This window comes from Uloborus diversus, chromosome 10 (assembly GCF_026930045.1).
Source record: "Uloborus diversus isolate 005 chromosome 10, Udiv.v.3.1, whole genome shotgun sequence".
In the NCBI taxonomy this organism is placed as follows: domain Eukaryota; kingdom Metazoa; phylum Arthropoda; class Arachnida; order Araneae; family Uloboridae; genus Uloborus; species Uloborus diversus.
In genome coordinates, this window is record NC_072740.1 from 12,882,764 (window position 1) to 12,953,595 (window position 70,832).

The 70,832-nt window shown below is 33.8% G+C and overlaps 1 protein-coding gene across 1 annotated transcript; it reads left to right on the forward strand.

Moving 5' to 3' along the window:
• Positions 1 to 17,423: 17,423 nt before the first annotated feature.
• Positions 17,424 to 55,469, forward strand: LOC129231533 (tetraspanin-13-like). Its single transcript, XM_054865875.1, has 7 exons — positions 17,424 to 17,510; positions 18,109 to 18,233; positions 19,191 to 19,358; positions 33,775 to 33,996; positions 37,140 to 37,262; positions 37,402 to 37,492; positions 55,365 to 55,469. Exons 2-6 carry the CDS (start codon positions 18,174 to 18,176, stop codon positions 37,474 to 37,476), a joined length of 648 nt encoding a protein of 215 aa, XP_054721850.1. The 5' UTR covers positions 17,424 to 17,510; positions 18,109 to 18,173; the 3' UTR covers positions 37,477 to 37,492; positions 55,365 to 55,469.
• The last annotated feature ends 15,363 nt before the right edge of the window (positions 55,470 to 70,832 follow it).

The following is a 70,832-nucleotide window of genomic DNA, read 5'->3' on the forward strand; positions in this document are numbered from 1 at the left end:
AAATTGATAACGTTATATGTGCACAGCCCCTTACCACAGCGGTTACCATTCTAAGCAGTTGATTGGTTGATTGGAGCACGTGATCATTAGCTGTCACGTGATTAACTAACCGGTCGCTCTCGGTCGTGCTCGTCGAACGCACCCATAGATGAACAAGTACCCTAGTTTTCTGCACGTTAAGGGCATTTTTATCATGTTTTTAATAACTTGTTTTGGTGTGATTGTTGCTGTGGAATTTTGTAATTGATTTTTAACCTGCCCTCCGATGAGCTAGAGACTTAAAATTTAGATTTTTTTTTTCCCGAATTTGTATCACTAGGCATTTTCCAGAGTGTTCGAAAGTTAGTTACCAGCCATAAAATTGCATGAACGAGCTCTCTTCCATTAATGTTTTGTGTTTCACATCTTTGGAAAGTCCATAAAAATTTACACGTCAGATAAAGTTTTCGTAATTTATGTGATGATAATACGAACGCTTCAAATTTTTATTTTAAAATGGGTTACTAAGCGACTTTTAAAGGTTTAATGTAAACGCATAAAAAAATTTCTGCGTGCCTTGATCTTATTTTGCTTGTACATAGAAATGTAGATAAAACTAAATTATTTTGAGGGTTACATTGTTGTTTATAGAGCAATTTATTGTTTAAGCTAATTTTGTCGATTGCACAATTTCACTGGACTCTTAGTCAATTTAATGTCTCTGTCATTGTCTGATAAAAAGTATTTAACATGGATTGAAACATTTCGGACACTCTACAAAATAAAATAAAGTTCTAATACACCATGTTTAAAATTAACTTAAAAGTAAAAAATATTTCTCAAAGCTTCTTGCAGATACAAAGTCCCAAACAAGTTTAATGAATCTGTTTCATTTGAGTAAAGTTTCCAAATTAAAGACTGGCAAAATATGGTATATTTTCTAGAATAAAATGATTTATGCATTAGACATTGTCAAAATACTGGTACTTGTTGGCTGAATTATGATTGTAAAACTGAAATCCATTATTTTATTCAGATTCTTAACTTCCTGTGTGATAAAACAGTTTCAAGCAATCATTTTTCATACCAGCTTCTGCTTTTTGGAGGAATTATGTAATTCTAAAATTTCAAAATAACTAAATTGAATCACCAATTTTTAAAAGATCTATCAATCATGCTTGTAATGCTTGAATTACTTTCTGATTTTCAGACAAATAATTTGCATGTTTGATTTTCATGGTTTAAGGATGATTACTGAATTTTTAAATAAAAGTGCACAGTTAATTTTTAAATAAAAGTGCAAAGTAAAAAATGTGTGCACAAGTAGCAACAACAACAGCTGTTGCTGTGAGCAACAACAAATGCTGCATTTTAAAGTGTGCTTATATGTCAAGGACCGCCGGAAATGCAATGAAGTACCGACCTCCTTCTGCGCATGCGCAGAGTAGAAATTACTGCCTCGGGGTCGGGATTGTTTTAGGAACCCGACCAAGGGGGCGTTACGATGGGCGGGATCTAATTTCAACAGCCGACCAATGATATTCTATGTGGTCGGACGAATTATGTATGGCCGACCACACAAATTAAGATACTTTCCCAATGACCATGCTAAGCGGTCGGACGAAATATGTATGGCCGACCATACAAATTAAAATTCTTTCCCAATGAGTCTAAGCGGTCGGACGAATTATGTATGGCAGACCACACAAATTAAGATACTTTCCCAATGACCATGCTGAGCGGTCGGACGAAATATGTATGGCCGACCACACAAATTAAGATTCTTTCCCAATGACATTCTAAGCGGTCGGACGAGTAATATATGGCCGACTACGCAAATTAAGATATATACGCCGAGCGAAATGATAGTTCTGGAATTAATATAGATATTAAAACGGCATACACGATCTATAATTATGCTTTAATCATAATTCAATTATTCGATGCGATACATCGACCGTCTCCGACCCATGCCCTCGAGTGCCGCTGCTTTGGGTCGGACATGATTCAAATATACCTTATGAAATTCTATGGAGGTCGGATGTATAATATGAGACTTAATATGAATTTCCAGTGAAATACTATATTTAGCGATAATTTAATAAGAATTAAGGTAGATTTACGGCGACTAACCGATGTGTGTCACCGCCGGTCGTATAATACGGCAGAAATTCTTTTCCGAACTCTGACTCATGCCCTCGAGCGCGAAATTCTAGGGAGGAAATCCGTAGAGCTATTCATTTTGAACTCTTTTAAACAGTTTTCGAATATTCAATGTACGATTTGAAACTCGCACCGCGTTCCATGATGCTAGCCATTTTTACAGGAACCAAGCACGCACCAGGGAGTAAAAGGAAGGAGACGAATCTCCATGTTAGCAGTTTGGCAAAAAAATTCCACTTCCGCCAGAGGCCGCTAGAGTATCATCTCTCGCACTACTTGTATCTTTTCGCTCGTAGCGAAGCATTGTAAACAAGTGTGTTTTAAAAACTATCACCTGTATATTTGGAAGTATTAAACTACTTTCGCCATGAAAGCTGTTCAAAGAAGCATAGAATACTTTACTCCACCCTAGGTTTTTGGTATATTTTGCATTCGATGTGTTTAATTTGTATTTCTGCTACGACTTTAGCGAGCATTCATTCTTGTTATGTGTTGTGCAATTTTGTGTTCTATTTTGTATATTGTTTTTGATATGGCTGTTCTGCTCATTTGCCATGAAACTAAAAATGATTTTAGCTGGCTTTTGAAAATATTTTCTCCCAATAAAACCCGTAAATTACGATCCGGTTTTCATAATTTTTCTGAGTACTATGCATTTAATTTTAAGAGTAAGCGAGAAGACTTGATTTTAAAGTTATTCATTTAAAAAAATAGAAAGAGAGTAGCAATGAACAACTAAAGTTTTGGAATTTAAATCACTAATTTTGTTTCCTTCTAGTTATATTTCCATGTCCTTTTTCTTCTTATTTATTAAATTTCACATATGCTTAACTTGAATAATAGAAACTCCACTGTAGTAGAAAAACTCAATAACGCACTCATGTAGAGAATTCAATTGAAATTAAGATTGAACTGTTTAACTTATAATTTTCATCAAAATATTTATGTTTTGCTTTTTTTTTCTTCAAATTTCACTTAAATCCAGAGCAGAGCAACAATTTCAAACTAAACGTAATACATAAAGTTTTATGTAAGCTTATATCACACGAAATTTATGTATGGGAGGAGGAGAAAGAAAGTAACTATGGTAAGTGAAAACGAAACACAATGTGATAAATATAAGCTATAAACTAGATCAACGCTTGTAATAAATAGCACTTTCTTGTAACATTATTTGTAATTGTTCACTAATAACTAACGATAAACATTTTTTTTCTCAATATACAGAGTGTTAATATTTTTTCTAATCGTTTTTAAAGATAAATCCAACGAAATAAAAAGAAAAAAAAGGTTATTTCAGCAAAAGTAATTAATTAAACAAAAACGAAACTAAATATTGGTGCACATAATACAGTGAACTATATTAAGTTATATGAGCTAATATCGCACGAAATTTGTGTGTGTGGGGGGTGGTGCAGGATAAAGAAACTCGGTGTAACAGAACCAAATATTGGAATAAAAGAACCAAGTAATTATGGTAAGTGAAAACGAAACTTAGCTTGATAAATATAAGCAATAAACTAGATTAACGCTTGAATTAAATAGCACTTTCTTGTAAGATTCTTTTTTAATTGTTCACAATTAACTAACGAAAAAGCAGTTTTTTTTCAATGTTCAAAGTATTAATTATTTTTTTTCTTATCGTTTTTAAAGATTAATCCACCAGAAAAAAAAGTGGGGAAAAACGGCTTTTTCAGCAGAAGTAAACAAAAAAAGAAACTAAATATTATTGCACATATTACTGTGAAATATTTAATTTTAAATGAGCTTATATCATGCAAAATTTATGGGGGAGGGGGGGAGAGGGTTGATCGAAGTTACTGCATAAATTAATTGGAGTAAAAGAACTAAGGAGAAAGAAGATCGAGGACACACAGAATTAATGTCTAAATTCTAGAACAAATATAAGAAAGAAAGTAATTTTAGGTCCATCGTGCTGACCGCGCGATATTATTGAGTTCCAACAAATTTTTCGTATCAATGGCCCCAAACTAGCTAACTGCCGGCATCCACCCAGTCGAATACTCGGGGGGTCGGTTAAATCAGGCGAGCGAACTGCGAGAGATGGACCACTAGCGCCACCATTGGCGATGGAATAATCCGGTCACTTTTTCGCCCCGCTGCCAAAGGAGATGAGGCTCCTTCTTTTAGCCTCCCTGGCACGCACGCACATGGTCGGAAGTAGTTGGAACTAGTGACGTCGCTATCTGGAACCGCCGCGCCACGCGAAGCGAAGGAGGCGTGTCAATCCGTTGAAAGTGTCAGATTTGCGCATGCGCAAGTTTCTAGGTCGGATGCCGAATCCAGCTCCGACGGTCGGTGCCGCAACCACTGCGTTTTGAGAATTTTCCTGTAATAAGCAGGCAATGCATTCAATTCTTGAATAATTTTCGTTTTAATGTGTCTTACTTCTAATCTTAATTTTATAAGTCTCTTCTTTATTATGAAGCAATCGTAGCTAAGTAATTTTTTTATTATAGATGGTTCCACTGTAAGTGACAACAAAAAAAGTTATCGACAATAAACTATTGCTAACAGCTAGTTAACATTTGAACCTATTTCAATTCCAAACATGTTGAGAAACAAAATATATTAATTATTATCTGAATAGGTTGGATACATATTCCGATCTATTATGTGCTAATCCAAACTATCCATTAGCATTGTAATAGGGTTGCATTTAGATTTTTCATTAAGTTTTTTCTCCACTATTAAGTTGTAATGCAACATGTTTATATTGAACAGTAAAGTAATAAATGATAAATGATTTCTCTAAGCTTCTTGCAGATATAAAGTCCCTCAGAATTTCTTACTAATTGTCTGGAAATTTGTAATTGTGAGTTTTTGATGACTATAAAAATAATTACCAGTATTAAAAAAAAAAACAAATCATGCACATGTTCTACATAACAATAATTAAAAATGAGAAAGCTTAAATCTCTGACTAATTACAAAGCAATAAAATTGATTTTTAAGTTATAACTGCATCAATTGTCTAATGCGTGTGCCCTTTATTTTTCCTTCCAAAGCTTCAAGTGTTTTGATTACTATTATAAACTCAAAATCACAAAGTTTTCACAGTCTTTTGCAAATTCTGAAATTTTATTGTGCTTTGAATATGCATTAAATTCAAAGGAATTATATTTTTTTAGTTTGTTTCAACATTATGGTTTAACTTTTTATTCCGTCAATTCTTAAAATTTTTAGGCTCTCCTCTGATATGCCCCCCTCTTGGCGAGATTTTAATTTTTCACTCGATACGAAAATCGCCAATAAGGCGATAACTTGGCAACCCTGGTTTTGCAACTTGAATGCTGGAAAGTAGTTTCTCGAAGTCTGTCTTTTTTCACGTGTCTCTGTGGTAGGAGGTAGGTGCTCGTATGTTCCGCTCTTAGGGAGATTTTAAGTTGAATACTCTAAAATAAAGTTTCAATTCAAACTTTATTTTAGAGTATTCTTTTTCTTGTTGTTTTTTAATGTTAATTTAGTTGAATTTTCTATTTTAATTATGAGTTCGGTTTGTGATGTTGTCCAAATGTATCAATTGAAATTTTTGAATGAAAAATTGTGAATGCAAAAATGAGGATATGTTTGTAAAGTTTTTGGAAATAATTCGCGAAATTAATTGGGTGGAGTACAAAATACAAGTAAAATAAGGTTGTTTTTTTTTGAAATTTTTTTTGTCAAAGCAAACATAATTTAAATATTTTTGTAAAGTAATGATAATAAAAAATGAGATAATTTCCCTAAGAGCGGAACATATGTGCACTGCCTCACGTGAGGAAGTAAAAGAAAAGTAAAAAAGGTAAGTGAACATATTTTGAATTATTGTGTTTTTAGTGTGTTTCTGGTAGTTTGTATTTTGGTCTGGTTGGCATTTTTGTAGCACAAAAATGGTGTTAATTTCACATAAAATCTGTGACTTTATTGTATACTGAACGGAGGAGATCTGTGACTTATATCCGACTGTGATGTATATTAAAAGTCGGAGGGATAACGGACCGAGCGGCAGCGAGGTCCTGGCGAGCCCGAGGTCTCATAGTACTTTCGTAATGAGACCGAGGCAGGGCCGAGGTCTCATTACCAAAGTACTATGAGACCGAGGGCTCGTATCCCGGAGAAACAACGGAAAAAAATTAATGCATTAATTTCATTAAATAATTAATGACATAATTTGAATTTTTCCTGTTGGCGCTAAAAAAGCATCGCTAAGAACGATGTATGACATATGACGTCATACATAGTTTTCTTGGCGACGCTTTTTTGGCGCCAACAGGAAAAAGTCGCCAAGAGGGGGGTATATCAGATTTGTTCCAATTTTTATTCTACATGCTGTTAACTTGCTTCAAAAAAAAAAAGAATATTGAAATTCAATGTTCTACGAGTGATAGTACATAGTTCATTACTATGTAAGCAGTGTGTAACTCACTGCTGGTTCAGGAGGAGGTTGGTTGCCAAGTCCCCCTAATGAATCCTTGCCCTGTACAAAGAGGTATGCAAATTGTTCATTTCTCTCAAATTTTTAAACATTACATTTTAAAACGGCTTTGCACGGTCCATCTCGAAAATTATTTATGTCAAGTGACACGCAGAAGGTAAACATTTAAAATTCTGCGATTACAGGAGAAGCCTTTAAAACAAAACCCAGAATTTTATTTGTTCATTATTGGAGAAAAAAAATGGCTACAGATGTTTCGTCTCAATGATTTTCTTCATGCTATAAATTTTAATAAAAGCATTGTGACAGTAAGTTGAGATGAAGCACTGAATAATAATTTGAATGGAGGAAGAATTTTGTTGAAGTATTTCTGGTGCTAATTTCAAACCAATTGTTTAACTACTGCGTTTTTTTTATCTAATCCATAACTAAGACAAACTAGTCTTTATCAATGATATTAATGCAAAAGTTAGTGCATTTCAAATTATTGCCACTGGTCAGGTCTCTATCTTTTTTTAAAAAAATCTAGGTCTCGAAAACGGGAAATTTCGGTGTTGTGAAGCTGTATTGAGGAACAATGGGACAGCATACTGCCATGCTAACCGCAAACTCCGTATCAGCAGCTGAGTATGTTACTGGACATTTTCAAGTTTTGAGTAAAAAGAGTTGAGAAATAACTGCCTAGGAGGCTTCCATTGATTTTTTTTTCTAAATCATACTATACAGCAGCATCTACCACAGCTGCAAGGACGATCTCTTACCCCAAGAGAGAGGTGATGTTCACCTGCTATTTGTACTGATTATTGCCAAATTTTAATTTTGCCACGTACATCCCTTTGCTTCTCACTGCCTCAAATAACCGTAAAATATTGTATTCAGATGAAATGTGTGACACAGAACCACCCGATGATAGTAAGTCAAAATTTGACAAAAAGTGCAGACACGACTTCAGCGTCTAGCACAGCTATTTATAATGTAGTTAATTTAATAAATAGCAGTATGAGAAAAGGTATGCGATCTGCTTTAATTAGACCATGTACTTTTCACGACAATTCTAATGTAAGACTAATGTAATAATGTAAGACTCTAGTAATTTACTTCTTCTTCTTTTCCAATGTTTAATCAAATACCATTGTATAATTGAACTTGGTATAAATAATATTGGTTTTATCTCACTTTGCAACAGAAATCAGGAGATCGGAACCCCTATCTGATGTGGAACTAATGGGATCAAGGAGATCTATATGCTGCAGACAAAGCCAAACAAATGGAAGCAAGACAAAAAAAAAAAACTTCCTATTCATGACAAAACCACTGTTGCTGCCCCCCTTGTGTACCAATGGAACGGAGAAACACCATGGGAGCCTTCACTGGACCATCAGATGGAGTGTTTCATCTCTGACATTTTCATCTGTACTTGTATCATGCAATGCCTCTGGTAAGGGGGATTGACTAGGCTGTACCCAACCAGCCAGCAACTCCTAAACTTGAAGCAAAATTGCCTTTCAATCAGAAGACATGGACCTTCCACCAGCCAACAATTGCCTATACTTAAATGCAAGTTTACTTGACAATGGTAAAATAAGCTGATGCCAAGGGAAAGAAATAGTTCCTAGCGCCTTGGCTGACATTTGGGTAAAACTCTGCTCTTCACTTTAGAAATCGGATTAGTTAGTTAAACACACACATAAATAACCTTTTTTTTAAAAATAATTTCTCTCAATCGTTGAATATTATCAATCAACCAGCTGAGCATTTTATCCATTTGAATCAGACGTGCCAACCAATAGCAGCTCACAGACTGATGATGATCTCTTCTTATTTGCGAAGTAGGTAGGGTAGGGAGCTAGTAAGTGTGACGTTTTTTCTGTTAACTCTGTTTTTCTTCGCCTCTTGTGACATCATTGTCAACTTCTTTTGCAAGCAACAATTTTTGCTTATTGTTCTCACTTGACTGTTTTGGCGTCCTATCATTTTATTTTCCCGCCAGCACCCTCGGCAGCATCACTGTCAACCGGCTCCTCACAATGCTGCTCCTATAGCGAAAACCGTCTCCAGGTTGCATCCATATGCTACACACATGCGCATACATACACAAATACATATACAAACGCATACACACAAACACATACATACACACATATGCATATACACAGACACCTACACATACACACACAACTACCCACACACTCATCACTCATGCCTGCACACAAACACATATGCCTACATACACATTTCCCACCATACACAAACACTCATACACACAACTACCCACACACTCATACCTGCACACAAACACTCATGCCTACATACACACACACACTCGTGATTGCGAAAAACATTTGAATTCAAGAGGTCAAAATTCAAATTAATTTTTTAATTTTTTTAAAATCTTATGTGTGTCTTACCAGATAAAACGTCTTGTCTGATAACAAATAAGATAAAAACAAATTTTGTTTTCAAAATCTTCTCTTCTTAGTTATGACTAATTTGATTTAGTTAATTTTGCGTAAAGTATTAAAAAATTTTTGCTGAATGCTCTGATGCTTGTTTTTCTAAATATGATTGATCTGTGAGTTTTGAAGGCACTGCCTGTTTTGAAATTGCTTATGTTTAAATTTGTTAATTATTTGTTATTTTAGGCTTTGTAGTTTTTTAATCTTGCTGAAAAAAGTGCAGAGAATTGAATGCTGTCTTTAATACTGAATAGTATGCAGCAGGGAGATTTAGAAATTGATGATTAAATACACTGCACTAATATTTTAAAATTTGTGCAATTTCTTTTTTAAATTTATATTTTTAATACCTTCTGTAACTACAAAAAATTGTCATTTATTGCATTTAATTCAATTATTGCTCTATATTTTGAATACTTTCTTTTGCACCCATGCATAAATGTCGAAAAATTTGGTTACTATTATGAAAAGAAAAAAGAAACATGCATACAAGTTGAAATTTTAAATGAAGAATTCAATGTTATTAATTAGATTAGAATCAGCTGTATAAATAAGTTACGTATATATTTGCACTTGAATGTCCACCATTGAATAAATATTCAATAAAAACATAATTTTGTTCTGTTTTTTGATATTTTCTAACAAAATAAATTTTTTCCAAAAATGTAGGTTTTTACCCTGAGGTTCAAAATCTTGTCAACCCTGGTTTGTTGGTATCCAGGCTAGTAATGTATGATCCAATTAATTTAGCATGAGGTATTTGATATTTGACTGCATGTTTTGATGCCTATATGCGTATGTGCAGTTGATCTGAGAGTTTTGAGTTTAATTAGCTTGTTATTTGTTTATTTTAGGCTTGCAGAATTTGTTTTAGCTGAATAAAAGGGCTGAGGAAAATTTTTTGAGGAAGTACAAGGGTTGTTAGATGTTACTTCCCCCTTTATATGGAGTAGCAGCCAGATACTTCACCACATAAAATGAATGTTTGACGATGCAGAAGGAGTTCCCTAATCAAATATTATTAACTTCAAGATTTAGATTTTAGACTGAATAAAATTTGTGTGATGCTATTAAATACCTTTTATAACTGCAAACGTGTGCTTCTGTCTTTTCTCAGTTTTATATGTCTGGGTTTTTTGTCTTTTTTTTAATTTATTCTTTTTATTTATTTATTTTTTTAATTTTTATTTTATTTTTTTGTGCATAACAAAACTGAATATTTCTCTTTTAATTTTATTATGTAGTTCATATATTCTGGAATTTTGTGGACTTTCTTTTTCTGGAAAAATTAGGGAATTAGTGGAAACCTGATTATTTCCTTTTTAGTTATTCCGTGGCACTTGATTCTCAGCCGTAACATACAAAACTGGAACCAGCACTTATTTATCTTGTAAAAATAATTTTGGTATTAAATGGATATACATTTAAACCCAAAAATAAGTTATTTATGAAAAAAATCCTCAAAATTAAATACATCGTTCAAGCATACAGGTGTAGTATTGTTAATTTGTTATTGCTTCTACATGAGGCACAGTGAACTGCTATTCAATGAACCAGAAAGTGCAAAATTGGCAAAATATTAAAGTCTGGTTATTATAACAAGCAGTTGAAAATATTGGAAAAAAAAAATATTGAATATAATTCATATTTCAGTAGTAGTAGTAGTAGTACAATAATTATTCATATAAAAAATTAATAAATATTTAAATTATATGATATAAAAAAAGATTTCAAAACAGCATTAGATAAATAAAATAGTAAGTTCATTACTAATTTTTTTAGAGATGATATGTATAAGGCACTGGAATTGTATTATAAGATCTTTGTCGGTTCACTTTATTGAAACAGCAGTTAAACTATAATTGGAGCAAATAAAATATAATCTGCAGCATGATAATGCTGTGATTTGAATCTGCATAACCTTCACAATGCTGCTAGGTTAGGTTTGCCCCTACTATAGTTGCTGAAGAAAAGCATTCTATATGTCACATCATTTATCTATTTTCCATACATTTTGGTTATTTTACTTCATGAAAATGTTTTCATTGTGTTCTTTCAATTAGAATTGTATAAAAAGACCTAACAAAACAGTACTATGTTTGTTCACTATAAATAAAAAAGATTGGTCAACTATACTCCACAAATGGGACACAGTGGGCCACTTTGTGTGCACGCAATTTATTGTTTTATTCATAGTACATTGGAAATATTGTAGTACATAATTTAGAACATGAGAAGAAAGCCTTATAAAATGTCTGGCAAATTTAATAGTACATTCCTTTTTTCCTTTTTCATAAAAAAAAGTGGAAGTGGTACATTGTGCTGCATATGCGTTTGAGTGTGATATGTATACCTCTTAATTCATGCAATTAAATTTTAAACGTACTGATCAAACTCTATGAATCATACAAAATCATGATGAATTCGATAAAAATAATTCTGAAGAAAGTGGTTAATTCTCTAGTTATGTGGTTAGACGGTCAGCCTAACGCGGAACCCCCGTGTTTGGTTCCCAAGTTTTTTAAAGTGGTACCAAGATTTACTTCTGTTACCAGAATCAGCTAGTGAATGAGGTATAAAAGTTGGGTAGAATATCTTTGAAACTTCAATGACAAAGTAGAAGTAAATTTCAGTTATTTTTAGGCTGATCAAGAATGATCCACGAAGAGGACCTGTTAAAAATTATTATTCATTTATACTATTAAAACCTGTTAACTTCTTCGTGTATCTGTGTGTCTGTAACCCTATCTCCTCCAGATTGTCATTGATGTATACCAGGTCAATACTTCTTATACTGTTAGATACAGAACATCCAGGGAAAACTATCCAGTCTCACCTATCACCTTTCTAAACTCTTAAGTAATTTTGTGATAACTTTTTATTGTTTTTTGTTTTTTCCCCTCAAAGATTGATTTTCTTACGTATTAATAATTACAATAATTAGGGGAGAGTCGTGAAGAATTGGACTGCGGGAGAAGTGGAACAGCTGCATTTATGTAAGTCGAAATAAAGTGAAAAATTATTTCTACATCTTGTCCAGTAGATGTTATAGATGTAGAGTTAAATCAAGCGAGGGTCTAAAGCTGCTACCACTACCGGACTAGCTAAAAATTAATTTTTCTCATTTTACTTCGGCTTATTAATGCAGCTGTCCCATTCCTCCTGACTCCCCACCCCTCTACCGCACTTGTCTCTGTCTTAACGCATTGTTGTTTGCAAGCCTGGATTTACCTATAGCTAAACAAGTTAAAGCTTAGAAACCCAACTTTGTTGGTAGCCTCCAACTCCCGAAAAGCAACAGGAGTCGTTCCTAAAATAAATGAAAAGTTTGAAGAAAAAAAACTTTCATTTTCAAGCGCTCGAAAGCTTTGAACATTAGGATAATGTATTGCAAACCTTGAATTTTATTATTCTAACGAATGTGAGGGGTCTCGTTCGTAGTCGGGAGGGGGGATGACATTACTCTTGCGATGGTCATCCCTATAATTATACATTGATTAATATTTTTTAGCTGGAAGCCCCGCTAAAAGTCTTCGCCCAGAGGCCCCCATAAAATCTAGGACCGCCACTGAACACTACATTGGCTCCCCAAATGGCAGTACTCAATGACAGAAAACGATCTTATTTTTACTTGCAACATACATTTTCCTTTTCGCACTTGCTATATAAAGTCCCCACTCCATAAAGAATGGATGGGATTGCCCGTTTGGAAGATTAAACCCTAACTCAAATTTATTGGAATTTTTTCTTTGACAAAAAGTAAAACTCCTGAAAAGAATGAACTAAAATTATTTGCGTTTCTGATATCTAAATTGCCTTTTTTCTCCTTATAATAATAACCGATATTCCATCGGAAAATAACCGAATCTGGTTCCGGAAATTTTAGAACCTTCAACTCAGTGCCGGATCCACAGGGGGAAAAGGTACATTCCGGAAGACCCCCCCCCCCCCCCCCAAATACATCACAAAAAAACGCCTACAACTATTCTTGCGACTTCAATTGCAAAAAATTTCCAGGGGAGAGTCACTCTAAAATGTTATAAAAATTTTGGAATTTTTGCTGCCTCAATTTCGAAGAAGACCCTAGTTTACAAAAAGTTAAACGGGAAGACTAAAACCTTACCACTTCCTGACATCACAAAAAAATCTGGGCTGCTTTTAAAACTTTAATATTAAATATTTCCGGGGGAAAGTTTTAAACTTCATGCCTTTGGTCAATGTCTTTAAAGATGGTCTTAAATTACGTTTTATTAGAGACTTCAATTCCGAAAAAAGTTCAGGGGAACATCAATGAAGATCCCCTAACACTGCATGTTTGAAGCTTTATTATCGAAAAATTGAGGGACAGCTCCCGATGCCATCCCTTCCCTTAATGCTATCAAAGATGGTAAACAAGAGCAGTTTTAGGACTCCAATTTCGAACAATTTCTGGTGGAAAGTTCCGAACCCCTTTGCTTTTTCCAATGTCATAAAAGATGACCTACAATTGCGTTTTCAGGACTTCACCTTCGAAAAATTTCCGGAGAAGTTCCTACATCGTAAAATTCCTGGGGAAAAGTTCTGAACTACATGTCTTTTGCTATGTCTTCAAAGATGTCCTCAATTGCGCTTTTAGGAGACTTCAATTCCGATTTTTTTCCGGGTGAAAGCCCCCGAAACCTCTTGCTTTGCATCATTTTAGATTTCTGAAATTGCATTTCTGCTGCCTAATATCAAAACGCAACAAGAGAGAATTTCTGAATCTGATCCTTCTCCTTCAAGTCACCAAAGATGGCAAACAATTTTATTTTTGAAAATATACCCTGAAATTTCTAAATTTTTTCGGAGAGGGTCCTTTAAACACCTCATATTTCTATTAACTACCAAAGAACGTCTGAAAATGCGTTCTGAACAAAAATATTTAGTAGAGAGTCCAAAAACACTCTTACTTATGCAAGGATATTAAACTTTTTTAAATTTTATTTTCGTTAGTCTCTCCTCCCCCCCCCTCCCCCACATGCATTAGTCATTCGCCACTCCTAAAAGGGTTGTCTGGATCCGCCACTGCTTCAATTCCGACTCCTTTGACCCAAAATCAGTCAGGGGCTCCACAAGCAAGGGCCGGGTTGCACCGGAATTAGAGGGAAAGTGACTGACTCCGATTTCGACTTTTGAATCTGTAAATCTTAGAACCTTAGAGTACTGACTCCGACTCTTTTGCATCACCAAAATCAGTCCGACTCCGACTCCGCTAGCAGTGGGAGAGTTGATGAGGACTAGGAGGGAAAATGACAGACTCCGGATCCAACTTCAGTAAATTTAAAACATTCGCACACCGACTCCGACTCCACACATGCAATGACGGAGTTGCGGACTTGAAGCGAAAATGACTTACTCCGATTCCGACCTTTGTAATCTTAAGGCCTCTTCGAGTAACCGACTCCGACTCTTTTAACTCAAAATCCATCCTACACTAGCAATGAGATAGTTGTGGCCTTAAAAGAAAAATTATAGACTCTGAATCCGATTCTTGTAAATTTTCAAATCCTTTACCCCCAAAATCAGTTCGACTCCGACTCCACAAGATGGGAAAGTTGTGAACTTGGAGGTAAAAACGACTCCCAACTCCAGACACTTGTAAATTTAAAACTTTTGAGTAACGACTCCATCTCCTTTACCAGGGGTGCCCACCCACCCTAAGAAAGAGGGCATCCCCCTAAAAATTGTGAAAATTCCCCCCAAAAGCAAGAGAACCCGAGAGTGAAAAATAATATTTAAAACATCCCCCCTAAATCTTTCAATGGCGCAGTCAGCGCCATGACCCCCCCCCCCCCCAGTGTGACTGCCTTAATTCCATCTCACAAGAGAAAATTCAAATTGAATTGAAAACAGATACAGATGTTGAATTCTCGTGAAAAACTCCTTTGGAATAAACGAAACCAATCTTAATTTTTTCACAATAGTAGATATCAGGGGTGCCCACACTCCCTATGGAGAAGGGCGCGTCCCCTAAATTTCCCGAAGACTTCCTTCCGAAATGCTCCCAGAGCCCGCTTAAAGTAAGAAAAATACCCCTCAAACACCCCTAAAAATTTCAATGGCGCAGTCAGCGCCATGCTCCCCGGGGAGCCCCCCCTTCCGCTTTATAGGTGGGCACCCCTGACTTTACCCCAAAACCAACCCCAAGGAAAAGAGCGCATCCCCCTAATCCCCCGAAATGCAAGAGCCCGCTTAAAATAAAAAAATACCCCTCCAACCGTCCTAAAAATTTCAATGGCGCAGTCAGCGCCATGCACCAACCGCTTAGGTGGGCACCCTTGACTTTACCCCAAAACCAGCCCCAAGGACAACGGCGCATCCCCCTAACCCCCCATAAAAATTTCAATGTCGCAGTGTGCACCATGCCCCCGCCCCCGTTTAGACGGGCAACCTGACTTTACCACAAAATCAGCCCCAAGGACAAGGGCGCATCCTCTTAAAGTTCGCGACGATTTCCCTCAGAAATGCAAGAGCCCCCTTAAAGTAAGAAAAATACCCCTCAAACCCCCTTAAAAATTTCAATGGCGCAGTCAGCGCCATGCACCCCCCTGCTTAGGTGGGCACGCCGGATTTTACCCCAAAATCAACCCTAAGGACAAGGGTGCATCCCCCTAACCCCACCAAAATGCAAGAGCCCCCTGAAAGTAAAAAAATACCCCCCTTAAACCCCCATAAAAATTTCAATGTCACAGTCTTCACCAGGCCCCCGCCCCCGTTTAGGTGGGCACCCTGAATTTACCACAAAATCAGCCCTAAAGACAAGGGCGCATCCGCCAAAATTTCGCGAAGACCCCCCCCCCTCGAAATGTAAGATCCCCTTAAAAAAAGAAAAATACCCTTCAACCCCCCCTTAAAAATTTCAGTGGCGCAGTCGGCACCATGCCCCCCCGCCGCTTAGGTGGGCACCCCTGATTTTACCCCAAAATCAGCCCCAAGGACATGGGCACATCGCCATAAACCCCCCCCCCCCCCGAAATGCAAGAACCTCCTTAAAGTGAGAAAAATATCCCTCAAACTGCCCCTCAAAATTACAATGGCGCAGTCTGCGCTATACCCCCCCCCTCCCCCGCGTATAGGTGGGCACCCTGACTTTACCCAAAAATCTGCCCCAAGGACAAGGGCTCATCCTCTTAAAATTCGCTAAGACTTACCCCCGAAGTGCATCAAGAGCCCCCTTAAAGTGAGAAAAATACTCTTCAACCCCCCCATAAAAATTTCAATGTCGCAGTGTGCACCATGCCCCCGCCCCCCCGTTTAGATGGGCACCCTGACTTTACCACAAAATCAGCCCCAAGGACAAGGGCGCATCCTCTTAAATTTCGCGACGATTTCCCTCAGAAGTGCAAGAGCCCCCTTAATGTAAGAAAAATACCCCTCAAACCCCCTTAAAAATTTCAATGGCGCAGTCAGCGCCATGCACCCCCCTGCTTAGGTGGGCGCCCCGGATTTTACACCAAAATCAGCCCCAAGGACAAGGGCGCATCCCCTAAATCCACCAAAATGCAAGAGCCCCCTTAAAGTAAAAAAATACCCCCCTTAAACCCCCTATAAAAATTTCAATGTCGCAGTCTTCACCAGGCCCCCGCCCCCGTTTAGGTGGGCACCCTGACTTTACCACAAAATCAGCCCTAAGGACAAGGGCGCATCCGCCACAATTTCGCGAAGACCCCCCCCCCCCGAAATGCAAGATCCCCTTAAAGTAAGAAAAATACCCTTCAACCCCCCTTAAAAATTTCAATGGCGCAGTCGGCACCATGCCCCCCGCCGCTTAGGTGGGCACCCCTGACTTTACCCAAAAATCTGCCCCAAGGACAAGGGCTTATCCTCTTAAATTTCGCTAAGACTTCCCCCCGAAGTGCATCAAGAGCCCCCTTAAAGTGAGAAAAATACTCTTCAACCCCCTAAAAATTTCAATGGCGCAGTTTGTGCCATGCCCCCCCTCCTGCTTAGATGGGCACCCCTGACTTAACCCCAAAACCAGCCACAAGGACAAGGGCGCATCCCCCTAAATTCCCCCCTCCCCGGAATGCAAGAGCCCCCTTAAAGTGAGAAAAATACCCCTCAACCTCCTCTCCTAAGAATTTCAATGGCGCAGTGTGCGCCATGATCCCCAATAGGTGGACACCCCTGGGATATAATAATCCGAAATTAAGGCTCAATAACTTGCTGGCTATTACGCCTTAAAAATTGCTGGCTCGATAGCTCAGTGGCTATTACGCCTTAAAAATTGCTGGCTCAATAGCCCTGCTGCTATTACGCCGGTAATAGATGCCGGGAACATTATTGCCTGAGGCTATGCCGGCGCAATAGCTGGGGAGCTATTGAGCCAGTTACCGGCGCAATAGCCACAGCCTTTCGGATTTGTGTGATATTTATATTTGCTGATCAAACATCAAATAATGCGAATGCTGTCAGCTGTTGGAAACATGTTCTAGCTTAAGCCTCAAGTCTGTATTGTAAGTATCATTTGTTCACATTAGAGTATTCTCAGAAAACTTGTCTTTCTGATTTTCATCTGTAATTTACCGAATTTTCAACTTTTGATCACATCAAACAGCTGCTGAAAAATCTGTACTATTAATTTTTCATTTGTCCAATTGCTATTTTGTTTTAAATTTGAAACGGAAAAGAAATTTTCACTCATGAAAACTCAAATCTGATGTGAGCAAACACACTCTTGAACTACATTTTTTATCATATTGATTTTTTCCCGCTACCGGCAGTATCGTCTTTTATTCATAAATACTAGGGTAGCAACATTTATTGTCTGCTTCGTTTGATTTCTTAATCTTTTGTTGTTTGAATTAAACTTTTTAAAATTATCACAAGTGCTTTATTTTGCAGCCGATATCTAAAATATTTTACTTCTGTTTTAAAGGGTGTTCAACTGAAAGAATTTTTATCTGTTAGATTTTTTATAGTAGTTTAAAATATTTTTGACAAAATTTTAGAAATGTTTGTGCAGAACCTATTTTTAGTGTGAAATCAAGGCGCAGGTTTAGTATCCTATAGAAATTAATTTACATCATGTTGATAAAGGTTGCTTTGTTACAGATACTCGGACGGAGGTACAATCATAGCTACTTGAATATCTGGGTTCAGAGATACTACTATTCAAAATGTGTGGAGGTTTTACATGCTCAAAAAATGCATTGATTGCTTTGAATATAATTTATATTGTAAGTAAATTTTATTAACTTTGTCAATGACTTTTGCATTGTTTGTTTGATCAGATGGCTGAATGCAAATGTGTAATAATTATTGATGCCTTTTATAGAGTAATTGAAATATCGTAATTATGAAAAACTTTCCCAGAAGTTAAAAATGAAATTTAATTTTAATCATACGTGAAATAAATTTGGCAAGCATTATTTGCGTTTCCATATTCATGTTGCACATATGAACCTATATGTAACTCAAATATCCATTTGTCCATTCTTGAGTCAAATATTAGGAGATTTCTGGTAACATGTATCGCACTTAGAAATAGAGATGCGACATCGATGGCAAAACATCGATGTTAGAAATTAAAACATTGATGGTATTGATACATCGACCAAGAAACATCAATGTTTTTATCAGTATATAACATACATTTTTGAATGTACTGCACTACAGACTTACATATTATGATAATCTTAAACAAAAGTTTCTTAGTAGATCAGTAAATTCTTTTGGCATTGCGTCAAGTCATCAAATTATAGCTATTATTTCAGAAATTTCTATGTAGCAGAAGGATATATTGAAAATACAGAACTTGCAGTCATGTATACAATGTAATAAGAATAATTTTACAACATCTTGATACTATAATAGGACAAAAAATGATAATAAGACATGCAACGATTAATACAAACTAGTATAGTGATAAGGATGTATGGGACCTGCAAAACTGATCTGTGTTGCCAACTATGTTCAATGTCAGGAACTGGATACATCATTCTTTACCTTCCAAAGCTGTCCTAAACAGTTTTGCAGCCATAGAAGTCACGGCGATTTCAAATTTATAAGAAAAAGAAGTGCATAAGTGAAGTTAGCCCTAAACTATTTAATACGTTTTTGCTTGTGTTTTGCTTTAACAGTATTTCTTAAAATGCTATGAATATTTCTTGCTTTTTTTTTCTCCCTCCATTTAGCTTGTTTCTTTTATACTTATTGGAGTTGCAGCATACAGTAGAGTTGCAAGCATTGTTACAAATCTTGCCATAGTTGGTGGTATAATAGCATGTGGTGTCTTTCTTTTCCTCTTGTCTTTGATGGGTCTTATTGGTGCAATCAGACATCATCAAGTATTGCTATTTTTTGTATCCTTTGTATGCATAAGTATTGTGGATTGTATATGTCTGTAAAAGTCTAGGTAAGTGTTTCTTAATTTAATTTTATATACAGGGTAGTGATTATCAAAGTTACCTTGCCTAGATATGCATAAAGTTCGTTTAAATGAAAATGGCATTGAGTCTTGGTACCATTGTTGGTATCAGCGGCTCATGCCTTTATTTGGTTCTGCAGTTATATGTTTCCAGTTTCCACCATAATTGCCCATATGGGGGGGGGGGGGCAAGTGGGGGCTCAATCCCTCCTTAGAAATTAGAACTTCTTTGCTTTTTGTACAGTCGAGTCCCGACTTACGCGAGGGATGCGTTCCAAGCTCCCTCGCGTAAGTTGAAATTTCGTGTTATGGAACAAGGTTAGTTTAAGAATTTCTGAAAAGCATACCCAATTGCTTCCGACATTTGTAAACACCCCTCAAATTGTTTCAAACCATTTTTTAACTATATATTACAGTATATTTTAAAAAGAACTGATTTTTTTCTGTATTTTAGAAAAAAAAAAACCTTATTTAACATAAAATACTGTTGAGGAGCACAGAATCAATGATCAATGCGGGAGAGAACCATAAAATATAGCAGTATGTTTCTTACAGTATGTGCACTACAGCATTATAATAGCACTGAACAGTAGATATAGTAAATATATTTATAATTTAAAAAATGAAGAAGGTTTATGCAGCTCGATCAGTCGTCTGACAGTGCATGCACATTAGGCAACTCATCATAGTTTAAGATCCCACTAGACTTGACCTATACCCTCATCGTGTTTCCAAAAATTGTTACCATAGATGAAGAGCATAAGTTGTAAATAAAACGCGAACGTAAGAATTTCTTCCTCTTTCACGTGAACTAATCACAGTTACCAGGGGTTGAAAGGTGCCCAAAAATGAAACATTTACCGTCATTGAGTTTCCAAAAATTGTTATCATGAATAAACAGTATAAAAGTTGTAAACGAAACGCTTAAATAAGGTTGCCTACCTTGCGTGTGAATTAATCAGGGTTGCCAGGGGCTAAAAGGTGCCCAAAAAGGAGTAAGTTACCCTCATCTAATTCAATAAAGCATAGTTTTGTTTTGATTTTTGGCAATTTGATTTCATTAAAGCAGTTGATTCAATTAACCACTGATCCAATTAACCAGCATCCACTTTATTTTAAATGGGCAGTTCTCAAAAGGTGGGAGCAAATACAGACCTCAACTTTGAAGCTTTAATACCAAATAACTTTCATTTTAATTTTTTCAAAATTTTTTGAGTTAAATTATAATGCTGTATGGAGACAAGGATGGAAAAAATGCTCTTCAAATACCCTTAAAAGAATTTTCTCAGCTAAAAGGCACATTTTGGGAATTCAAAACGTTAAATGAGCGAATGAACCATCAAAAAAAATTTTTTTTAATTATTTCTATATGATTAAAAAATTAAGGGTATAAATCTCAAACTGAATAATTTTTTTTGATAATATTTTCCACAAATTACAAAAGTAAAGACATATTATTTACTTTGTAAATGATTTTAGAAAAAAAGGAAGTTGGAAGTTTGATGAATGTCCAGAAATTACGATCTGGGCTATGCTATTATTTGAGAACTAAATAAATGATTTATATGTTTTAAAGGTATTTTTCGATCCTCAAAATCAATTTTTAATAATTTTAAAGTGTTTTCATATGTTTTTATTCAGTATCTTTGACGCAAAATCATTTTTCTTAAACATATATGCGAGATGTCAAAATTGCATTACGATCTAGACGCCGATAAATCTGTCCATTTATTCAATATTATAAATGATCTTCTGTCTTGTAACCTTAATAAAAAAGGCTATTATAATGTTAATTTCTTTAATCGATTGGTATTTTGCAAAATTAATACGTTATGCATTGAACATTACATAAATAACAGTAGGAATACAAGTTTCGATCGTAACAAACACATTTAAGTAAACAAAAAGGAGGCAAAAATCGCCTAGCAAACCCCAATTGGGGACAACTCACAGCATACGATAAGCAAAGGGTTACAAACGAGGATTTCCAATTTCGCCAACAGCATCGGTTTTGGCGACTTTATCACCTGCGCTGGCAAAATGGATGGGTTTTTTTTTTTTCGGATTCTACGAAACCGTAACAAAATTTTATTATTTAAAGACCAGTATATAAAGTTATTCATGTACTTCATAAATCTACTATTTTTAATTGCAGAATTTAAAAACAGATAAAATTTTCATTGGAAAAGTTCAAAAACTGAAACTTTCATAATGATGATGTCCAAAATCTGTTACCTACAGACCAATAATTAAATTTGCTATTTATTAATTTTTATAAATACCTGTTTCTTTTTATGTTTGTATGTGATGTTCTAGGTGTGCATACTATGCAATAAAAGCAAAATTGATGTCAAATTTCAAAATTTTAAAAATGGCACAGAGTTATGTTGGCATAAATTAAAGTTAAGTTTAAAATCCAAAAGTTAAGATATTTAAACTAAGCCAACATTAACTGGCCGTGTAATGTCAAGTTGGAGACAAGCAAAAAACATATTTCAGAAAAATACATTTATTAAATATGACTAGAATAACACCCCCAAAATATCATAACATAAGTGGTTCCAGTAAATAAAAAAAAATGTCACCAAAATGTCGATGCAATCGCTTGCCACTCCGAAGGATCAGCTTGAAGACTCACAAAAGGTCCGCCGAATCACACTTCAGGAATGTCCATACTGAACAGGCAACATTACACAATTCGTAGATCGGTGAGCATCACAGGTAGACACGTGGAACACACTTCCCCGACATTTTAATTGGCCCAGGGTTCGTACGGGTCATGGAAATCCTGGAAAGTCATGGAAAAAGAAATAAGCAAATTTCAGACCTGGAAAAGTCATGGAAAATTGAAATTTTCAGTCTAAGTCATGGAAATTTATTTTCAGTCATGGAAAAATGTTCTGGGAAAAAGTAACAGTAGCTAAAAAGAGCATTAGAAATCTTGAGTGATTTAGTATTGCACCATGAAAGCTATTTAAAATGGAAAATTGAACGATCTCAAAAAACATTGCATCCAAGTTCGTTTCTATCACTCCTAAATCTTTATTTTAAAATTGATCAGAGTTTATCTCAATTTGTTGAAGGTTTTGGATAATCTTTAGTCAGGCGATAAAATACAGAAATAGGGGAATTCTAATGCTCAAAAACAGTAGTGCCCAATATACAGCCCGCAAAACTAATCCATGCAACCCACTGGTACATTCAGTGTCATTATTCAAAAATGTTCAGGAATTTCTGAACCTATTAATTTATATACATTTAAAAATGTACAAATAAGTAAACAAGTACATTTAAATCAAAAGATTTATTTATTATGAAATGTTTTTATTTTTATTTTTTTTTAAATAAATATCTGGTTTAGAAACATGAATTTACTAAAGAATGCGGCTTTATTTTAAAGAACCAAAAAATTGTCAAGTTCACACTAAAAGCAACTTTTGAAGCAAATTTATTGAAACCTAGTAGTGTTTCATTCAACTTTTCCCCAACCATTATCATTCTGCCTGTTTATAAAAAAAATAATCGACATTTAAGCATCATTCACTGTAGTTTTACTTAACTTAAACTGATGTGATGAAAACAGGTAAGAATTATTCAGTTTTTTAGGTGTACACTGATATTTTTTGAATCAGGTAGTGGCATTCACATACCAAGTTTTGCTAATGCTCATTTCCGAAAAAAAAAGGCAAGTTTGATATTGAATAATACTATTATCTTCATATAATAAGGTCATGAAAATTTTCATGAAGTCATGAAAAAGTCCTGGAAAAGTCATGGAATTTTTTCTTCCAAATAGAGTATGAACCCTGTTGGCCGGACACAACACAACTGGTTCTTCACCTGGACTCACTAATTCCAGGACTTGGAAGATTAAATATCACATACCAAAAAAAACCCCCGCTAGCATCGCGGGGAAAAAACCCCCCCACACGTGAGCCGGACTAGGCTTCACGATCAAACACAACAACTGGGGATCGTTGAGAGAAGAGAAGACGAGAGTGATCGCTTGCTGCCACTCGCCACAATATATATGTTTTATCAACCAATGAGATTCCATGCCTCGATGACGTCACCACACTAACTTCTACTTCGACCATCACTCATTTGCATATTCCACTGCCGCGAATATTCGTACTCCTCTCCATAGCACGTGCGGTCAACGAGTGGAATTAATTCGAGTCGATCAGGTGACAACTCAACTTTTCTGAATCGACACATCGAGACATGCAATCTCCGATGGTTTCAGTAAACAGTCGCCATTAATTATGGCGTGGGGGAATCGTCGATTGAAGTGTTAGCACCAACTAGTTGACAGGTTCTACTTTTACCAGACTGGGCTTAAAGTAGGTACACTTAACTTTAAATTATTTTCTTTAAATTATCGGCTGTGGACCGAGAATAAAAAAAATAAAATAATATTTTATGCTAACAAATTCCCCCCTTCTCGGTTACACAGCACGATACACTTCAAAACGACATGAAAACTGACATATTTCAAACAACAATTAAAAAAAATTTTAAACACTTTTGAGAAACATTGAAAAATTTACACACTTGAATATTAAACTTTTACATTTTCATAATTACCAAAAATGAGTTTGCACATTTTTTTCAATGTACCCCGAGTCAGAGGCTTGGTAAACGTATCCGCAGGATTTTCTGCGCTTTTCACATATTTTAATTCAAATGTATTCTCCTCTACTAAGTTTCTCAAAAAAATGATATCTGACATCAATATGCTTTGTTCTGGAATTTTCTATAGGGGAATTTGAAAATTCTATTGCAGCTATATCGTCACAATTAATTACAGACCCGGTAAATTTATATCCAGCTATTTCAAAATGTGATGTTTCTTCTAAAATCCTTTTTAACCACACCACTTCTTTTGCTGCTTCTGTCAAAGAGATATACTCAGCTTCCATGGTGGACAATGAAACACACTTTTGTTTAAATGTTCGCCAGATAATAGGTACTTTGTCAATGTAAATAATAATTCCCCCCATCGAAATCCTATCGTCCCTATTTGCAGCATAGTCTGAGTCAGAAAAACCATTGATTTTAATTTCATTTATTGCAGATAGACTTAATTTATAATAATTTGTATATTTTAAATAACCTAAAAGTCTTAATAAACACTGCCAATGTCTTTTACCCGGATTTGCTTGAAATTGAGATAATAGATTAACTGTATAGGCAATATCCGGTCTAGTTTTCCCTGCTATATAGGACAAACATCCCAATAAATTGCGATAAGGTACTTTCTCCATTTCTTTTATTTCTTGGTCCGTTTTTGGACAATCACCTAAAGACAAAATTGTACCTTTCGCTATTGGGAGAGTCGAGTATGGGTATTTATGGGTATTATGGGATACTTTTCAAAATTTTCACAAACTGTCTTAATGTAAGAATTTTGGTGTATAAAAATTCCCCCATTGATTTCTTCAAATTCTACCCCCAATAATTTTTTAGTTCTCCCTAATTCTTTAATATCGTAATGTTTTGATAAATCCTGAATTGTTTCCTGAATTATGATTTCATTTTTTCCAAAAATTATTATGTCATCTACATACATCAATAAAAACACATTTCTGTTTCTTGTATAAACACAGTTACTACATTTAAATTTCAAAAAATTCAGACCTTGGAGAACCCTATCAATTTCCAGGTACCAATTTCTCCCCGATTGATGGAGACCATATAGCGATTTCTTTAGACGGCATACCCAGTCTTCTTTTCCCGGGATTACAAAACCCTGTGGTTGTCGCATATAGCTTTCTTCATGCAAATCAGCATAAAGATATGCGTTTTTTACGTCTAATTGAAAATGGCTCCAACCCAGGAATATCACCAGAATTGAGAAAAACATTCTGATCAGGGAGAAATTGATAACTGGGGAGAAAACCTGAGAATACGATTCTCCTGCCACCTGCCTCTTTCCCATCGCAACCAATCTGCTTTTAAACCTGGCAATTTCCCCTTTAGCATTTCTCTTCAAGTCATAGACCCACTTATTACCAAGTACTGGTTTACCAACTGGCTGGGGAACTAACTGCCACACCCCCCTTTCTTGAATCACTTTCATTTCTTCTGACATGGCTTCTTGCCAATGTTTTACTTCTGGGGTTTTCAAGCATTGATTATAGTTTTGGGGAATTAGCACTTCTGACAAATTTGCCTCTGGCTCGGGTTCCATTTGTTCCTTAGGGGAATTAAAAATATCAAACAAAGGATTATAAGGTACATTTTTACTTTTGAAATCAAATAGTTCAGGATTGTAAACAATGTTATTCTTCTTACAATATTTTTCTACATCATTGGGTGACCTTAACCTGGTTTTATTTCCCTTTTCATAGTAGTAGATATCAGTACGGTCCCCTTTCTTTCTTTTTACTGCATCCCTCACCCATTCAATTTCCTCACAAGGGGTGGGAGCCTTTCTTTCATCTATCTCTTTATCTAAGAGAACTTCACTAATAGGTTTAATAAAAGAATAATCATCATCATTGTCTACATTCCCATTCAAGTTTGATTTCCCCCAAATTAAATTTTCCCTGAAGTCCACATTGATAGTTTCAAAAATTTTCTTTAGCTCTGGGTCCCAAATTCTGTACCCTTTTGCTTGGGTTGCGTAGCCCACCATTATGCCTTTCTTACTTCTCGAGTCAAATTTCTTTAGATTTTGTTTTGGCATGCCTCTGTAGGCAATACATCCAAACCTCCGAAAATGCCTTACTGAGGGCTTGTTTCCCCAGAACAGCTCAAATGGGGTTTTCCCCCTTTCTTTTAGGACTGTTCTATTCCTGACATAATCGAAGCATAAGGCGGCTTCCGCCCAAAATTCTTCCCTTAGTCCAGAGTCTTTCAGCATTGCCCTAACCCCATTCATTAATGTCAAATTGTATCTTTCTACTACCCCGTTCTGTTCGGGAGTATAAGGGTTGGTTCTTTCTATGCTGATGCCTTCTTTAATTAAGTGGGTCTCAAAATTAGAATTTGTGAATTCCCTCCCATTATCAGACCTTATGGCCAAAATTTTCTTGTTGAGGGCTCTCTCTACATGCCTCTGGTATCTAAGGAAATATGCAAAAGCTTCATCTTTTGACTTTAGAAAGTAAATAGTGGACTTCCTTGAGAAATCATCAATTATGGAAAAAATATATCTTTTCCCCCCTAGTGACTCCACCGGAAATGGCCCTGCTAGATCCATGAAAAGAAGCTCAAGTTGTCTTTTAGACCTTATCCCTGGAGTGGGCTTAAATGAACACCTTCTTTTCTTTGCAATAATACAAGGCTCACAATCTGGCCGGTTTCTTCCTTTTATATTAAGTCCTTTGACACAGTTTTTCTTTTCAGTTTCCAAGATACTGTCATAATTAATATGGCAAAACCGTTCATGCCACAACTCCAGGTCTAATCCTTTGACCTCGGTTACATTTACATTTGGTGGTGAGTCACTACTTTGATTACTTAAAAATGAGGTGGGTTTTACAAAGTACAATTTATCAATTAAAAATGCAGAAAAAAGTTTGATACCATTATTATTAAAAATACATATTTTACCAGGATACCACCTTAATGAAAAACCAAGACTGTCTATCCTGGATCCGGATAGCAAATTTCGTCTAAGTGTTGGAGCATAATAGACCTCATTCAATGTGATGGTTACTAGCTTACCATCTGTTTTGATTTCGAAAACAATTTTCCCTACCCCCTCGACTTGACTATTTACATTGCCCACAGCTACTTCCATTTTTGTATTTTTAACAGGCCTCAATTCACAAAATAGGTCCCTATCTTTACAGAAATGTGCCGTGGCACCTGTATCCAGTAAAAATACTGGTATTTCCTCCTTCAAATTTGTGTTGTTGGCCTGCACTCCTGATATTTTACTGATGGTGCAAAACATTCCAGCCTTAGGGGTATTACCTTGTTTGACAAAATTACGATTACCTTTATTTTGATTAGTTGGTTTTCTGCTCCAACACCAAGCCGAAATATGCCCCTTTTTGCCACATGTGAAGCAAACTCTCGTTTCTAATTTATTTACATTTTCAACTTTCCGCCCAGTCTGGTGTTTATTTTGAACAGAAAAAGCATTAACACCTGAACTACTATTTCCAAAATTTTCATTTCCTAAAAATTTTAATCTCCCCTCTTCTGCTAAAAGTTCATCCAAAACATTTGAAAAGTTAAATTTACTTTCATCCCATCTATAAATATTTTGTACTATTCCCCTGTAATTTTGATCTAAACTACGTATTAGTTGAAATCCCTTTAATTTCTCATCCATTTTATAGCCATTCTCCTCCAACTGTCGGAGCAAACACTTCAATCGAGCCGCAAACATTCCAATAGTTTCTTTTTCATTAATTCTGCTAGAAAAAAACTCCTCCCACAATCCGGCAACACGGGCTAAAGACGGAGGTTCAAAATTCAATTTCAATGACGTCCATACAGCATATGGATCGTCTAAATCATCTATTAGTTGTTTTAACTCATCCTCTATGTTGAGGTAAATAATCGCCACTGCTTGGCCCCTCCGTTTCTTTATTTCTGCCGAAATACCTTCTTCTAATTTTGTTTGGGTTAATTCCCATAAATCTCTTTCTATCAGTACCATTTTCATATTTTTCGACCATGTTGCCCAATTGCAGGAGTTAAGTTTCTTAATGTTTCGATAGTCCCTTTCCATTATTCTGAAAACTTTTGCAAATTTGTCTCCAACTAAAATGACATTCGACCGAGCTCTGCTACCACTCTGTTGGCATAAATTAAAGTTAAGTTTAAAATCCAAAAGTTAAGATATTTAAACTAAGCCAACATTAACTGGCCGTGTAATGTCAAGTTGGAGACAAGCAAAAAACATATTTCAGAAAAATACATTTATTAAATATGACTAGAATAACATCCCCCTAAAATACACCCCCAAAATATCATAACATAAGTGGTTCCAGTAAATAAAGAAAAATGTCACCAAAATGTCGATGCAATCGCTTGCCACTCCGAAGGATCAGCTTGAAGACTCACAAAAGGTCCGCCGAATCACACTTCAGGAATGTCCATACTGAACAGGCAACATTACACAATTCGTAGATCGGTGAGCATCACAGGTAGACACGTGGAACACACTTCCCCGACATTTTAATTGGCCGGACACAACACAACTGGTTCTTCACCTGGACTCACTAATTCCAGGACTTGGAAGATTAAATATCACATACCAAAAAAAACCCCCGCTAGCATCGCGGGGAAAAAACCCCCCCACACGTGAGCCGGACTAGGCTTCACGATCAAACACAACAACTGGGGATCGTTGAGAGAAGAGAAGACGAGAGTGATCGCTTGCTGCCACTCGCCACAATATATATGTTTTATCAACCAATGAGATTCCATGCCTCGATGACGTCACCACACTAACTTCTACTTCGACCATCACTCATTTGCATATTCCACTGCCGCGAATATTCGTACTCCTCTCCATAGCACGTGCGGTCAACGAGTGGAATTAATTCGAGTCGATCAGGTGACAACTCAACTTTTCTGAATCGACACATCGAGACATGCAATCTCCGATGGTTTCAGTAAACAGTCGCCATTAATTATGGCGTGGGGGAATCGTCGATTGAAGTGTTAGCACCAACTAGTTGACAGGTTCTACTTTTACCAGACTGGGCTTAAAGTAGGTACACTTAACTTTAAATTATTTTCTTTAAATTATCGGCTGTGGACCGAGAATAAAAAAAATAAAATAATATTTTATGCTAACAAGTTAACTTTTTACCCGACTGTGCGTGCGCGATGCAAAGGAGGGTAATGTATTTATAAATCTATGTATGTCCGTTTCTATGTGGCATTCTAGGGGCTAAACGCTTTGGTCAATTTTGGTAATTCTTACGTCAATGGATTTGTCTTAACATTGGGAGTGTCACTAAATACATGACAGTAATCAAAATTTACCATATCAACAACCAGTTGACAAAATATGGCAGTTTGGGATCGGCGCACGTTTGGTGTTGCACACTGTCATACGCTACCTGCGTGCGACAAATGCAGGTAGTTTTCGCTGCCTGAATTGTTTTGTTTACTAAGTCTACTAATTGGGATCTTAGTAGCCGAGTGGGCTAAGCGATTGCTTCTCCCATTTGAGGCGGTGGGTCAAGACACCCTCGCTCCGGATTGTACTTTCCCCTCTTTCTGATGTGAATTCTTTCATGTGTTCTTTATTTGTCTTCTGTACTGTAATAAAAAGTATATTATGCGTAACGAAGGCAAGACACTCAGATTGTAGTCCTCATCAAAATAAACCCGTGCAATAAGCACCAAATGAAAGAAAGTCTACTAATTCGATTTTCATCTCTAACATGTTGCATTTGTTTTTGCCTTGATTCAAGCGACTGAGTTTCGCGACATGTACTTTCTCGACAGGCTTTTTTAGTTTTGCGAGAGAGATTTGATTGATGGGGGGGGGGGACATTTCCGATTTTGCGTCATCACGAGTCATACAGGCTGTTTATATAGCTGTGATTTGGTTGACTTAAGTTCCCGCATTTTTGCCAAGCATATGTAGCTTTAAGAGGAGTTAGTTCCCTTGATGGACTAATTATAAGTAGTTTAGACAACCGCAAGTTACTTAATAGACCTCACGATACAAACAAACTCTCTCAATGAAATGACAAGATTGCGAAATGTACCGTATCATAATCATAATAACTAAGTCAATGAAAATTAACTAAAAAGTGTCAAATCAAAAATTATTAAACAAAAACAAAAACCCGACTGCGTAAAAACCAAAAAAACTAAAAAGAAAAATGTGTAAGCCCAGTAGTTTAGAATGTCATTAAGTACTACTGAATAACTACACCGTTAAAATAGTTTTATAACCGTACACAGATACGACAAATCATAAATTCAAAAGCAGAATAGAAGGATGAACAGTCTTGGCCCATTCAAATTTTACGGGTTTCTTTGAATCAATTTTGAAAAAATTCACAGGGAGGAATGCCAAACTCCTCACACCTTTTCCTAACGTCCTCAAAAATAGCCCAAAATTTTGTTCTTAGAAATTTGAGTGGGTGGGATAGCTCGCTAACCCTTCTGTCTGAAAGACAGCCTAAAATGAACTTCAGTTTTAAGAAAGATTTTGGGAGGGAAGCTTCTTTCTGCTCCTTCTTCCTCCTAACATTATCAAACAAAGCCTCAAATCAAACGTCAATTACGGAAATTATCCAAGAGAGAACCGTCTGGCTTCTCAACATTTTTGGTGCCTTTACTCGTTAAGGAACCCCTTAACATCACCAAAGATAGCCTAGAATTGCGTTTTTGAGACCTTGTTGCCAAAAGAAAGAACCCAAACCTCATAATCCTACAAAGATGCCCTTAAAATTGATTTCAATTTAAAAAATATTTCAGTAAGGTACCTCAATGCCCCTCTCTTCCTTAACGCCTACAACTGTGTTAAAATACACGTGCAATAGAGTTGCCAAAGATAGCATAAAAATTACATATTGCAGAGCTTAAATTTTCAAATTGCGTATCCGACCATTCCCAATTTCCTTAACTTCTTCAAAGTAGCCTAAGCTGTATTTTAAAACTTTGATTTTGGAAAATTTCCTTTTGATGCCCACTGATCTCCTAACATCAACAAAGAAACACTAAAAGAGACAAACTTTGAAAAAAAAAAAAAATGGAAACAAACCCAACCCGCCCTTTCTCCTAACTTTATAAAAATTGCCTAAAATTGCAATTTTTGACTTAAATTTAGCAATTTTTTTCATTTTTGGGTTTTATCCCCCTCCTTTTTTTTTCTTTTGCAAGTTTTTTTGAAATTAATTACATCATTTTTTTTCTTTTATTAAATTTCTAGCTTTAATTTTAACGCCTTTGATAGTTTAATGTAATAACTATTTCACATAAAAAGGGCCGCTAATTAAGGAACCGAGTAGTCACTCCACTGCCTACACCATGACCTTCTGGGAGCCTTTGTTTAATTAAGGAGCATATTGGGTAAATGACTAGTCATGGGCATGCTTAAGGGTTTATTTTTAAAATTGAATACAAGTACTGCAGTTCCAGTTCATGAAAAACAAATTCTAATGGTGTTAGAACATAAATTGCATTTTTGTAATTGTGATATTTATACTAATTTTTACTAATTATAATGTATGTATATCTTTTTAAACGAATTGGCATATTTTCCCACTCATTTCGATGTGATCATACTAAAAAGTAGTCATTGTCATGCTAGTTGAATAAAAGTATTCTTAGAAAATACATTAAAACGTATTCAACAATATTGAAACACTTACTTTTCTTACAATATAAGTATCTCGACTTAACAAATTATGACAACATTAAAATTAAAATATGAATAACTGACCAACTGCTGTTGAAATGTTTTTCTGAACAACAATAAGAAACATAAGTAAAAACAAATAAACAGAACATTTCTACTGCAACATTTTTTATTTATCAACTGCCAACTTTAGCTTACGTTTTATCATCAATCCTAAATAATAATTTTGAGTAAGAATACCCAAGAAAATTAATAATGGTAACTAAAGTACTCATTTTAAATTGACTAGTTTTATGCACATTAGCTTGAAAAGATCTTGAATACCTTAATTAATGACAAAAATAGTATACCTATATGATAGAAAAGAAGCAATCTGATGAAAAACAGCAATATTGGGTATCGGATTTCAGGAATTTTTTTAAACTGTATAGTATTTATATTTTATGCCTATTTAAATCAGAACTGTTAAACAGAAATGTATTCTTTTCCGTTTAATGTATCCTGAATTTATCTACATTAAAAGTAAAATTAGTAGCTGGCTGTGATCTATAAATTTTAGGGACCCCTGCAAAAAATCTGCAGGACTGCTAATTGCCACTGGATTGCTCAGCCTCAAAAAGAAAAAACACTAATTTTTTTACCAAGTTGTTGTTGAGTTTTTAATCACTTCAATATTTTTACTTAAATTTTGAATTCATTCGTTTAAATGGTTTATTTATTTGTTATTATTATTATTGTTTTAAGGTTTTTAACTTACACTTGTGTGGGTCTTTTATCCTGATTTTTGGAAACTCATTAAGTTACGTAGCTTTTTCAAATTTATTTTGTTATTTGGGCTGTGGGCCCTTTAGAGGCCTGCCCCACTCCCCGCACCATGGGAGGCTGCTGGTAGGTAGATCTGAACCTGATCAGTAGTTAAAAGTAAATAGAAAATAAAATTAATCTTTCATAAAGCAAAATCATGCTGATATGGTAAATGACTAATTTGATTTATGTTTATCTGAAACTCTGCATTAACTGATAATAAGTTTCTTTCTATATATCTGATTTGACAACTGATAATCATGATAACATATTATGTTACAAATAAAAAATCTTGTAGAATGCCTAATTTTCCTGCACCATTAGGTACCATAAAAACTTTGATTGCAATGATTAATTTAATTAGATTGCTTTTAATCACATTTCATATGGTATAAAACTTCAGAAAATTATATTGCAAAAAATATTTTCATAATATTGAAAAATTTAATGTTCAAGTGTTTATTATATATGTATTATTATACACTTTTTAATAATTTCTAAACTGATATTAATTTTTATAATTAATTATTTATATTTTTAATTTGTACATAAATATCTTAGGACTTCTTTATCAACTGTAGTTATCATTGCTTATATGCTGCAAGTTATACAAAAATCTTTCATGCTAATGTTTAAATGCATGTATGCTATAATAATATGCTTTGAACTTGTGATTGAAACAAATGAAATTCTTTTGAACATATTCTGTGTGATAAAATAAACCTTTTTGTTCCTCGATTGCTTTTGCTTCATCTACCCCTTCCGCCTAGTGGGAAAAATTGGACCTGGTGTTTTCTTACTGCAAATTTCTTTTTTGCCATCATCCAAATTGTTTCAGATACTTATGTCCAAACGGGGCTTAGACTGATTTCTCATGTTATCATACTATAACTTTACCTAAAATATAAATAAACAATTATGTATGTAATGTTAAATTATTACATAACTTTGTTTGTTAGTATTTGCAAGTAAAAAACTAAGATACACATAATTCATTGAAATAATAATAAATGTTAGACACTTGTTATTCTACTGTATTAGGCCAGTAGCATTAATTATTTTTCTAAAAACCAGTTAATATTTTTGAATTAAGGTAAAAAAAACATTGAATAATTTTCATTTGGTCAAATTATAAAAATTTTCATTCACAGGGGGAAGAGATGTTCTCCCCACTTTTTGTTCACCCACTTCTACTACTGGTTTTAAGCAGTGGTGTATGTGTGACTTCTTTATTTATTCCTTAATAGAATATCAGTATATGGTGATTCTATTCCTATTATTTATCATTCAATTTAGTATTGCATGTGCTTGCTTAGCTGTAAGCACTGATCAGCAGCATCAGTTAGCAATGGAAGGTTGGCGAAGAGCTAAGGTCAATATCAAGATCAAAGCACAGACATTTTTCCATTGTTATGGATTTGAGAATCAGACATTGCCTCCTGAAGATCCTCTTGGTGGTGGCGTTCCTTACCAAAATGTAATTATTTTTATAAAAGTATTTTTAACGATCAAGAAATTTTATGTTTATGTAGTTCAGGATATTTATGCTCTTCTAATGTCAATAAGTCGGCCACAATGACATAAAATATCTTAGAAATAACATGTATGTAGTTTAAAATTAAATGTGATGCATTTTGACATTCATTTAAGTATCACTAATCATAAGATAATTGCAGTAAATTAAAGGCACCTTTTCTTGAATTAGTAATGAGTCATTTTATTTTAAGCAGTGTGCTCATCCATCTGGTTTGTCTTTTTGCTTATTTTTCAAGTAGCAGGTAGTACCATTCTTAAATGGTTAGTTTTCATTTGTTCTTCATTCTACTGTAGTTTTGTATGGTTTTAATTTTAGTGGGATGTCTAATCAAATGTTTTAGTGAAAAAAAAAATCCTCTTTTAGAGTAAATTGTACTTAAAGGGAAGGGCCGACCATTGAGTATTGATAACTTTTGCACTTCTAACTTCTAATTATCTGCTCTGATAGGCTGATTACTGGTTCTGTACTATTTATTTTGCTTACCCAGTAGTTAGCCATGGTCTAAGTATGACCTTTCAAAATGTGCATTACATACAGGATCTACACTAAGCATTCTCCATTGCTCCAAATGCGATAAAATAGTAAATTTGGCGAAGCAAACTCATACTTAACCCCAACTATTGGCAAACGGAACATTCTCTTCAAAATTTTCTCATGGAAAGTTCTCCAAAAATATATTCCCCTCCATCCCCAAAATTAGGTCAAAAAATTGTTAAAAATTCTACTAGAGAAGAAAAAAATCCTCCAGATTGACAATTAGTTTGAAGTTGCTACCCATTGCGAAAAATGCAGGTTGTATAATGAAAATTGAATGTCTTGCAAATTGTTTTTAAGTTTATGCTGCAAATCCATACTAATAATGTAAAGCTGAAGAGTTTGATTGTTCGTTTGTTTGTTTGAATACGCTAATCTTTGGAACTACTGGTTTGAATTGAAAAATTCTTTTTGTGTTGAATAGTTCATTTATTGAGGAAGTCTATAGGCTATATAGCATCACGCTATGACTAATAGGATTGGAGCAGCAATAAAAAATATTTTAAAAACGGAAAATTTATATCATAATATAAATTGCTTGGAACGCCGAATTAACGTTTATTTTTGAGGTAGACTGTGCATTGCAGCTAGTTGAAGATATAAACGTTTGCGTTGCATATTTCATTAAATCTAACTTTGTTGGCTGATTGAAGTTTTTTACTTCTTGTATTTTCGAAAACATTTCACCCTAAATCTGCCATAATTTCTATTTTGCTCCCCCCGAATGAATGTTGAGTTTTTTTTTTTCCATCCAACCACACATGCATATATACCTAAGAATGTGTGGATGTCCGGAATGTGTTTCACCTACTGATTATCATTATACACGTATGTGATATAAATCCCTCTATTCATATTTTTACTGTGAATTGTGTCTATACTTTTGGGACGGGGTGTAGTTTTTGTACATGCAAAAATATTTGCTTATTAGTAATTATAACAATCTTCTAAATATTTTCTGAGTTTTACTAAAAGATGTTTTTAACCAAAAATTAAGAGAAATAAGTGTATAATTTATATATTTTTTCCATTTTGTATTTCCTGATTTCAGAATTTTTCTTAAAGTTGTTTTCCCACTGAGTTTTCAAAGAAAAACAAAATGTAAATGAAAAACTGCTCTCAATTACTTAGTAATATTTTAAACAGTTGCAAGAGCTTTTAGTTTATTTTCCTAGTTTCAGAAAAATTTTATTCATTATACAATAAATAAATGAATTAAACTAAACTTTTAGTCACAATTTGTACCTAATTAGCTGCTTATTATGTTGCTGCAGATCATAAATTAAGCTAGTATTTATTTCACTAAGTATGATACTCTTTTTTGTTACACTAAAGTTTTAATTTTTTAAATTTTAGTCAGTATTGGTCAGTATTTGTCAAGTTTGGTCAGTAAAGTCAGTATTTTATAAATTTTGGTCAGTAAAGTCAGTATTTTATACATTTTGGTTAGTGAAGTCGGTATTTTTGACCCTGCAAACAGTTTTACCCCCTGCCACAAGACACCATGACTTTCTGACCACTCTTTGAATGGATTTAACTTACTAAGATGTTTTCCAAAAGCGCTATTTAGGGAATGGACCTCACCAGGTGTCTCTCTTACTTATCTCTCAGCTGGAAACTTTTAGTTACATGCACAGAAATATCCTTTAGGCAAATAGGGGATTAGCCGCAAGTTTTGAGCTTTTGTAATCATTTATCTTTAAAATACTTCCCATGCTTGAGCAGCTGATATCTTGGCACTCAGAAGGAATTTAAAGTCATAGGAGTTACGATAAAAGAACCGAACAGCAAAGAGATGTTTCTGTGTTTATTGGTCGTTTGGAAGTGCCACAATGTGTCAAAAGGCACCGAAGAATATTTTTTATCCTCTTAGAAAATCATTCACACACTTAAAGCATTTTTTCCATTGAATTCCCTTGCTCACAACTTGAATCTATCAGTCAATTGTTTAAAGAATGTTTTCTAGAGACCTTTTGAAAGATAGAGCATCTTACATTTAACAGTTTTGATTTCTTAGGTTTACAAAAAGAAAAAAAAAATGATTTACTAAGATGGAAGCTAAAAGAAAAATAAATCAATAAAATAATTGTTGTTATAAAATTTATTGCTTTACGTCCTATCATCTATTGTTTATTATTTTACCACTATGCACTGTGTCAATTAAATGAATATTTCAGTACATATTAGCAACCTTGTATGTTATTGCACTATTTAATCCAGAGCCTAAAAATTAACAAGCGATGCGATTTTTGAATGCAAGTTCAATAGCAAAAACAATATTATAATCCCAATGTCAAAATGTGGAGAGAAAATTGCTATTACAGTGTAGCAAAAAGCAACTCTGTTCGTTATCTGCGACATGCACCTCAAAGGTTTTCGGGCTGATCAAGGAATGGGTTAAAGCAAGTATCAACTTAGTTCTTTATTTTAAAAACATTAACATATATTTAAGAAATGGTATGGAATAAAAATCAGTTTTTTCCATATTTGTTCAATTAAAATGTGTTGAGTCATTGTTCTCTGCTTGAAGTTATTTCTTTGTTTTGTAGATAACTGGATGTTCTATTGAAGGCATTAATCATTGTCCTAAGTGCTGGCAGATACTGAGGAATGCAATAAACAGTAGTCTTAAAATTAGTGGTGGCATAGGATTGTTCTTTAGCTTTACAGAGGTAAAACTTCATGAAGTTGATCATTTTTTTCATTTTAGATATTAAACATCTAGAACTCTTGAATTGTTTCTTTAAAATACAGCCTATTATTTTAATAGGTTATTTCACCTATAAGATAAATATGCATATTTTCCTCTAGTTTGTTGGTGTATGGTTGACTGTTCGATATCGCAACCAGAGAGATCCACGAGCTAACCCTAGTGCTTTTCTCTAAAACTAACAATTTCAAGGTATGCATGTAATGCTGTTAACACCTGTTTTTTGTTGTAACCGTTTTTCTTCTTTTTTTTTCTGAAAGGTATCTAAGTACTCTTACTAACCATTAAAATAAATATTGCAGTATGGGACCCAAATCTAGAATGCAATACATCTGGATTTTAGAATTTTAGGAATTTTAGGTCTTCTCTGAAAAAAGTACCATAATGTTAGACATTATAGTTCTTTTTAAATTTTCCACAAACTACGCACCCATTATTAGTTATCAAGTTTTCTTTCTTTTCTTTTGCAATCTTAATAGAAACAGTGTACCAATTGCTATCTCTGTTTTTATATCTATTTCTGGTATAGATGTAAACCGCAGCTAAATTTTAGGTATAAGTTACCGTTTATTTGCTTGTATTGTAGCAGGTGGTGTGTGTAGCCCAGTGTTGTGATACTCTGTAAATATTCAGAGCTTATACACTCCTCTCTTAGTTTATTAAAAAGTATTTTTGGTTTTTCAACCAAAGATGGAGTTTCCACTGCTGATGAGTACTGGCTCCATTTATTAATGAATTTTCTGTTCTCCCTTTAATTTTTTGTGCTATCATAACATACTTTATTTAAACCTTTAAATCTTTTATAAGCTATTCGCGTGGCTTAACTGTTTGCTGCTTTTGTGCATCTTTAAGCTTTCGGTTTGATATTTTTGTTACTATTCATGAAAAAACAAGCAATACAAAATAAAAATTGCAAAGAGCAAGAACACGGAAACAACATCAAAATGAAAAACGTGAACCAGGGATTGATACCTTGTCAAGGGGAAGACCAATCCCTTAGTTCACAAGGCCTTTCTGTTTAGCTAGAGGGAAGGTCAGGAAGCCTGCTACCTACCCCGAAAGCCTTGAAGAAAAAATTGAACAAGAAAGCATTAAAGAATCAAAACTGACCTGTAAATATATGAACGATGGAATTGCAAAGCGAACCTGCAAAAGGAAACAACAACCAGAATGTTGACCTTTAAAAAGAAAAAGATAAAGCGGTTACATGACTTACACATGCCAGGCAAAAATTGCAGCTAGGACTGGCAACAGGAATAAAATGGAGTTGAAAAACACTGGAGTTCTGCAATAATTCAATTGCACTATACTTCACTCTGCTGGGCGGTTCCTTACTTTTCTAATGTAACTTAAATAAAAAGATGAAGGAACTTTATTACATTCTAAAGTACTTTTCAAAAATTAAGATTTTTCGAAACCAACTCATTTTTGTTGCTGATAGTTTTAATCCTATAAATTTCATTAATCAAGGTGAGGTTACGTAAAACTTTAATGGAAATATTTGAATTCCATTAAATCAAACGATTAACTTTAAATTTAAAGGAAAGTCATTTATGAAAAAGATCAATATGAACCGAATTTTCTGGAAGAGAAATATTTAGATGAAGGAAATCAGAGAGAGAGAGATTGTTTGATATTATCGTTGGTGTGAATAAGTTCTAATTCAAGAGGATAGATATTTTTTGGAATAATTTAAAAAGGTATCATAATTGAAAATAATGAGGTCATCAACATATCTAAAAGCCTCTGGAATGGTAAAGGTAAATTTTTTTTTTGAAGTAGTGTAAGTAAAGGTTAGTTAATACAGAAGAGAACTTGGATCTATGCGGTATATAGTTGACTTGTAAGAAGCAATGTTCACCATTGTGAATGTAGTTGTTGAACAGACAGAAGTTAATTAAATCATACTAAACATTTTTTCATTAATATGAAGCATGTTGCAAAAGTTGTAAAAGTAAGACATAAGAACTCCTTTAAGACTAAAGATAAAAATGCTGGTAAAGATGTCTTTAAAATCAAAAGAATAGATGCAATCAATTTTATTATTTTTTAGAAATTCCAAAACAGGTTTATTATTTTTAATAATCCAAATGGGTTTATCATCCAGAATTTTATTGAAAATTGAATTCAACAGGTTAACAAAAATTTTGTCGGGAATTCATTAAAGAGTTGGAATCACAGGTAACATGACGGAATTTAACAGGATTTTTATGAAATTTGGTATAACAATGAATCCCAACATATCCCCCTATGAATCCTATTTCAGTTATGAAGGTCTGTTGGGATTGATCCCGAAAATTTCGAATGTAATTTCTGCTCTTCAGGTTTATTTTCTTCTCCAGTGTTTTTCAGCTTCATTTTATTGCTGCTGCTGTGTCCTAACTGCAATTTTGCTTGGCGCGTGCAAGTAATGCTTTGTCCTTTTCTTTTTAAAGGTCAGGATTCTGGTTGTTGTTTCGTTTTGTAGGTTTGTTTTTCAATTCTATCATTCGTATATTTACAGGTCAGTTTTGATTCTTTAATGCTTTCTTGTTAAATTTTTTCTTCAAGGCTTTCGGGGTAGATAGAATGTTTTTGGGACCTTCCCTCTTGCTTAACAGGAAGAGCATTGTGAACTAAGGGACTGGTCTTCTCCTTGACAACGTATCAATCCCTGGTTCACATTTTCCATTTTATATTGTTTGTTTTTTCATGAATATATTTGCACTTTTTTTATTTCTAGCAGCTTTGCCCTGACATAGCAGTACACTTTTGTGTTTATTCTTTCAGTGTTATTTGAATTTGTATTTAAAATCTCATATATATATATATAATAAAAGTGTGTGTGAAAAATATTGAACAGACCACACCAAAAACTCAGATGCGCACCACAGCAAATCTTTAGGGCAAAATAAAGGCAAAAAAAAATTGTTCAAGAAACAAATTTTTAGTGATACAACCCACTTGTTCTCTGGGAGAAAGGGGATGTTGAGATAAACAGTGGTGCAAATAGTATGTGTAGTGATTGCAATACCGGGATGCCGAATACTGGTCTTTTGAACTATTTTACAGTTTCATAATGCCGGTATTTGCTGAGGTAAAATACGGGTATTTTTGGTATCAGCTAAAAATAGTAAATAGTTTTTAATTACCGAGTTTTTATCTTAACTTATTCCAAAACTACTGTTACATTTAATGTACGCTGCTTGACAATTGCTAAGGAACGATTACGTTTTTTGGAATAGTTAAGAATAGATAATGATTAAAGAAACAGAACAAAATATATAGATAGTAGAGAGGATGTGTGTTTATTATAAGTACAAAATAATACAGACATTGCTGCATCAAAGAAGTAAAAACTGAAAAATAAAAAAATAATCCTACTTAGATGATTTTCATACAACCGCAAAAAAATGATCTAAGTCTGAATGATGGAGACATGAGTACCTTAATATGATGTATGATTACCAGGGACACTGATGCACAATTTAAATCTGTTTTCCATACTCCCCACTATTGAGGAGTGCTTGGGGGATGTTTTCCCACTCCTCTCTCTATGCGGATTTAAGTTCTTGTACTGTCCTGGGAGGGACGGTTCTTCGCGCAACACGTCTGCCAAGAGCCTCCCAGGCACGCTCAATTGGATTTCAGTCGGGAAAGTAAGCAGGCCACTGCATTGGGAGAATGTTTTCACTTTGTAGTGTGTCTGACACTTCAGTACGCCAGTGTGGCCATGTATCGTTGTCCATGAAGAGAAAGTCTGGACCTACAGCCCCCCTAAAAAGATGAACATGGTACATCATAACATCTCTGCAATACATTTGCAATGTATCGCTTTCTCATTCAAAAATGTGAAGCGGTTTTCTGCCATTGGAGTGCATGATGCCTGCCCACACCATGACACCTGGGCCGTACCGATCACGTTCGCAAACAAATTTTTGTGCATAACGTGTTCCATGCTCTCTCCACAGTAGTTGGTGACCAGAATCACTTGTCACACTGAAACGAGATTCGTCAGAGAACATCACTCTAGACCAATTTTGATGATCCCACCAACATGTCCCTTACACCAGCATAATCTCTCTCGACGATGGCGTGGTTGAACTTGGATGCAACGTACGGGCTTCCATGCATACAAACCGACATTATTTACTCGCCGTGAGATGGTTCTTGCAGAAATATGCATACCGATAGAGGTTGTTAGATTTGCAGCTATCTGTCCAAGAGTGAAATTTCTGGTCCTTTTTGCCACGAGGGCTACATAGCGATCCTCTGAAGGTGTGGTGCTCCTACCACGACCCCCGGCATGCTTTTACAAAACATTTCCCCCTTCAGCGGAAAATGTTTTGTAAAAGGAACTTTGTCTTTAATCGGAAGATGGCACTTTTTTATACACCCATTGCAGCAACTACGGTGGTGACACTTTGACCTACTTCCAGTCATCCAACCGATCATCCACGATCGCAGATACTCAAATGATGTCTTGCTGACATTTTACTCTTAAATGTTTCAAGAACCAAACAGAATTTCAGAGAAAAACCTTTTTTAATATCCAGCACTATTTTTGGTAAAAACCAAACAGCGTGAATTTTTGTACGAATCTTGAGCGTGTATGCACTGTCTTTAATACAGATAACGAGTCTTGGTTTACCATGCCATCTGAACTTGAATTTATTTCCATTGGCCAGGTGGTTGGGGTACAAATTTGCATAAATCACTTGTTCCTTAGCAATTGTCAAGCAGTGTACATTTCTTTTTCGATGAGATAATGCCGAAATCAATCTATAAATGTAAAAATTCTGCTTGAAAATTAAGAGTTAATAAAATATCAATCAATAAAAGTAGCAGAAAGATTACAAAATGATATTTTCATTACTAGATGATGTGATGAGACGCAGTTTCGTGCATTTATGTGCACTATGTTTTTACTTCCTCCATTTTCTTGATCACTCACTTGCCCTTTTTTAAAGTTGATTTTAAGTTTAATTTTGAATGCATATCTGCTATGAATAATTAATTACAATTGTAAACTGCAGCAATACTTTATAGTATTTGTTTTTAATTCTCAACTGTACGGAATTTTGAGATTACCCTTTTCTTGTTTGTATAACAAATGGTAACTTGTCACCGGTATTAGTGTGTTGTCCTTTCTCGCTGTTTAGCTGTATACTTGGCAAGACAATATTTTGCAATTATAAAGTGTCTTAAAAGTTTACATAGAGGAAAAGGGTGATCAACTGGAACAAATTTTCAGATATTAACATAGTTAAAAAGATATTTGAAATGAAAACGAACAAAATAAACTAGCAAAATATCAAACTCGGGTTCATCGTAAATTTCAAACCGAAGAGTTAGTAAAAAGCAAACACAAACTTATCCTCATCAAGAGAAAACTATTGAAGATGTTGTTGATATTGAATTGTCTCTCGAAAAAAAATTACAACTAGCTTTTTATTTTTAAAAAAAAGCTACACACAATCAGGTGAGTGCACATGGGGGAAGGGGGGGGGAGAGAAGGGACACCTGTTGACCTGAGCCTGAAGGGGTCCCAATATTTTTGAAACTAGGAGTTATATATAGGGGTAAACAATATGGAGGGGGCCTGGAAAAGTCATCTGTGACAGGCCTCAAAATTTCTGTGCATGCCCCTGCACACAATGCAAAATAAACACAAACATCACAAATAGTTTTCCAAAGCGAACATACCGAATTATTTGAAGCTGAAGGATTTCCACACAATTAGAGGAGGTGTGTCGGGTATTATTAATGTTACCACCCACTTATGTGAGTTCAGATGGAGTATCTTCAACTGTAGGAAATTTTTTTTGTTAAAATGAATTTCAGGCTTATTAGTGACAATTCAATAGATCTATTATGTTTCTTACTATTGCTGATTTTTTTTATTATGACATTTTTTCCTTGATTAATATTCGTTTTTGTTCACAATAAGTTTTTGTAAATTATATAGTTTTTGCACAAAAATATGAAATATGGCAATGAAACAATAAGCTTTTAATAGGTTTTTGAGAAATTTCTAACACCGGTATTCCGGTATCAGGTTTTAAAAAATACCAAATACTGGTATTGCACTTTTGGTCCGGTATTGCAATCCCTAAGTATGTACTTTTGTATTTCAAAAGTAATATCAGAATTTTATTTTCTTGTGTTCTTTGGGTATATGCCATTCAAGTCTCTAAATTCTTTCTGCTAGAGATAAAGTAAAAATCTTAACAGTTTTGAACCACAATTATTGAAAGATAATTTGTTTTCCTATCTTAAAATACACACTAGCTGTTGACAATTTACTGAAATTTGTAAATCATGTAATTTCAGAAATCCTGCATAAAATTGGGAGACAGGGGGATTTAGGGTCCCATATTGTATTTGCACGTACCATCTCTTAACTACTTCTATCATTAATTCAGTCTAATAAGTTGCTTGCTTTTATTATGACTAACATTTTTCGTAGTTAACATAAAACTGCTTACTCTGCAAACAATTCACAATTTAAATTTTGTTATGTGCACAATGACAGAATACAGTGGTGAAAAAAAAAGGAAAAAATTGACAACAAATCGTATCAAATGAAAAATATGTGAATTAGTTGTACTTCTATGCATTCAATTACTTCAAATGAAAGTGTTAACCTTAGCTGTGATCAAATCCTGATGCAAACAAACTTTGGGTACCTACTTTTGTTTCCTGAAAAAATTTAACAAACGAATCTGATAGAGAAATTATTCTAGATTCTATGCGGTAAAAGCTGAAAGAAATCACTGATCATAAAAAAAACACTCGGAACATCGACAATAACATTTCCTTTGTGAAACTGCTACCACATCCCCTTTTGCTGCTTTCAATTTTCCGCGAACTTCATAAACAAATGATCCGGCAACCTTTAAAAATGCTACAATTTCTGAATCCGTTTGGTCTGCAGCTAAGGTGACAATAACGGCATGTTTCTTCATTTTCTAAGTAAGAATAGGGTCTGCCATGTCTATCTCCAATGAAAAAATCTATGTTTCTGTAAAACACAGAAAAATGTGGTGTAATGTGTGTCCTCAAATAGCTGCCACACCCTGTACACAGGCTTTAACAAAAAGAAATACTGTGATCAAAAATGTTTTACTTAATCTATCATGGGACATATTGGTATAAATGATCACCAATATTACTGCATGAAACATCCCAAGTAGAATGTACCCAAGTAGCATCAACTCATTGGATTTTGCTCGGTCGATCATCGACTCCTCCTAAACTCATCGCGTAACGCACACTGATATCGTTGCGATCAGAATCCGAGAACCGGTTTTCAAGGAGCTGTTTTTCATCAAAAAACAAAATGGTAACGATCAAATTTTTCGATTAGTATTTGCCGGTCAAAATTTCATCGGAAAAAGAGATCGTAACGATAAAAATTTCCGATGAAAATTTTCCAAGCGGAATTTCATCGAAAAACGAAATTGTAACAATCAAGTTTTCCGATAGCAGTTTGCTGAGCTACATTTCATTGGAAAAAGAGATCTTAACGATCAAATTTTCCGATGAAAATTTGCCAAGCTACATTTCATTGGAAAAAGAGATCGTAACGATCAAATTTGCCGATAAAAATTTGCCAAGTTACATTTCATCAGAAAAAAATAGGTCATTTAAATTTTCGGATAAAAATTTTCCCAATCTAAAATTTTTGGAAATCTCCCAACTGTTAAAATAGGATAAGTTTTATTATTCGAATATCCGACTATTGATCAAACGTAAGGCTATACGGAACATTCAGGGTTGAGAATCGGAGGAAAAATGACCGAGACTGACTTCGAATCCGACTCCTGGATTTTGGAAGGGTTAACTCCGACTTACTGCAAAATCAATTCAACTTCAACTCCACAATTCCGACCCCGATTACCTCACTGGAATTGCGAACAAAATGAGACTCCGACTCTTAAATGATTTCTCTCTATCTCTAAAACAATTCCACTCCGCTCAGTTTGACTCCCAAAATTACCGACTCCGACTTGGTTTGCGGGCAAAATGACTCCGACTCTTCACTAGCTGTCGCCACAAGCATATTCACTGAATAAAATTCTCACTTTCCGTTCAGAAATCTGTCATGGCCTTGGCCCCAAATAGATGGCGCCACAAATGATTTTCCATTTAACACATTATTTCCTCCATGGAAAGAACATTACTTGTCTAGTGGTTAGAATATGAAGCTCGTATTCCAGAGGCTTAGGGTTCGATTCCCAACCAATGCAACTTAGGTTAAACTCATGAATCACGTTCATCAAAAGAAATAAATTAGAAATTAAATAAACAAGTTATTAAGAAAAATTAAAAGATGTTAAAAAATTGTCCCAAATGACTTCATTCGGAAACACCCCTCCTGAAAGTTTTCAAGATGGTGGACCCCCTTCCCACAGTTAAATTATTTTCCTCCTGCTTGTCTCTATATCGCGGCTGTTACTACTTCTCATCGTATTTTCATCCTAAATTCATCGCCTCGAAACAGCACTGCTCGTATATTGCTCCAAATCTCATCGGTATAGGAGCAAAATTCATAGGATTTCGATGATCGGATTCTACTATTCCCGATGAGACATATTAGAGCAGTTTCCGATGAAAACTCATCGGAAGCCGATCATCGGCCGATCAAAGTTTGATCGGATTTCGATGAATGGCCGATGATCAACCGATGTGTTGATGTTACTCGGGTATTTTAAAAAGTCATCGCTGATGTTTGTTTTTTACATAGTTATTCAAGAAAGCGAAAATAAATTTCGTTATCATATGTTAAATGTGCTGTTATACTCAAAGTGAAATATTAAATCAAATTCTGACTGTTACAAAAGGACTTTCGAAAGATTAAAAAATTGCAGTAGTTTGAACCCAACAACAGTTACAGTACTAAAACTTGTAAAACAGTTGAAGTTGCTTTTTCCAAGAGACTGCTAATCCAGTTGCAGCAAACTTTCACTGACAACTGAAGAAAGTCTTCACTGTTGGCAACTTTTCAGAAGAGAAATTAAAAATCTATTAAATGAACTGACTGAAAATATCTACATTATATCAAAGTACCCCATGTACTAAACTGCCTTGCTCTCCTCTAAACATATTTACTTCATAAAGCAAAATCATAGAAATTATCTTGTTTCAGTGATTTCTAAATCTTTTTGTATGAAAATCAAAAAGGGCCACCAATTTTCATCAGATTCCAGAGCTATTCAATTGTTAGCATTTTTAAAAGTTAGTAGAAATAAAGTTTGAATGAAAGTGGATTAATGTACATTTCAAGTAACAAGTTTTAGTTTTTTTTTCTTTTTTTCTTCCATAATTTGTTATAAAATTGGTTTTGTGTTTCAAGGAAGAAATGCAGTAATATTTATTTTTTCTTCTATAGTTTGTTCTTGATTAGTTTCATAGTTTAAAAATCCTTTATTGATTATCCATTATGATCGTAAGTACAAAGTTGCTGTTATAAATCCATCTCTTGTGTCTATTTGATCTTTTGCCTCATATGCTTTTCTCTGATTCAACTGCTTTACATTTTGACTGTTGCCCACTGCCATGACTAATAACAAGTTCTCAGAATCAGCATAATAAGCATTTCTTTGGATCAACAGATCATGATGTTTAAGAGATCAACAGACAAACAACTTTTACATTGTGCAAATTTCAATAAGTGTGCAAGTCCATGTTTCATGGAATTTTTCATTTTTTTAAAAATATTTCTTTTATAGATTGATATGAAGAATAATTTAAGATATGACTTAAGAATACCTACATATCTCATTAGTTCAGCTTGAAAAATATATAGCTCTGTAACTCCATTAGCTCCCGTTAACGAACGCTAATGAGTGAAATGTCATGTATTTTTGACAAGAAGATCTGGGTTACATTTTCTTCCTGTATAAAATCGAAAATATCCATCAAGTACAGTTGATGATAATCCAAAAACAGCAGAAGTTTTGTCATTTATTCAACAAATATTTCCCTTTAACACTCTGGCTGTGACGGTTATGAAACTGGTTAAAGAGTAGATGGATTGGTATTTAGAGAAGATGAAATGTATGGATTTATAAGAAAAACATTATACTCGTGATCATCAATGCTAAATTTGGCTCAAAGTCTAAATTAAAACCTGTACTCAAAAAGGAGACAAGGGTTTAAAGTCATATAGTAATTGTAAACACATAAATAACTTGGCTGGCTGGGTGGGTGGGAAGGGCAGGATAGAACACGAAATGCAGCCACCTCCTTATGGTGGTTTCGGGGTTGTTAATGTACTTGTAATACAGTTGCATTTTTATCAAAGATCTTCATGGTACACATTCATTGCAAAAAATTTTTAACTGAACTATAAAAAAAAAATATTGCGATGTGCAGAAAAAGCTAAAAAAAATTTATTTTTGGTTAATTTCACGAAACTTTATGGCTTATGCGAGAATTAAAAACTGTAAAGGAATGTAAATAACATAAAGCCATATGAATAGAGTTTTAAAAGGAAGCATTTGAATGGTATCAGAATGAAAATGTTATGCATTTTTATTTGGACATTTTAGAAGAAAACTGGGAATTATATGTAAATTACGTTTTCCTGGTAGCTGAAATTGCTTTTCCAAAACTTTTTTTTCTACCTATCAACTCAAAACAGGTAAATACATAGGAAAATGGACGTTCCGAGTCGAAAAGAAACATGCATCTTTAGGACATACCCTATGACAGTTAAAATATAAAGGTGTTGAATAATAAAAGGCATTAGAGGCAAAAGACGCAAGAGACAGATTTATACAAACAACTTTATTCTTACGATCATAATTTCAAAACTGAATCATAAGGCTAACTTCAAACCCTTATCCAAACACTGACATTTGTTTAAAATCGTATAGTAAGTGTCAATGTAAGTCCTGTAATGAGATTATCCTTTTTTCTTGGATGGATCGGAAGGGCAGAGTAGACATTAAGTGCAGCCAACCCACCTTCTTGTGGTGGTTCTCGGTTGTTAATGCAATAAAATATATTTGCATTTCCAGCAAAGAGATGCATAGTGCACATTTATTGTGAAAAAAATATTACTGCACTATAGAACAGGGTTTGTTAGCTCTGGGAAAACCTTGAATTGTCAGGGAAAATGACAGTTAAAAATGTCAGGGAAAAGTCGGGGAATTTTCCAAATTTGCCCCCCCAATTTTTTACTAGGAAATTTTGTTCCATGAGATCTAATCTTCATTCTTATCGATGTTTTTTGAGTAAAAATGAGGCAAAATGACGCTGGTAATAAAAAAAAAGTGGCTACTGAAAAAACGTAGACGCCATTTTTGATGATTCACAAGATAGAAGTAAACACGATCCTTAAATGCCCAAGTTTTCAAAAGCAAAACATAATTAGATGTTTTCTTCAACTGCAAACTAATGAAAATAACACAAGATGTGCTGCATTTTTTTTTTTTTAATTTTCTTCATTTTAAACAAATTTCTTGAGAAATGAAAAATTTTGTTCATAAAACTTAATCTTATGCTCATTGCGCTTGGACGCAAATGTGCTAAAAAGTTTTCAACTGAATTGTAGTTTAATAAAGATTTATTATTTTAAAATTGTTTTCATGCTACAAATTCAAAAACTATTTCTTGCTTTTTGGCGTTGCCGCCATATTTGATTATTCCTAAGACAGAAGTAAGGAAGACTTTTTAAGTGTCTAAGTTTCCAAAAACGGCATTGGATGTTTATTACAATGCAAACTATTTTTAAAAAACACGAAATATGCCTTTTTTTTTTTTTTGCGTTTTTGAATAATTCATAATTATTTTCTGGAAAAATGCAAAATTCTATCTTTAGGATATTTTTTTATTCTAATTGATTTAGACGCTTATGTGCTAAAAACTGACTATTTTAATCTTAATTGTAGTTTTTTAAGAATTATTAATTATTTATAACTACTTTTATGCTACAAATTCAAAAATCTTAAATTTTTCACTTAGTTGCCATATTTGGTCGCTTGCACCATTGAAGTAGATGTAAATTTCCAAAAACAGAATTGGATGTTTACCTCAGTGTAAACTATTGAAAGTAACATAAAATATGCAATAAATTATGAATTTTTAAAAATTAATGATTTTCTATAAAAAAAATTCTGAAAGCAACCTTTAATGTGCAAAAGCAAAAGAAACTGATGATTATTGGCATTGGTCTATGATTGGCAGATGTTGATTTTTGCTATTATGCATTACATGGTATGCCGATTGATGGAACAAGTTAATCATATTTATACTGAAAAATAGCTTTGTATTTTGCTCAATATATTTTGTTTTATATACTAATAAGAAAAAAAGTATTGTAAACCAAAAGCGGATGCTAAAAGATTGCTGCGCGATTACAGCAAAACGCTAATATTACCCATGACATGTGACATGGAAGAAACGCTAAAATAAGTTGAAAGTACTTTGTTTTCAACAAGTAGTAAACTATTAAAACGGTTTTGAACAAAATGTTTAAATAAAAACTTAAAATTTTGATCAGAAAAGTGAGAAAAAAAATCCAAGTTTTTTTTTTTTTTTTAAATCTAATGGGAAAAGCTTCAGTTCTTCTGTATTGCTACTTTAAACAATTTTAATTATTTTGAAAACATTGGTATTTAAACTTAGTTTTGAATGAAGCAAGTAGCCTGGAATTTTCTAAAAAATAACCGGGAAAAGTCGGGGATTTTTTTTTAACCACAAGTGTATGAACCCTGATAGAAGGAGAAATATTGCAATGTACAAAAAATGGTTGAAAAATCAATTTTCGTTTAATTTCATGAAAATGTAAGGTTTATTCGTGCACTTAAAACTAAAGGAATGTAGGTAATCATAAAGACATGTAAAAAGAGTGTCAAAAGGAAGCATTTGAACTCTTTTAGAACAAGAATTTTAAACACTTGTATTCTCTTACAAATTTTGGAAATTGGCTGTTTTTTACCTTTTTTTTCAAACCTTTAAGCAAGTTTCCCGGTAGCTAAACCTTAATATTTTTCAAAAATAATACCAGAAATGAATTTCTCTTCTGCAAATACATTGCATTCCAAATGTGCATGTCAAAGTTTAAAAATTAAATTTTTATGACATACCCTAATGGGGTAAAGGGGGTCAAAAAGTGCCAAAATCATCCTAGCACAATTAATAAATAGCCCCTAAGTAGTGTTAGATTTCAGTAAATATGGTAGTTCTAAAAGTCAGAAAGTAGTGTTGATCTGAAGCAATTAACTAGTGTAGATCTAAAAATTGGGTTTCAACATGTCAGATTCCAATGAACTTTGAAGGTTTGATGTCATTGGAAAGGAGGAGAAAGAAAGAAATAGGGAATGTTGGAGAATAGATTTTGCAATTATTCAGTTATAATGTGTGCATTTATCTTCTTTCAGTTAAACACCACCGTTTTTTTTTGTGAAAGGCTGCGGATAATTGGGAGTTCTCTGTACATCTCTTTTTGGTGATACTGATTGAAATTAGGTGATCTATAAGTATTCCAAAGTATATATTTTTTACCCTTCTTGTGCATCAACACCACCCAGAGGTTCAATAACTGGTCTAAACAACAACATCCCTATAATAATAATCCCAACAAAACATTACAAATCTGTATCATTTTCAGTAGTCCATATCGCAGCAACACCAATAACATCCAACTTCTCAACTATAATGTTGCTTTTCATTTATTCCATCTTATTCCTAACACTTCAAGCATTGGTAATGAATATTTTAAGCATGCTTACATTGCTTTTGTTTAACAGTTTCAATTCCTCATATCAATATTGTTAAAGTGACTAGTTATTATATATTTTATTTCCCTTTTTTAACTGCCCAAGTAAAAATTAGCATCATTTTGATGTCTAATCCCAGAGAAACTGCCCCCCTTAATATTAGGTTTTGTGGTTGTGAATCCTCTAAAAGCAAATCAGTAACCATTTTGACACCTATTGAACTCAGATGTAGGCCATCCTTCACAACCCAATCATGCAAATATCAATCACGAAAATTCCACACATCAGTGAGCCTTGTTTAACAATTTTCGCAAATTTCCTTAAGTACGAGGCTCATACACTTAGTGACCTAATTCGATAAACTTTTATGCAATTTGTATGTGGGGAAGCAGATCAACCTGAGTAGTTGATTGAACATTGGTCAAAATATCTGTGTATTAGGAACTTCCATTCCCTAGTAAACTCATCATTTTTACGGTAATCTGAATCAGTAGCACCCACAAAATAGATTAATCCTCTTAATCAAATATTCTCCATTTTTTTTTCTGAAACCATACTTACATCTTTAACCTAAGCCTTTGGTAAACAGCACCTTGCCACCTTATATTTCGCTCGGCTAGTTTTGCTACCTACCTCACATACCAAATATTCTCTCAAAATGACACCCTTTGTTTCTCAGTCTAGCTCCTGACAGGCACCTAATAGCCTCTTGAATACTTACACTATGTGCAATTGCCCCAGGGCAGCCAATTCCTGCATTCCTTTTATTAATTTCCTCTTGTGAAGGGACAACCATGGACATCATCCTAACTTTTAAATTTACCAGTGCACCACTTTTTGTGCAAATATAATCCTGCTCAGAAGCAGAACATATGACTTAAATCACAACAAACCCACCCATTTCCCTTACCACTTCTTACTTCTTTTAGAAAACAACACCCATAGTTACTCAATTGATCCCACTGGCAAATATAACTAGAATTAAGCAAATTTGCAAAAATTATGCAATACATACTAATAATTAGAAAAGAATAATTTAGAAATAAATGAAATTAAAAGTGCAGAATCCTAAGACAGCAATAAAGCAGTTAACACTGAGTTACAATGTCCAAACCAGGGCCGTCGCCAAGGGGTGTGTGGGAGAGTTTTTTAGAAATGAGGTGGCTAATTTAATTTTAGCGATGCAACAAATGAAGAAGGGAAAATCTTTCTTGTTTTAAAAAATTAAAAATAGTAATTATAAATGAAAAATAGTAGTAATAGTGACAAAAGTATTTTTTTCTGTAAAATTTGAATAGAAAATGTTATTTTAAAATACAATTTAGGAATATCCATGATTCTCTTTTATTAAGATTATCTGAGTAAGGGCCACGGAAATGTACGCTTCAAGTATTTTTTTCAACAAAAAAAGGGGATTCAGTGCTCTGTTCACTAGGCCACTTAGTTGGCATGTCTGCATAGTCGGGAACTATGGACTCAGTATTATTCATAGAGTAAAATTAGCATAATGGAAAGGAGGACCTCTGACAAAACTAACATGATGCACGCCTTGCCTCTTGGAGGCCCTGATTATACAAAACCATGCTTAACGGTCCTTCAGTGGAAAAAAAAAGAGAGAGATAAATAAATATGATAGCTTCATAAGGGCAGCCGAAACATTCCCATATGTAACTTTTTTGATGAAAAATATTGTCCTAAAAATCATTGCTGCATGTGTCGGCAAAATCTGCTTTAAAAAGAAAATAAAAAAAACAGTTAAATACAAAGAGAAAGATTCAAAATATTGTAATGAATACTCACACCAGAAGTTTTAAGTGTTTGAAAATAAAAATGTTACGTTAATCCAAACTTGATCAAGAGATGCAGGAGGCATATTTAAAATAAAATGAAGTAGAATAAAGACCAAATTACCACACTCCTTTCAAAGTGTTAAAAGTTCTTTTTCTGGGGCCGCAGATGCTTGTGTTTCTAGAAAACAAAACGATTTGGCTGGAAATTGAATGTTTTACTATGGAAGATCCAAGCAAATAATTTGTTTTCGGAAAATTGGCAGAAAGTTTTACCGCAATATGTTTACTAATAAATTAAATTTAAAATGAAGATAGGGCTGTAGCCAAATTGAGGAAAGGGTGTGGAACTGCAAACTCTTTTTACGTCCCCAAAGATGGCTTGGAAGTGAATTTTTGAAAATGTTCTCAAACCCCATCCCTTGCCCTTACGTCATTAAAGATGACCTACACATGAGTATTTCGGATTGCAATCTTGGAAAACTTCCGTGAGAGTGCTCCCAACGTAACCCCTCATTAACGCCCTAAGTCATTCAAGGTCGAATAAATTTCGTCTTTTGGACTTTAATTTAAAAAAAAAAACTTCCGGAGGTCTCTTGAACCTGTCTTCTTCCCAATATCACCGAAGATCCTCAAAAATTTCATTGTTAAAGGCTTCAATTCCAAAAATTTCCCAGGGAGATCTCCCAAATCCCCTCTTCCCTAAACCAGTATTGAAGATCACCTATGATTGCATTAATGGAATTTTAATTTTGAAAATTTGCCAGGGGAGGATTCCCAAATTTCGCTACCCATTAGCATTTTCAAAAATCTTCTAAAACTGTTTTCTACAGATTGAGATTTTTTCGGGAGAATGCCCCTCTCTCTCACCAACATCATTGAAAAACGTCTTAAATCTCGCTTTTAGTGCTTCATTTACGAAAAATTTCAGTGCGCGAGCAACTTCCCCCTCTTTCATCGAAGGTTGGCTTAAATTAGGTCTTTGCAGCTTTAATTTCAAGAAACTGGTGGTGCACTGAATTTTAACAAAGAAAGCCTACAATCGCGTTTTTAAGGCTTCCGTTTTTTATGATCATTTGAAAATTTGGACCCTAAACTTTAATGGTGCCTATCTCCTTCTGAACACGTTTGGGACCCTTATTTTTGACTTTATCTTGTTTGTTCTGATGTGTACTATCTCTCCTTTAAGTTTTACCCAAGAGTTCAGAAACCCTGTATATTTCTCCAAGGTGTTTTCTTTTTTTTTTGTGTGTTTGTGTGTGGGGAATTCTATAACTTTGTTAATACTTTACCAAACTTCATAAGTAAGGCATCATTTTTAAGATTTTTTCACCCCTTTCAGTGAAAACTAAACGCCCTATCCCCATTTTTTGTCTATTTTACTGAAAAAAAAAGATTTGTTTTGTTTTTTATTGCGTATTGCATTATAATCTAAAGCACACCAAAATAGAGGCCCATTGGTTTGAGCGTCATGCTAATTGTGTGAAGGGGGATGTTTTTTCAGCAGAATTCTTTTCAAAATTTCCATGAATATGTAATCTAACCTCACTGCAGGATACATAATAAATTGCAGTAGTATAGCTTTCTACAAATATTTAACAAAATGCATAGATTCCAACTCATTTTGCTGCTTTATTATTCATTGCTTCAGTGTATGTCATCCCAAGATGGAGGTCCATTAGCTCAGTTGGTAAGGGTATTGATCTAATAACACAAACATGATGGGTTTGATTCTTTTACAGGGCAGGAAATTTAGTTTTGAATGACTCATTTTCCTCTGCTGAATTCTGATCCTAGTTTCTATGAATCTTAAACCATTAGGGGCAGAGAGAGAGGATTCTGAACCACAGTTGTGTAGTTTCAATAAAATCAGAAAAGAGAGTTTGTTTTAACATGGTAAATTGCAGCATTTATGTACATTATTTCTCAAGGTTTTTTTTTTTTTTTTTTTTTTTTTTTTTTTTTTTTTTTTTTTTTGGGATATGCTATAACTTCTAAAAAATTTCATCAAACTTTATAAATAAGATCCTTATGAATGTTGTTCTAAATCTACACTTAAAAAATCAGATTTTTGAACCATTACTGTCGAGCGAGCTCAAATGTTTCTCATGGGTCAGCTAGTTACGTAATAAAATATAGAAAAATATTAAAGTTAAAACAAAAATATGCAGTAAAAAGTACCTGTCTCGGTAAAAGCAAAATCCACCCCAAGCAACAATTGACGCCCTCTTGCTTTTGATTGTAAATATTCAAAAGCAAGATTACAGCATTGTTAATATTATTATTCTATGTAGTTATTTTATTGCTGAAAATAATTGAACAAAAACATCTTCATCCCTAAATTGTTCCTTTTAAAAATTTGTTTTAAGTGAAATACTTTCTTTATTCAAACTAAATTAGTGTTGAGTTTCGTAAGCATTATTATCTAGACCTTTTTTTTTTTTGTTCTTTTGCATCTAAAGATCATTTTAGTGTGTGTGTGTGTGAAAATGTGCATTTATTACTAAATCTCTCATGAAATGCATACATTTTTTAAGTTGTAATGTTCTTTTTAAATTTTTTTTATAGGTTTTTGCTGTTTATCTGACTCACAGGTATCGTAAGTTGTGGTTACCTTTCAAGGAGAGAGCATCTCTTTTATAAAGTTTAGTCACCTAACACTTCTGATGAAGCATCTTATACAGATTTATTTATTTAAAAATTTTTGTATCTGAGTGAGATATAAGAAGAGACAAATTTTATTGTGTGTTTTGTTTTTAAAATTTACTTGCGTCATGTATTGTATTTGTTAAAAGCAACATGATAAAGAATATCAAAAATTATTCTTTCATAACAAAACTTGTTCCATGGAGCAATTTTTCTACATTTTGTTTCACGGAGCTTTTTCAATTAGTTTAAAGTTATGGAAATAATTTTTGATTTTATGTATAGTTGTTATAAGAATTCCAGGGGTGCCCATGAAATGGGTGGGGGCGGGGGCATGTTGCAGAGTGCGGCATTGAAATTCTTAGAGGCATTTTTCTCTTTTCTGGAGGGGGTCTTTGGTATTTGGAAGCTGGGGTGGGATACAGGTGCACCATTGTTCTTGATGGTATGGGCACCCCTGAAAAATCTAATTGTATATTTTAGTCTTTCAGTTTTATAGTTATGAAAACAAAATTAGGTTTTCTTTCATAATTATTTGACGAATCCTAATTGTATAGGATGGTCTTTCAATTTTGTATGATGATTATTTTAAATGTACTACGAAAGAATTAGTGATCAAATATAGTTTTTCAAATTTTATGCTCCTTTAGTTTTCTGATATTTTAAATGGTAATATATTTAAGGTGTTTTTTTTTTTTTTTTTTCGACACTTCATAAATTTTATTTTTATTTGCATTGATTGTAAAATAGAGTGCTAATGTAACTTTTTATTTACAAATTATAACTAAACTGTCAAATATAGCTGCTTTTTAAAACTTGAACAGAAGTATATTATTTACCTTGAGCATAGACCTTCTGAACCATTATTTCCCAAATATTTTTAATCAGGTTATGGTCTGGGCTGGTGATGGATATGCCATCCCACTATTATTTTAAGATTGATATCACTATGTAGTTGAAGATGCAGAGTTCTTTGTTGCTGATAGTCCTGTTCTGAATGTCTTCTGCAAACACATTTTGACAGTTTTTGTACCCATTTTATGATTTATCAGCAATGTAGTTCTACTACATCTGAACGTTTCTTTCACTTATCAATATTGAATCACGACCGAATTGACATTTTAACCTTATGTCTGATTGTGTCCACTAGCAATTGTGAGTAATGGGACTACCCTTAGAGCAGGAATTAAAATGGGGGGAACAAGTCCAATCAGTGACTTAGGAAAAGCTGACCCCAAGTCACAAGATTCAACAACGACCAGCACGTTTTACGTTAAACAAGCGAATGAAATCTGATTTCTTCCAATGCTTTGCTTTAAAATCTATCATGTAATTTGGATGCTTGGTTTCATGAATGAAAGTCTTCATTCCCTCCATTTTATCTCTTCTCAATGGGACTTCTCAATGGAATAATGAAAGTAAAACCGTTTGAGTCCGAACAAATATAAAATGGACTTTTCCCACATACTAACCCCAAGAAATGCATACATTACTGTTTAAGCGTATACCCACATTATGCATACTTGCCAAGTTGTAAGGTTTGGCCATACAATGTACTTTTCCCCCCTATATTATGGTTGTAAGGTAATGGTGTGAAATTGCACGTTTCTTACAAGTTTTACACAAGTTCTGATGCTCTTTTATAAATAAAACTGAATTTCAACAGCTAGGGCTTCTTTAAAATTCATTATAACATGTGGTAAAATGCGAGGAAGAACCAGAACTTTGTCTGATGTATGTCTTATACATCTTCTGACATCACATGAGCCGCTTATGAGCCTTGGTTTGGTGAACGAGGGTATGGAATTTCCTCAAAGGAAGGTTCCATATTGAAAATATTTACTAAGCAATGTGAAAAACCTTGAAAAGTATTAAGATTTTCAAGTGCTTCAAAAGGTTTCAAAAGCTAATAGTTACAGTACTTGAATTCTTTAGGAATTCATTAAATTTTTTTTTCTCAATTTCATCTTGCCTTTTTCATCATTGAATAGTACTACTTGAAAACTGGTTCTTGTAATTGATATTGCAATCCATTGCATCCATGCCCATCACTTAGGAGGGTCAAGAAGGGGCATTTGCCCCTGGCTTTGAGAAACCAATGTCTTTCCATGTATGTGGTCATGGTTTTTGTTGTTTTGTGATATAAAATGCATTGAGTGCTGTAAACTCTTTGACCCACCCAAAATATTAAAATGACAGGCCTGATCGCATGGTGCAAATCTTTTGATATTTTCGACAGTTAGAAGTTTTTTCAACTTATGTTCCTTTACATTAGCTTATTTTATTTTTTGTTCTAATAATTTATAAACTATGTTACTTTTTTTTTCAAAATGTGCTTGCATTTAACACGAACGTTGCAAAAAATCTCTTCTCATGCTTGACATTTCAATTCATTTACATTTTAAATATTTTAATATTTTTGATGCTTGGAAGTTTAACATAATTCTGTCAAAGAACAACTTAATTTATTTTTTATTTTTATACATAGTAAATTAATTTATTTTTAGGAAACTAGCCAACATTGAGCATAGCGAAAAATTGCTCCTCATGTTTCAAATTTCAATCCTTTTGCATATCAAAAAATATTTTAATATTTTTGAAAATTGGAAGTTATATTAACCAATGCTACCTTAGATTAGCTAATTTTGTTTTTAATTTTGGTAATTAATAAATGTTTTTCCCCTAATACATACTAACATTTAACACATACTTCCCTGAAAATCACTTCTTTTGTTTGACATTTCAACAACATTACAACTTATAAGTATTTTAATATTGACATTTGGAATTTGTTTTAACACATTGCTGCCTTAGATTAAGGTATTACATCTTTTTTACAATTATCTAATTTTATTTTTTTAAAAATTGCCAACAAATTGCTTCCTGTGTTTGAAATTACAATCTTTTTGCATCTGTAAAACATTTAAATACTTTTGATGGTTGGAAATTCTTTTAAAATGTTCCAGTTAATTTATTTTGAATTTTAATAATTCATTTATTTTTTCTTTCCAAATGTGCTAACATCTAACACATACATTAAATCACATAAGTAAAATAAATATTTAATTGAGAACTTAAAAAAAATTAATTAAATTGAAAGAAAACTTCTAAATTGTTCAGTCGTATCATTTAGGTAACCCTTAAACCCATATTTAATGTCTCATTTTCATTTTGAAATCTGTTATTGCCGTTTTATGGTTTTGTACAGAAAATTGTAAGGTTTTTTAAGTAGACATGTTGACAGGTATGCATTATGTCATTGTGTGCAGATTTTCTTACTTCTTGTGTTTTGAAGAAAATAAATTTTGAAGAAAATACGGAAACAATATATATTTTATAAAGACTACAGTGGGAGCCTGTTTTTTAGTTCAAGAAGTGCTGGACAAAACAATAAAGTCGTAAGTCAACTGACATCAACCAAAAGATACTAATATGTATACCAATTGATATAAAATGATTTTAGAGCACTAAAAGTATTTTCCAGTGCTGTAGAGTCTCGAAACCTCTCCGCAGGACAAAAACTCCTCTGCGAGAAAACCTGTTGCTCTCACATTCCGGATAACCCATCATTTTCAAACTTGGCCACTTTCTAATCCACATTACACCTGATTAATTGTATTTGTTCTTTATTTATCTATTCCACATGTTTCTGTTCCTTGGTTGTTTGATTGGCTTCATTTCTTCCTTGTGTTACATGCAAATGGCTAACTTCAAATTCTATCCATTTAACGTAAATACTGTGAGTTTTTCTTTTATGTCTGTTTACTTAAAACTTTCTTGTTGTGTATTGAGTTTTTTTTTTTTTTTTTTGCTATGATGTAGGACATTTATTATAAATTTGAAATGGCTATTTACATTTTTCTCTTGACCTGTTCTTTATTTACATTAGTTCATTGTCTTACTAATCTAGTGTAAAAAAAAAAAAAAGTAAAACATACCTATCTGTAAAAAGTAGCTGCAAAATTCCATGTGTTATACGTCCAGAATTGTGTATATGAATGTGGATCAAATGAAAATGGAACGGGACTGCAAAATAAAGTAGCATGCTTTATTTTTAAGCAACAAACTTGCACAAACATTTGTCCCAGTAATTAATGCCTTGATTGCAAACCTTGTTTAACTGAAATGGAACTATTTTGAACAGTGTTCATGACTTAGCTGTCCATGTTAAGCTAATTACCTTTCCAGGTGTTATATTCAGAATGGTATAACAGGATTTCAACCAAAATTTCACTGCCCCGCTCCCTGAAAATGGTTAAAGAATTTTAAAACTTCTATGTAAACATGAATATCCACTTTTTTTGGGGGGGGGGGGGAGGACAGACTTATAAGCTATGGCTGTTGCTAAAAAATAGTAAACAGTTTTAGGGTACTGAGGTGTTGTAGAATTGTTGTTAACAATGATGAAATACATGCACAAGAAACAAAACCTTTTTGTACTGAAAATAATTAAATAAAAGCAATGTTAATAAAACACAAAAATTGTAAGAATATTGCATGTATGTGTTTTGAGATTGCAAGAATTCCCCCGTTTCAATGGAGAACATAGTTTTATGGTTGAAAAAGCATCTAACAAATGCTAAAGCCAGATGTTTTTTTATCTTTTAGTTCCCATCTTCCATATTGAAAAAGTGGTTCTTTGTATCCCTAAAGCATGTATTTGCAATTTTCGTGCTTCATTAATATGTTGCTTATATCTATTAGTTACATGTATCTAGAAATGCAGGAACTTTTTCATAAGAAAAAAAATCTTTTCAACTTGTATTTCTTTTCAAGCACATACGAAGTGAAATGCAATCTTTTTCTGTCCTTGATAGAAATTATAATTATCTTTAAATTTTGCACCTTAACCTCCAAAGCAGAAATGAGTATTATTTACCATTATTTTAAGTGAAATCTAATTTTTAGAGTTTTTTTCTGTGTATGGAAACAAATCATCCTATGTATAATAATTGCTAATGTACTCCTGAAATACCTTCCTACTAAAATGAAGCCTAAGTTAAGAACATTTAGTGGGATAAACATAATTGATTATAAAGAGTTAGATAAAAATGTAAAGAAAAGACAAGATATCAAACACAAACTTTTGCGATGTAGGAATACAAAAAAAAAATCCAATACAATCTAACGATATTGCTACTTTTTTTTTTTTCATGCATGAAGAAAAGATGCTGAAAGAACAGTCTCATGTGAAGCTACTTCTAATCCTCATATTATGTGTAACTCACTGCACTTTATTTTCTGTATTACAGCTTGCCAGCAATATTGGCGAAAAAAGGAAGTAGTATAAACCACTCTCACATCTTTGCTCATATCCCTTTCTACAGTCTTCATTTAGCAATGCTTTGCAGTTAAACTACTATAGCTGCTGCTACCAAAAAAGTAATAAATGATGCCATACTGTTTTTTTTAAGTCACAAACATTGTGTCAAAATCTTTATAGATGTAACTGTTGTCCCACTGCCATCACAATCTTATTTTTCTGTACACTGGGACTAGTCGCTTCTGCAATAGGGTTTGTCTTTCTTACCATTCACCCCATCTTTTCACTCAATTTTTTTTCACTCCCACAAAAATAAACAAATTATATTGACATGTTTAGTTCATTTGATCCACCCTAATGTACATATATTTATATACTAGTGACGTGCGGTTTGCCCAAGCAAACCAGGCAATTTTCATTTCTCATATGTGTGCTCATAATTGACAGGAAGTATGAAAAAATGCCTTTTCTTTCTTGACTTTCGCTGAAAATAAGTTTAAAAAACATTTATTAGTTGCTCACACAGCGATTTCCCTGGAGCACGCTACCTCTAGCAAAGGAGAAAGAAAATCAGACTGCAGAAATTCGAGGCCACTCAGGAGTGATTGAATGTGGTGTTGCCATGTCAACACAGTATTCAGTTCTTATTCAATCATAACAGACTGCTGTTGGCTCTTCTTCAGATTTGAAACCAAGCAAACAGTTCCAAGCATGGAAAGATTGCAGGATTGAATGATTAGTTTTTTTGAAATTGTCTGGCTTGAAAAAAACCATCTGGCTTCTTGGCATTTGTTGGATTTCGACAGGCGAAAAGCTACTCTCCAATCTTGGACTGATTTCAATTGAATGTGAACTGTTAAAGTGGGGAAACCAGTTTAGGAGGCCACAATTTTAGTGTTTTCGTGATTTTTTTAATAAAAAATAAATAATCAGAATTTCTTTAAACTTGGATGATATTTTATTCATTTTTTCAAGTACTCCTTTTTATATTTTGAACTCATATTCACTAAAATTAGTGGAGTTCGAAGCTGCTGTCCATATGCAGTCGCCATCAGAGCTTGTTGCTGGTGTGCATTACTGAAGCCACAATTTTTGCCTGTAATCATTGCATTTTTTTTTCTCGTAAACAACATATTTTCCTAGAATATGAACCTAATTGTGATCAAAAAAAGTTGAAACTTGCACGTGTTTGAGATGTTTGATTAAAATGTTATGTTTTTCTACCTTTCACACTTGCATTTAAAAAAATATTTTTATTAATAATATCATCAAAGAGTTAGGTTCATATAGAGTACAGTGCTGGTCAAATTATTAGACTAAGACTTTTAAAAGCAAATTCTTTATTAATTACATAACTATAGACACATTAACAAACAGTGAAATAATTATCTAATATTTAGTATGCATTCCCTTGTTCTTGATGAGCATTTTAAGTCTTTCTGGCATACTTTTCACAAGGTTTACACCATTTCTTAACTTTTTAAAAAAGGAGGTAAAAAATTGTTTATACTCACTATTATATGTATATACTCACATGCACATACTCACTAATTACCTAAAACTAACTTTAAATATAACAGAACACACTAATAAAAAGAACTAGTGAACTGTTTAAGCTTATTGAGGTTATGTTCCTGGTCGGTAGATAAACAAGGAACATAAACAAAGCAGACAGTGCTGCCACCTGCAAACATTAAATTATGCTAAAATAACGTAATAATCAGTGTACAGTATGTACTGTACTTTAACAGTAAAATAAATAGTATTTTAGTACAAAAAGTGTACAAAAAAAAAAAAACTCTTTATTCTAATAATTTGGTCAACACTGTATAATTGAATGAAGAATATTTACACAAATTTTCAGAACGATTGGTCAAATACTCTTCGAACTAGAATGCACACCAGTTAAAAAAAAGTTGTTTCAAGAAAAACGGGTTTGAAAAAAAAAATGCTGTGAACGTTTTTGAATCTTCACAGTCACTTTTTAAGTGCTTATTGCATCAAAACTAATCGGAATTTTTCTCTCAAAGTTTGGCAACATATTCTTGAATAGTTTGACTAACATTTTATCACATGAAAAAAGTGGATTTTTTGACCGGTCGAAACTGGTTTCTCCCCTTTAATGTTCTAAAAGAGAGAAAAACTTTTTTTTCTGTAATTGAATATTTTTCTGCTAATGAACAAAGAATGGAATTCATTTATAAAGGAACTGTTAAATTAAATGTAGTATTTGCTTCTAAAAACTCGAAACTTGATGGTATTTTAGTATTTTTTATTGCTGCAGATTTTTGACCCCAGTTTCAGTCATTGATTTTCTTAACATGTTGCTAATAAGCATTTCTAATGCATTTGTGTAATTAATCAATGTTATGTATTACACATTTGTTTTTGCTGCATAAAAAATGCTCTATTCAACATGGCTGTTACTAGAATTTACACACTTTACTCAGAAAACAGATATGCTACAAACAAATTTTATAAAGTATGAGTAATAATATGAATACAATTGAATATATTATAGCTGCTTGGGCATTCTCTTGGGCCACTGCACATGCCTAATGTATACACACAGTAAACTCTTATATTCCCTCTAACTAATTCACTAACTTATTTTCTTCAATTTTCTATAATCCCTTATATTTTTAACCATGTAACAGTAAAATGACTTTTACTATTAAAGCCAATTTCAGTCTTTCTTAGCATGCAATTTTGAAATAAATGACAAGATATTGCTTTGATTTTTATTTGCAATAAAATTTCCAAAAGCCTAATTTATTGTTTTGACATTTTACAGAACACTAAAATATCTGATAAAATTAATTTTAATGTGACCGAGTTGGCTGCTTGAATAATATACAGTGAAACCTGTGTAAGTTGACCACTTGCGGTGCAGTACTTTGGTGGTCAACTTAGACAGGTGGTCAACTTATAGAGGGTAGTAACGAAAACTTTTTTTTTTGTTTGTTTGTTTGTTTGTCATTTTTTGCCCCATGCATTCATTTTTTAACTAATTGGAATAGTTTAAACTCACTTTCATTGTTTAACATTACTTTAAAACAATAAGTAACAATATTTTTAGAGATTATTTACCAGAATGACACGTAAATTATCATACAAATTTAAAATGTCTGTAAATCGATCGAAGGAAAAAAAAGTCTCCTTGCTTATGAAAAACTACTTACTTGACATTAAGAATTCCTAAAAATTCATAACAAGTCAAAAGTGACTTAAATTCTTCATTTGATTTTTTCTTGTACATTTGTAACAATGGTAATAATGCTTTTGCCAAGTGGTCAACTTACAAAGGGTTTTTTACAATACTCCAAACCAAAGCTGGTGTATATTAGTGGTCAAGATAGACAGGTGGTCAAGATAGAGAGGTGGTCAAGTTACAGAGGTTTTCCATCATTGTATAAGATAGGACAAATTCCGTTCCTGACAAAAGCGGTCAACTTAGACAGGTGGTCAACTTACAAAGGTGGTCAACTTCACAGGTTTTACTGTACTAAAAAGTTTAATTTTTATGAAGTTTTCGTGATAAATGGGATTTTAAAAATAATTATGTTCATTCTTGCACACTGGTTCTAGCTGAAAATAAATTTACTTATTCAAAAACAAGAAGTAAAAATAGGAAAACAAATATTCACACTCCCATTTACGATATATATATCATTAGATTGGGACTGGGAGCATGTACTTTGGTAACAACTACTTTCTGCATTTTTATTGATGGGAAGGGTATCATTTTCCTTTATATTTTTCTTTTTCTTTTGAATTTCACATATTGTCGGCAGAGTACTACAACCAGGTAACTATGAATGTTGAAAATTAGAAGGTTTTACCTTTGTCGAAAATTTTTGTTCAAAAGAAGACTTAAATGAGTACTTCAGGTCAAATAAAATTTAGAAATCGTAGTACAGTGAAATCCTGTTGCAACGAACTTCAAGAGACTGTAAATTTTGTTTGTTATAAGGGGAACTTCATTGAAATAAAATTCAAACAATATAGTGACAATTAAATCCGGACTGAAAATTATTTTCGTAGAAAATGAACATGTCGTTGTATCGGTATTTGTTGTAATGGGATTTCACTGTATGATAACATTTAAATCAAGTCTTCATGTTCTCCGAAAATCAAGGGAAAAAAAGCCGAGTTTTCCTCAAAACAGCGTGAAAAAGATTTATATTGTAGTTGATTACTTGTAGTATTCACCTTACAGTATATGTGAGTACTGCATAAATTTTTTTCTTAAATATTTCTATGTTTTATTGTCTGGTTTTTTGAACTTATTTAACAAATGCACTATTTTGCACAAATAATAAAATAAGTTGCACCAAAAATGTTTTTGAAATTTTAAAGTACAATATAGAATTAATTAGCATTGGCTGGTTAAACGAACACTTTTTTGCACTATCATGTTATTCATGTATGTTATTCATGAATAATGTTAATATATGTTATTTATGAACTTTGCATTTGCTTAATAAACATGAATTATGACTGGCTTAAAAACCTAATTTATTTCTTTATTTATTATTTTGTAATTTGGACTATTAACTTGTTCTCATTGTAACTGAGTATATTTTATCATTTCATCCAATCCTGTTTGTGTGCATCTACTTTTTAATACTTTTTTCTGCTTATTTCTAATTTTTCCTATTTAGCTTCTTAAAAACTAAAAAAAAAACATTTAACCTCTTGATTTGAACTTAAAATTTTGATAAAAGGACTTGTAAACTCTAGAAGGTCTTGAGCAGCCATGTCTTTTAAAATGATAGTTTATTTTGTGTTTTGTATGTAATTAATATGACTTTCCCACTGCAATACAGAGGGTTGCAAAGCCTTCTTGTGCAAAAGTTATCTAGTAAGAAGTGCTGTGACACACAAATATTACATGAATGATAGTAATATGTTCTAGAACTGAAAAATATCTGGAAAAGTTTTCAGTATAAAATCCATAGATGTGTTAATAAACAAGAGTTTTACTTTGTTTCTGGGAGTAAGAAAATTAAAAATATGTTAAATTCTTAAAAGTAAGACATCAGTTGTTTCATAATGATCTGCCCTGATATATTTTAAATTAAAAAATGCTAAAATTCTGATTGTAACTGTTGACTGGTGAATGTAAAAATCTGAACTCCATTTGTATTTATTGGCCTCTCTATGAGTCATTTCATAGTTGGTACCCTCAGCCTGCTCAAATTATCCCATAGTTGGCTGTCAATGCGTAGGAATTTATGTAACTAAATGACACTTTGCATTTAAAGTACTTTCTCAAAAACTAAACTACACTATTTCTTTATGTCTTTAAAAGCTTTTTCTTACTTTTTAAATGAATATCCTGTTGTTTTGATGTACCAAACGTGCCATACTCTAGTCATTCAATAGTTTTATGTTTAGCTTTACTTCTGTGACTATTCATTTTTTCAGTTATTGATTGAAAATTATCTAAGGCAAAACATCTCAAACATATGAAACAATAATTCTTATTGTAGTGTGTAGTTATGTAAAAAACTGAATAATGCATGCATGTGTACTCCAAATTACTATTTATTAGATGTTTTGCCTTTAGATATGATCTTTGGTAATAAAAATTTTAAAGTATCTTATAGCTCATTCAATATTTTTTCTATAATTTTAGTTGTGATGTCTTTTTTTTGCTATTTATTTTTTTAAAAATTGTATGTCAACGATACAAGTATCCCCATCTGATGAAATAGTAATTTTTTTGCAAGGACATACATACACTTATTTCTCATTCGTGTAAAATAAGTTCTAAAGCCAAACTCTTTATTGCAAAAAGTATATTGTGAAAGTTTGTAAAAATAAAACTGTTATAAGCATTTGCTCATGTAATTGTATGTTATTTCTTATTATTCATGAACACTTCAAAGGTTTTATAAAACATCTAATGACAAATGCTTTCCTTTTTTGAAATATAGTAACAGTGCCGGAAGCTGAGTACAGTTAAATGTAAATACTATTATAGCATTAAATGTCGATGCTTATTTAAGTAATAATATCAATATGTTTTTTAAAAATGAACATTTATTCTTACCTTAAAAGTGCAAAAAACTATGAAAATGGGTTAATCTTTTTGTTACTACTCTGCCACCCATTGACCGACCAAAAAACGTTTTTTGGGTACACTACTATCGGGTAATCTGAAATTTGCATTTGCAGAAAGGTATAGGGGAATGATTTCTCTCTATTGTATGCACTACTAAACTATTCTGTGTTTAACACATTGACTGCTAGGGACGAGATAATTCGTCCTCCAGAACTATGCTGTGTGCACTAGGGACGAGATAACTCGTCCTCCAGCCAAGACGTTGCTACATTTTTTCAGCGGGTTCCATTGGTTTTTCTGGCTGTTCTGCCGCGCATAGACTGCGTTTGCTGTGAAAACATTTTCTGGTGCAAACAGGCGTGCGCGCGATCAAACGAGATTGCGCGCGAGTTTTTTGTGCTGTAGTCTGTGAGTAAATAAAAACGTAAAATGAGCAAACGTAAGTATATATCTTACATATGTAAGTATATGTAAGAAAATGCGTCGTTCGCCATTCTCTGAACATTCTAAAATAATCGCGTTATCAATGCAAAACATGTGCATCCAAACCTACCTTATGTGTTATCCCTTGCTTTGAAAAATATCACAGTGTGGAAAATTTCTAAGAAAAAAGTGTAGAGAATTTGTTTTGTATGCTGTATTATTCATGAAAAAGTCCAATAAAACTGCTTTCCTTCAAAATTTTTCAAATAATTAGCTTTGCGCAGGGAGTCCATATATAGGCTGTCGATGACGCAGTCAATGTGTTAAAATTACCAGCTATTCTAAACGTTCCATATATAATTAGTCAACTGAATGCCTTAATTATATAGGGGAGGATGGGGTACAGTTTAGACCAAGCTGTTTTTTGAATGTTTTAATTATTATCGATAAATAATGCTAGGTACCCATGAAATATATTATTTTTCTCGGATAAAAATTTATTTTCTATTATACAAAAATAGTTTAAAAATTAATTTGTTTTGCTTTTTAATTTACACTACGAACATGATCCTCCGCCATTTTGGAGTACTATTTTTTGGAGATCCAAGATAATCAGAATCCCGATCTTCGAAGCTGAAAATTTGCTTAGATTAGTTTCAAAGGAGTCTCTACACCTCTAAAAAATTTTATCTAATTCGGAGATGATCGTGCATAATGTCATATTATCAGAGTCATATTCCACGTCAAGTGACCAGATTTTTCAAATTGTCCCCGATCGATTGTCTCCGAATTGGATGAAGCTTTATAAAGGTGTAGAGATACCTTTGAAACTAACTTATGCAAGTTTTCAGCTTCCGAGAACTGAGATCCGAATCCTGAGGATCTACAATCCCCAAAAAATAGTGCTCCAAAATGGCGGATCAGCTATGTGAGACGAATTGCAATGTTGTGGTTAAGGTTGCAGAACATTTTATCACACTGGAATCATGAAATTTTAGGAGCTTAAAGTACATACGTTCTAATATTTTTGTGAGTTTGACCTCATTAGATTTTGTGTAACGCGCATGTAAACTTGCGAAGAAACGCTCTTTTTATACTGAAATCATCATTTTTGAGATCCTTAAATTAAGAAAGCTGATTAGATTCTGTGGGTTTCTGACATGGGCCTAAAATTATACAACGTAGAGTATAATTACATTACTTGCTCAAAGTTATTGACACAGTCTTTTAGAATAATTGACCTAAAACTGATTCTTTTTGTTTCAAATTTTTAGCTTTGAGACCGTGTAATTTAAAAGTTGATAAGTTACCATGGGTTTCTAACCTGGACCTTAAACTACAACTCATGGACTATAATTATAGCTTTATCAGAAAGTTCTTGACCCGTCGCCCAAACAGTTATTGACCCTGAAACTTGATTTTTTTTTTTTTTTTGAAAATTGAGACCGTTTAACTGTTAAAGCCTAGAGTAACCATGCTATTTTCTTTTTTTTTCTGAGTACTATGCTATGATGACTAAGTAATCGTATACTTATTTCCGAGGGTCACTCACGGCTTTAGCAGATATCCGGTTCTAAACAAGGCAAAGAAAAAGGTAACGAAAATAGTATTTTCAATTGACCTTTGCCCCCCAAAGCCATGAGTGAGCCACTAAAATATTTATGCTAGCGTATAGTATCAAGTAGTATCCATATTTAAAGAAATTGCCGTGGATTACTCTGTTTTTGGAGCAAAACGATCATATATTTAGTACCATATATTCACGACCTTAAACTTTGACCTCTATTGAGGGACAAACAAATCAGATTTAAGAAAAAAGAAACTACAATTTTTCTTATGACTGTACTACTAATGGCATCCTGAAAGTATCAGGGAATTCGAAGGTAACAACTATCAGGCTCCCGTAGACTTTGTCCAACTTTTAAAAAAATGACTCTTGAGGTCCACTTAACATCCACTCTGAATATCTGACGTGCTCGAAAAGTTTTAAAAAAAAAATATTTTTTCTACCCGTCCAGGTAGCCACCATCCACCACGCAAATCGGCAGGTTAACATTTCTTCGGCTCACAGAAGAATTGGAGCATCAAAACTATCAATATGTGACACGCTCGAGTATGCCCATGTAGCTGCTTTTTTTTTTACATTTATTAATATCAGTAGACACTTTCCCCACCACTAAAGGGAACATCATGTAACATTTTCTTCTTCTTACGAGGTTTTTTTTTTTTTTTTTTTCAATTTCCGATCGATCACGAAGTGAAAACCAGAAAGTCAAGCGATGACGCTGTGCATAGATTTGTTACGCAGTCTCTCAAGTAAGATTGTGCTGTGCATCAGGTCGCTGTGGTTATTTCGGAGCACGCAGTGAACGAGGAAATAAGCCTCGGACAATGTTGTCTCCTGCTTAGTGTGAAGTGCGTGCCGAAATTCGATTTCGGAATGCTGAAGGATGCAATACAGCCGAAATTCATTGACGAATGAGTAATGTGTACTGTCCAACTCCATTGTCCATCTGCACGACAATGCGCCCACACACTGCTGCTTTAACCAAAAATCTCCTGCAGCAGTTTCGCTGGACAGTGTTTGACCATCTTCTATACAGCCCAGACTTGGCGCCTTCCGATTACCATCTCTTTGGTCACATGAAACGCTGGCTGGGAGGACAGACGTTCGACTCCGACGCTGAGCTGCAGACCAGCGTACAGAATTGGCTGAAAGCACAGGCGACTGCCTTCTATGACGAGAGTGTCGAAAAATTGGTACCACGGTACGACAAATGTCTTAAGCGGAGCGGCGACTACGTCGAGAAGTAGTTAGGAAGGTCTATGTACATATTCCAAATGAAAGAGATTTCATTGACTTTGTGGCTTTCATTCCGCGATCGATCGGACCTTGAAAAAAGAAAATAACCCTCGTATAACCTAAATTACAAAATATAATAGGGCCCCACAACGCTCCAGTAAATCCACATTTAGCATCGTAATCGTGGGCTCCCCTGCTATAATGGGAACACTTTATTTTTGAATTTAAATTTGTGTTTGACCTCAACAGAGGTAATGAGGTGTGTTACACTCCAGAAGAATACTTTTGCCTTTAATCATTTTGTAACGTTAACATAATAACTTTATGTGTTGTATGTCATTTGTAGTTCTGTTTCAGTTGTACTCTTATAAATATATACGTAGCGCAAAAAATCATTGGACATTTTTGTACGTTTAGTTGCCACATTTTGTGGATTCCGCAAGAAATATGATTGTTATATTTACATACTCCCCACCTCACCACTACCGTTACAAAAAATCATCTCACCAGTTGTTATTTAAAAAAACTTTTAATTTTGATGGCAAATTTCGAAGCTAAAGTTTAGAAAGAAGTATTTCAAGTCATCCCGAAAATACTGCGGGGAAGGGGGGGGGGGGGTAAATTTCTCTTGGTTTCTGCACTTGTCTCCCTTAAAGAAAATCAAACTATTTCGATATATTCTATCCCCGAAAAAGCTAGATTCTTTCATTACCCTTCAATGTTTCACTCCTTTGTTTTTTCTGTCGATGTTAAGCATTATAAACCTGAATGGGACGACTGCAAAGTAATTATCAACACTTGAAAACAAAATTTTTGCTCTCTTAATATCCC

Coding starts and splice junctions, on each gene's coding strand:
- LOC129231533 (XM_054865875.1), top strand. CDS start 18,174: ATGTGTGGAGGTTTTACATGCTCAAAAAATGCATTGATTGCTTTGAAT. Junction 18,234..19,190: donor CTTTGAATATAATTTATATT/GTAAGTAAATTT, acceptor CCCTCCATTTAG/CTTGTTTCTTTTATACTTAT. Junction 37,263..37,401: donor TGTTCTTTAGCTTTACAGAG/GTAAAACTTCAT, acceptor ATTTTCCTCTAG/TTTGTTGGTGTATGGTTGAC.